General features: G+C 37.2%; 1 protein-coding gene across 1 annotated transcript; it reads left to right on the forward strand.

Moving 5' to 3' along the window:
* The first annotated feature begins 8,660 nt into the window (after positions 1-8,660).
* Positions 8,661-48,661, forward strand: ube2e3 (ubiquitin-conjugating enzyme E2E 3 (UBC4/5 homolog, yeast)). The gene is made up of 6 exons (XM_052565600.1): positions 8,661-8,861; positions 10,341-10,547; positions 11,528-11,578; positions 40,424-40,556; positions 44,514-44,661; positions 47,860-48,661. Exons 2-6 carry the CDS (start codon positions 10,348-10,350, stop codon positions 47,955-47,957), a joined length of 630 nt encoding a protein of 209 aa, XP_052421560.1. The 5' UTR covers positions 8,661-8,861; positions 10,341-10,347; the 3' UTR covers positions 47,958-48,661.
* The last annotated feature ends 23,428 nt before the right edge of the window (positions 48,662-72,089 follow it).

The following is a 72,089-nucleotide window of genomic DNA, read 5'->3' on the forward strand; positions in this document are numbered from 1 at the left end:
TATATATATATATATATATATATATATATATATATATATATATATATATATATATAAAATTATGACACACAATCTTTCAAAAAAAAGATTATGCCACAAGAGACGCATTGCAATGGTTAAAAATGTCCATCTGACACACATGCACATTCACCAACAATCAAAATAGAGCTCATGTATGCTACCACCCCACCCCCTAGACCTTGCTTGACCATAATTCCCATCCTAGTGGCTCATCATGCAAATGTTTCATTGACTGCTGAATGAAAACACAAACATCAAACCAGTGGCTTCTAACAGATGAAGCACTGTGGTTTTTCTGCCGTAAACAGAGACTCCAGAGTTTCCACTGCTTATAGGGCAGCATTCACTGGAATCCCATCAATCAATGGGACCTTATCTCTGCTGCAAGTGTTTGGCATACTTCCATGCAAATTTGCACAACACAAACAAACACACACGCTCACAAGTCTGGCACAGTTTAACAGACAGAACAAAGAGAAGACAATATATTAATGACCAGTTATCAGTTTCCTTTCTGCTGGCAGATAACAGATTTTTTTCTTTTTTCACTTTTAGCATAACCAATCTTGTTTACAAAAGCAGTGAGTGAGTACAGTGCCTGTCTGCGACAGTATCAAAAAGATCAGAAAGTTGGCTGTTATTTGAACACTAGACAGGGATCATCTGATTTTTTTTTTCTAAAGAAAGAATAACACACTCATGAATGCTTTTTTTTATAAGGCTGACACAATAGGCTTGTTTGAGATTAGCAAGTTGTATGCATAACAATCACCACCAGGTGCATGCTGGGTACAAATGCTATCTGACATGCTGTGATGTCAAAATACAAAATACTTTCAGGTTTTCAGAGCCAGGTGCCACAACTGCTTTCCACCAAATGAGGAAACTAAAAGTATAATGGGAAATAAATTACTGAGAAGGAAGCTTAGCGGTGATTGTTTATTATTCTAAATATAGGAAGGTGTGTCTGTGGCTAGTAATTTGCATAACACACACCCACAGCATCTCCAAATAAGGGTGTTCCATGCAAACACTCAACATTATTAACTGCAATTGTATCCTGTATGTGCAATTGTGCTCTCTAAAGCTGCACTTTTTTATCTGGCAAATGGAACATCCAGTACACAGACACAAATGAGAGTGTGAAAAATAATTCAAAATGAAATAAAATATTTGTATTAAATAATATTTAAAATCATTTTATAAACTAACGAATATATAATAATACTTGAAATGTTATTATTTAAACACTTAAAAATTCATATTATTTTATATTGAAAATAAATGTCAAAGACCATTTTAGTGTCAACATTAAATTAAATGAGCAAAAAGTATTTTATATGCACAAAGTATATTAAATGCAAATAAAGTGTCTACTTTAATGTTACTGTCAAAATATGAGTGAAATAACATTCTATCGTCATTCAGTGTAACAGATTTATGTAAAAGTGAAGAAACATACTTATTCTGACTTATTAAAATATATAAAAGAAAAAGTGATCATAGCATTCTGAATTTTATTTTATTTTATTTTAGATGATTCAAAATTTGCTGCCAGACAGGTATAACCTAGTGGTTTGAAGGATAGCGATTTAAAATTATGATAGTAGATTAAATTAGATTTTTGGGGCTGCACTGTAAGTCATGTTATCTAATGATTATTGTACTAAATACGCCTGAATTTATTTATTTTTTTTGGTACATGAAATATTGATAAACCGAATCACATGTTATTGGGAGTCTTCTGTAAATCATGGCAAGCATGTATTATAGTCAATATTTTATTTCATTTAAATTATTATTATTATTATTTTTGCTTAAAAGCTCCAGAATTACCATAAAATACAAAATTATGCATTTCTGTTTTGATTAAGGGGTACCTGAAACCTTGCTGATGGGGCTATGGGGATGAAGGTTTGGAAACACTGGTGTGTATATATATACAGCATAAACCAGCGGTTCTTAATTCCAGTCCTCACAACCACCTGCTCTACACATTTTGTATGTTTCTCTTATGGCTTCAGAAGTTTGTTCTATCCGAACGCAAGTGCCCTGCGAAGTGGACATCACAGGATATTCCGCCATGATTCCAGTTCGAATCGAACGTATATATTCCATTCAGAGTACATTGAAGTGTGTGAGAGGAGTAGGGAGCAATGAACACTGTTCAATCACTTCTAACAAGCTGATTATGTGAATCAGATGTGTTAACAAAGAGAGCCATGCAAAATATGCAGAGCCAGGAGGCGCAAGGACTAGAATTGAGAACCGCTGGCATATAGGATGCAGTATTCCTAGCACTAGTAAGCTAGTATTCCATTTAAAACATTCTGAGGCTTTGGGCCAGTGTCAATAAGCTCAGTATTGTGTCACAAATGTAAAGTCTGCTGTGCTGCTCCTCCCTCTGACATCAGACATGTGTTTATAATTTCACAGAATCTCCTATTCAAGCGGGGTCTCCGTAAAAAGCCTCAGTGACGGGTCTCTTACACTTGAGCAAGTCCTCAGCGTCACACTTCAGCACATTTACAGCACCGTACGTACAGAGAGCAGCCCACCGTTGAACCTGTGAGGTCAGGAAAAGCAGAACAGATTGCACACAGCTGCTCTCTTAGTATCTGAATACAAAAGCAGTTGGAGCAAAACACCCTGTTGCTGCAAGAAATTGGTATTTAAACAATTCTAATTTAATTAGTTATTGAGGCTCTCCTCCAACACTATTGAATATGCACAAACACAATCTCATCTACTGTGTCAGCCAAAATGCACATGGTATAAAACAAAGTTGACTTTTAAAAGCAGTGCTTTTTTGTTATTATAAAGTGCTGTCATGAATCAGTAAAACTCCACTGCAATAGGAACAGCAACCAGCTGTGCTATTAAATATTAATGCTCTTTTCTGCCTCTGTATGCTGACAGCCTAATTAGAAGCTAATTAATATTCAAGTCCACAATCATTTTGGGTTAAAGCAATTCCAAAATTTACTCTCGCTTAACCTTAAAGGCACAAAATGTGGATTTTAGTGGAGTTGATGTTGCATGTTTATCAGCTACGTTCTGGGTAAAGTGAACTTGATGATTTTAACATACTATAAGGCTCTTTTTTCCATCAGATCGGGTTTTAAACAGCTTTGAGTAGCAGACGATTTCTTGCATTCAAACTGTTACACAAACGTTTATAGGTCAACCACAACCCCACATGGATTTTTGGTTTCCAAAATGCAGTAACATTCATTGTTATAGACCAAAAAAAAAAAAAAAGAAAAAAAAAAAGTATATTTTTCTTGGCAAGAGCAATAACAGCTCCCTTGTTATAGGCACTATTATTGTCTGTCCCAGTGCACTCTTCTTCCTGTATATGTCATTCCGAGCATTTTTCAGTACACACAGGCATTTTCAATCAGATACAGCTTCTCTATGCAACATGGCATTTATAGGACATCTTGCGCTATAAATTCACAGAGAAAAGGAAATAAAACGATCCTAATTCTTGTATTTAAAGTCAACATGATATCAGAATTGACCTTTTTATTTTCCTAATGCACATTCTGAGACTTACTGCCCATAATTCATCAGTTGTGTATACTCTTCACAGTTCAATCAATCCACAATGGATACATCAAGGCACATTCTAAGTTTTTTCTTTCTTCACACAGAAATATTTTGAAGAATGGAAGCAAAATGGGTTGCAAAAAGCATTTTATGCTGACTTTAAAGGGGTCATGGATTTATTTTTTTGTCATATTTCGCATAAAGTATCTTTTTCAACTCTCAAACTGGCCAAAATGAACAACTTCGGGGAGCGTTTCCCTTAAGGCTTGTAAGTAAATGGCCCCTGTTTTGATTGACTCATGCAAATGCATGAAAAAAAGCATGTTAATGCTTTGAAAACGTTGCAGCTGCAGCCGGATCCAATACAGTTGCTTTATATTTCAAGAAACATTTCTTTGCAAACCCTTGATTACACTGTACCTTGTTTACAAAATAATCCGGGACATCATTCAAAATAAACTATCCATTAGTTTCTGAAGGCTTTGTCCAATGGACAATGGATTTGTCCTGTTGTCGGGAGTAGCTCAAGTGCATCGAGTAAATCTGAAATTAATCAAGCATCTGTATGCAGTGTATATAACATCAGTGATTACAAAGGGTTCTATCTGCTTTTGAAGTCAGCCATTAAGTCATTGAAGTGGATGTAAAATTATTTGTAAATGTATTGCTCTAGAATTATTCATATTCAAATGCATTTTTCATGTGTGAAATCACAGATTCCACAATATCCAATTGTAAAATTGTTGGTGCTTGGTTAAATACATACTTATGAGGACATTTAAGCTATTCAATTGTAAATTATGTTATCAATTACAATCCAGAGTCCCTTGTATCCCATCCATCTTCATATAGAAAACAGCAGCTTGGACATTCTGCTAAGTCCTTTTCTGTTCTACAAGACATAAAATCATGGAGTGCCATGAAACTTTTCCTTTGACAGACTGTCTAAGGTCATCATTTCTGTTTAGATGTGAGTCAATTCTACTCCATTTTTTAATATCAACATTCCTGTCCTCGCAAGCCTTCTAAAGTGTTTTATCTCTCCACTTATATTTGATTCATATCACGGCTTTTGTATTTCACTCTGAGCTCCCGTATGTCATTTTTTGACATCCAGTGGTAAGCATAAACCCACAAGGTTCTGTTTTCTTTTGCTTCCCCGTGCTGTCAATGCGCTGTCACACACGATAAGCACAAGGAGTGAGACACCCGCACACATCAAGCTGCCGAGATGCTGGAAAAAAGAAAAAAAACTAATACAGCCTCCTAAACCTGCCCTGCTCCCATCTCACCTGGAGATTATCACTTAGAGAGACGGCCGTGTAGCAGACGGGAAAACAGTGTTGCTCTCATCACGGCGATCTAGTTTGGTGGAGCGCGACATCATTTGCTTCAAAAGTGTTTGTAACAAACAAATCTCCATATTCATCGGGAAGAAGGAGGCGGGAACCGGCGCACAATCAAAAACTCATTTTAATAATCAAAAGTAAATACAAAACGGCGCACCAGCCCCTCACGGACGACTGGTGCGCATAAATAAAAAGCAAACATAAAATAATGTCCCAGGCCTGGTCCTCTCTCATCCTTCACAGTCGTCACTCCAGTTTTATATCCTTCCATCTCCTACGTGGGACTCGATACTAGCGGTGGGGCTCAGGTGTAGCTCATCTCCAATCACTACACCTGGCCTCACTCCTCGTTCCCACGCCTCTCGGCCCCGCCCCACTCGCCACAGTGTTCTTTAATCTAACATTTCAAAGCAGGCGAAACTGAAACTGAGCTGGTATGAGCCATACAAATGATACGGAGATTAACATTTCAGTCCATTGACAAAGAACAATAGAGTTCGAAAGATATGAGCGCTCCAAAAGTATTTGGACACTCAAAGTCACTTAAAATGTCTGAATGGCACTGACAGCTAAATATCAAAGGAAAATAAATTGTCTCCATTTCTGTCTTTTTTGCTACTGTAACCCTTGTTACACAAAGGAGACACTTTGTTGGAGACACTTAATATCCATTCCTTAGGATCCAAACAGTGATGACTTTAGAAGCCACCAAACACTTCCATGTTTTCCCTTTTTAAAGACGGTTACATGGGTTGTTACACGAGTAAGTATGGCGATTTTCTAAGCAGATAAAAAATGATGTATGGCGGAAGAGCACTTCGCAGTACTTCGACCTCGGAGCAGTAATATCATCACTCCTGAAAACTCCTCACGTTGGTTGTATTGACGGAAGTTAGAGGGAGAGGGGGAGTTTTAAGGAGTCGAGGTCGAAGTGCTGCAAAGTGCTCTTCTGTCATACATTATAGTTAGCATTTTTATCCACTTAGGAAATTGCTAGGGATGCACGATATTGGATTTTGGCCGATATTCGATATGCCGATATTTTCTAAATAATTTTGGCCGATGCCGATACCGATATCGATATATATACAAATATATACTGATATATTTACAAATATATACTGATATATTTAAACTTTAATTTTACTGAAGAGAAATCCATGTATCTCTTCTGTACTGATTCTACCATAAATTTATTATTTTACAAATGTAGACAGACATTCACATCTGAAAAACAGGTCAATTATTTCACTTGGAGAATATCGGTTTGGCTCATCGGCAGAAATATTCATATCGGCCGATACCGATAATGGTCATTTTAAGCTTTTATCGGCCGATACCGATGTTGTGCCGATATTATCGTGCATCCCTAGAAATTGCCACTGTTTATTTATTGTCACCATACTCGTGTAACTACTCATGTAACCCTCTTTAAATAGGGAAAGCATGGAAATGTTTGATAGCTTCTAAATTCATCCCTTTATGGATCCTAAGGAATGAATGGTGCTAAGCTAAATTGCGCAGTACAGCAATTGGGTATATGCACTGAGAGGGAGAGGTACATATCAACTCATCTAAGTTGAGGGAAGAACATAGTGCTATATGAAAAAACGGTGGCGTCTTACTTTAAATATAATTTATATATTATATGGTGCATATTTAGCACAATGCTCCTAATTTTTTCAATTTCATTCAGGTAAATGTGACATTATGTGACATTGTTCACAAGATGTTTTATTGGCATATTTCCGCAGTTGAAACACTGATTGAGAAATTACATGATATAGATTTTGGTAAGTTTGTTAAGCACTCTTTCTTTTAAAACCTTTGGATGTTCATTTATGTTTATTTTGTGCTGTAACTGGTATTAATGCGGAGGAGATGATCAGTTTACGCTAAATCTGGTTAAATCAGTACAAAAACAGCACCTATTGTTTGAATATTGTAATAAAATGTACAGAATTTGAAATCTGAGACTTTGTTTTATATTAAAGTAACAAAGTACAAAGCTTATTGTGAGTTATTGGATGGTAGGATGCACTACAGTATTCAGTTTATTAACTGCAAACATGCTAGACAAATCGATTCTTGGGATTCATTTTTTTTTTTCCCAGCCCTAATAAGGACGCTAATGTCTTCAATAAATCTGTTGAGTGCTGAATTGAACTTGTTTAATAATTGAACAAATCGTGCTCGACCAATGATGCGAACTTCCAATATGAGACAAATTCTCCTCTAAAGACAATAGTGTCATTATTCTGCTCAAATCAATTCAGAGATGATTCTGTTCAATTAGGCGACTCAGTAAAGTGATTATCCTAAGCCTGTGCACATTTAAAGTTTCAGTTGTACTGAACATTAAAGCTTGCTAAAGCTATCTGGGTGGTAACCAGTAATGTAGAATAAACTGTGCCTTTCGGAGATACCTGAGTGGCCTTACTGTACAGAAATACACATGCAACCTCAGAGCTATTTTTAAATGCTGTCAGAGGAAGGATGACTAACAATCCAGCAAGGGAAATAATTGGGCAATGTTCCTTAACATGTCAAATCACTTATCACAAAAAACAGATGCTATTGTCTACAGTGGAGTGTCTCAATATAGCTAAACAGATGAAAAATAATGAATGAACTCTAGCTTTAGAATTTAAATGGATACACTTGAACTAAGCATGCACTGCAGAGTGTAATCATTATATTGAGGGAAAACCGAATACATTATAACACCACGAACTATACCCTTACATTTTTTGGTTATGTTATATACATATAATGTTCGATCCACCCAGACCAACTGAAAATCTGCACAATATAGAGGCCTAAGGAGGCTATAGTGAACTTAAACAGTATATGCATTAGAGCAGTATTTACTATAAAGAAAGGTCATTCAGAGTGTATATTATTAACTATAGAAAAGTCTATATATAAGAGCAATATGTTGGCATAAAACTACAGAGAAGACATGCTAGTATACGTACTAAAGAGTAAGGTATTGTAAATCCAAATACTAAAGACTAGAAGTATATTCAATTGAGCTGAATGTAATATAGACTATAGTAAGCATATAATCAGTAGAAGTATAAATTAACGATTATACAGAAATACAATGACAGTCATATATTATATAGCAATACAGACAATAGAGATTGATTGATGACAGCAGAGTGTAAAAATGACTACAGTAGTGCACTGTACATTTAAAGTCATATAGGCTCAATATCATCATAAAACATACAGTAGCCTACACTTAAAACAGGTGACTACAGAGAAAGCAGAATGTATTTTAGACTATAACGACCTCATGCAGAATATGCTATAGAGCAGAAAGTAATACAGATTATATTGAAGTAAAAGAACATATAGAATAGAGAAGTACACACTATTTACTCCTGAGGAGTCAAAGAGCGGCACGGAATGAAGTGTAGGAGACAATAGAGAAGTCATGCAGTAAGTCATGCAGTGCTGTGCAGGGACTCCCACCTGAGCTGGAATTCCAGCCAAACTTCTCACCCACCCTCAAAGTTTCCGTGAGCTGATTGCGCTCACCATGGAGCCCTCACAACAACAACATGTCAAAACTTCCTCCCGACGCCACAACATCCCCCCTCGCTCTCGACAAGTGACACGACGCTCGCTGTCGGTGTCTTCTTCACACGCACGGTGACAGGTTTTAAAATCCTGCTCAGGTGGAGCATATCGTCAGGTGATACAATTTGACGTTGGTTTAAAGGTTGTGTGGGACCATCCGAGGCGGTAGACGCTTATGTCCAAGCGCTGCATAGCGCCACCCGTCGGCCCCGAGTAAAACTGCAGCGCCTCCTCTCCTTCCTACTCTCCAATGTTCACAGCTCGGCCGGAGCCCGTCGTCTTCCCGGCTCCATTTCAACTGGATTTTTAACACTCCTAACCACCCCAGATCAGGACAGGACCGCGTCTAAGGTAAAGAAGAAGCTCTAAGGGTCTCGTAGAGTCCACATTAGACGGGGTAACGTCGTCCTTTCTTAGTGTTTTCAGGTCTGAAGAGAGGGGAGCTCGAAACTGACTTCACGCATCAGTTGGTACACCATGCTGATACTGGAGTGCCTCCTACCATAACAAACCTCTTACAAAGGATTTTAAAAGATCCAGTCTGAATCTTTTCGCCCCGGCGTGCGTTAAAAGGCTCGATTTTTCCTCGCAATCCGCTCGCGATATCGCCTCGTTCTCCTAAAGTGAAGGGGGTGGACATGCTGCGAATAGGTGCAATTATTGCTTTCCTTTGCAGCTCTTGAAATCCTCTTCTTCTCAGCGACAGATTCTGCTGGAACCGCCGTGTGTTTTTCTCGTTTACTCTCATAAGCTCAGCCACTTGCACCTAATCAGCAGATGGAGAGTGAAAAAACTACAGGCTCTTTTTGCGGAGGAGGGTTTTGTGAACGTGTGATGGTCGCTGCAGCTTGTAACATTAAGCGCAAAACTGATACAATGTATCTCGGATCCATGTGAAACGTCATAATGGTTGCATCAATGTTGCCGCTGCGCTATTTACAAATACTATCAGCTCAGTCGCTAAAGACTTAAGTTGGTGTGTGTGTGGTTATACGTGTGAAAACGTGGACGATTTGTCCTTCAGAATGACAACAGTTTGATGTAATTGGATCGGATCATCTGTAGGCTTGCTTGTGTTTTCAGAGTCCAGATCCTCTGGATTCATTGTGGTTGTTGCTCTCCTGGCAAGCCGTTTGAGCGTTTACTCCTAACTAACAAATACCTATTTCTGTTATGTTTACTGGAACTTCTTTTAATTACAAGTGTAAGTAATCCAACACTGACTAGCCTCATTAGATTCTACTTGCCAGTGTTTACTGACGTTCATTACTGTTGTGACAAGTGACTATTCTATTATCTTTTTTTTTTTTAAACAATTAATTTATATGGGAATCTGTGATTCATATATTAGCTATTCACTGCCAGCTACTAAGCATTCCAGCTGTTGCAGACACCTATTCCAGTTTTTCTTCTACCTGTTTTATTTGATACCCATGTTCATTATTTTATTTAGTTGCAACTATCTATTTCTCACTGTACCTTAAAGGTCTATTTATTAGAGACAATTGTTGCTAGTAAATTTAGATTTATGCATTTGGTGGATGCTTTTATCCAAAGTGACTTACACTGCATTCAGTGTGTGACTTATGACCATTTTATTCATAGAATCTGGTATAGATTCTAGTGCATCTAATAAATAAGTACTATAAAACCTGAAACTGAGGTTTCTGTGATATGTCACTTTGTGTTTGCATATCCTCCTTGCTTCTGTTTGTATTTAGAAACGTTAGGGTTCCAGGTGGCCTTGAGGTTAGGATTCCACTGAGCACATTTGAGATTTGTGATCGCAGTCAGCCCTGCTTCAGAACTTCTTGTTGTCCTTTTACAAAGGTGGAAAATGTCCAGTGAAAGGCAACGGTCAGATGATGAAAGTCCCAGCACCAGCAGCGGCAGTTCCGATGCGGATCAGCGAGATCCTCCGGTGCCAGAACCAGAAGAACAAGAGGAGCGAAAACAACCCACGCCTCCACAACAGCAGAAGAAGTCCACCAAACTGTCCAGCAAAACAACAGCCAAATTATCCTCCAGCGCAAAGAGGTAAAGCTGACAAATCTCTCTGTTTTGCAGTTGAAGATTAAATCTCCTTTCTAAATTTGGTCCTTTCAACACATTTAACTGCTTTTTATTATCCCTTTTTGTGCATTCGAGTTCATTTTCACTATGTGCCAATTAACAGTTTTGGCGTCTGTGCTCCGTACTTGAGAATAAAAGCACTAAGCTTAGATAATTACTTCACTGCATGAGCAAAGACGCCGTGCGATTGGCTTATATTTAATTTCAACGATCCACACCATGCTTACTTCGCAAAAGTTCTTTTGAGGCATCCCAGAACTTCTACTTAAAGTTGTTTGAGGAACAAGAGAAGTGAACCGAATCCCTTATGGAGACTAGTAAATACAGCGATTCTACCCTTAAATCTAATTAATGCTAAAAAAAAAAAAAAACTGTAACCAATCAGTCTGCATCAATACTCATTGAAACACCATAGACTTTCTCAATGTGGGTGGAATGACAGATCAAAAAAAAAAAAACTGTTATTCTTAGAAAATGTCAAAAATCCTGCCCCCCGCTCCTTTACATGCTGTTGATAATGCTTTAGTAACAGCATCAGAGCTGTGCATTAAAGCTCTTGTCAAATATGCCCGAGAACACCCCCCTCCCTCCCTCTGCCTCATTTGCATATAAGCTTTAAAAGAAAATCTTTTGTGCCTAAAGTGACTTAAACCCGCCGATGAGCGGCGGGGGGTGTGCTAAGGGGAGCGGGCTTTGAGCTGAGGTGATGATCAACGGTGTGCGATGGAGGGAAAGGCAGAAACGAGCACGGCAAAGTTTTCCTGTTATGGGATTCGGGTTATGCCTCCGAGAACAAAGAGGAAGCAGCCATGTTAGCTGTGCTGAAGGGAGAGCCAGCCGTGCAGTAAACGCAGCAGAGGTAGAGGGCAGTGTAATTCCCTGGCTGCTTGCAATTCTCACAGCTTTCTCACCATCTCTCCCTTTCTCTCTTCTCTCCCTCGCAGAATCCAGAAAGAGCTTGCAGAAATCACTCTGGATCCTCCACCCAACTGCAGGTATGTGATTTAAGCGTGCCGTCATATATTATTCCTGTATGGACTGTTTTGAGAGAGGACTGCTATGGGAAAGAATTGATTCTTATCACCAGCTGTTGGAGTTTTTAGACTCGTTTAAAACCGATGGACTCCTTAGGAAGGATAGCATTTTTTTTTCTTTGGGCAGTATGTTGCTGATGTTCCTGTGGTCTTGCCGCTGTTGTGTTTTTAATAATATGGCATATGCTGCTCCGAAGCATATGGCTTTGATTTCACATCCTCATGCTGAACTTACTGCTGAACCCTCATCTGTTTTAATGAGCTGACCTAGAGATGCCAGAACAAGACGAGGGAGCTCTTGAAATTCTCTCTGTAGCTCTTCTGTTTTTTTATGCTTTGAAGGACAGCAGTTTTCTGATTGTTTCTTGGTGTTTTCTTTAAAGTCCTTTCGTTGGGTGGATTGTGATCGGAAGAGTGTCCTCTGGTTGGTAATATTCTTAACACTCTGTGCTGCTGGATGTGTGTTTTGGCTTTCTGCAGTATTGGAAGAGATTTATGCTTATTGATTTATGCCTCTCAAACAAGATTTTATAAACGTTGTGTCATGTATTGGCTCTGTCTGAGGTGGTGTGAGATTACATTTATTGGAATCATAAGTGTATGTCATGATAAACTGATATCGTAGTATTTAAACTGGCTATTTTGAGAATCTCAGCATTAATTGTCAACTGAGCATTTGGGAGATATACGCCTGCAATTCATTTGAAGTCAAGTATGATTCTTTTATTAAGAAAGGATGTATTTAATTGATCAAAACAACATTATGAAAGATTATTGTAACAGTCTTTTAAATGTTCTTTTCATTAAAGAATCCAATGATCAAGAGGAAAAAAAATGTTTTCTTGCATGTTATATAAAAATATGATATATAAGATATGAGTGACGACTGGAGTAATGGATGCTGAAAATTCAGCTTTGCCATAGGATGAATACATACAATTTTAAGTTAGTTTAAACTATTAAAGTACTACACAATATTGCTGTACTTATGATCAAACAAAATGCATCTAGCATAAGATATGCATTTCAGAAACCTTGCCCCCGACTTTTGAATAATATTTCAGCTGCTCTAGTTTTGCCATTGAAAAACCACATAGGCTGGCAAATGTTATGTAAATCAAATGTTTGTCAAACAGCTGTGCAACAAATGCGCTTTCCTTGTCGCTTTTTTAATTTAACAGTCAAGGAGAGTTCTAGAGTGTCTTAGTTACCCAACATCAGATAAAGCCAAGTGCAAGTCCAATGTCCAAGAGCAGGCATTGAATACAGCACGTTCATTTGATCCGGCGTTATGTCAGAAAGTTCTCCAGCAACTGCTCTCAGCTCGGTTGACAGGGCATGCACCACTGACTCTACAAACTGGGGCTGATAAAGCATAGCGGATCCAAAAATGTATCATGGTAAGATGTTATGTTTTTGCATATTTTAGCAGCTGAACCGGATGTCAGTGTGCTGCCATTCAGCCCAGTTTAGGTAGTGTGACATGAAGCGTAAAAGCAATGCAGACGTATGTTTTTTTTATTTTAATACATTTGCGGAAGTTTGCCAGTTTCATTCTGTGATTTACTGAATTAACATCAGATTTGGTGTTTAAAAAAAGTCATTTGTATTCTTTGCATGGCAGAATATAACTGCTTAAATTTTGCACTGGAAACCGATTGGTGTAAAAACAGTTTCCACTCAGTAAATTTCACAGCTAATTACAAAAAATGGCAAGTAACATATTGAATTAAAAAGTGGAAAGACTGAAGTAGTATTTACAGGACACAAAACTATTGTATTGCTTCAAAAGAACTGCACTATTGTGAAATCAGGAGTCTTACTAACCACTTTTAAAATTCTTTTATGGTGGTTTATTAATGTTTTTGTTTTCTGAAAATTTGAGCCTCTATTTGTTGTTTAAAATGAAAAAAGCAGCCAGGATCCGAATTTGTCCACGCTTGTGTTCCACGGAAGAAAGAAACTAAGTCGAAGAATTTTCCATTTTTGGCTGAACCGTTCCTAAGTGCAAATTTTCAGAAACGAAAAATGCCATGCTTTTTTGAGAGGGCGCAACACAGCGTGCGCTCTGCCAGCCGTGAGATCAGTTCAGCAGCTTGGAGCCGCGAGCCAGAGATGCTGATAATGGTAATTGACAATGCAGGGATTTGGTGGCTTTTCATGGTCTGATCTGTGCAGCCACACAGTTCAGCACACTGAGATGTTTATCCCGTAACGCTCATCATTAGCTCCTTCACTGGTTCTTTTCTCAGACAGCATTTCCCTTGAGCGCAGTTTACCTGGAGGCTGACACATTATACTGATTTGTTGGTAATGTGCCACATCACATAGTATCTGTGGGAACATATCGCATATCACTCTGGGCTTTCATATGGCTCCGAGTTTATTTCTTACAGCAGGTCTGGCCTTCATTACTTGAAATGAAAATTCATGTAATTTTTTTTTCTGAGGAAAAAGGTAGGATTTTTTTAAAGCATCATATTACACAGTACAGTGATGTTTATACTGACCAGATGCTGTCAAGTGCCAAAAAAGATTAAAGGAAAAGGTTACCCAAAAATGAACATTTGCTGAAAATGTACTCGCACTCAGATCATCCTAGATGTGGATTAGAAAAGAATAATTTCAGCAATGAACAGCTTCATTGACACTTACATCACTTGTTCACCAGTGGATGCCCTGGAGTGAATGGGTGCCGTCAGAATGAGAGTGCAAACAGCTAATAAAACCAATAGAATAGATAGAAAACTCAGACTTTTGTTAGAAGGTATAGTTTGAAGTTACAAATAAATTCACTTTATAAGATGTTCATTGATGGACTGGAGTTGTGTGGATTACTTGTGGATTACTGTGATGTTTTTATTAGCTGTTTGGACTCTCATTCTGACGGCACCCATTCACATCCATTGGTGAGCAGTTGATGCAATGCTAAATTTTTAACAAATCTGTTTTGATGAAGAATCAAACCCATTTACACTTGCTTGGCCTGACACCAAAACATTAGCATATGACTATTACAAACTCCGAATCATATCAAAGTGCCTATCTGTTATAGCCCTTAGGACATTCAAAATTAGCTAGATTGAGCACGACTCATTTGGATGATATGAGGTCTCAAGACAATGTTTTTGGGTGATTATTCTTTTAATCAGGCAGTGCTGCTGGTGTCTCTGTCAGCTCTCCTTCAGAGATTGATAGTGTAAACTATGCTTTTGTCACTGGTTTCACGCTGCTGCTGTTGTAATAAGTGTTTAGGCAGGCGCAGTTAGACTAACGTGTTTGAAATGATGTGTTCCAGCATGACTAAAGGGGAAAATGGTTCTGCTGATCCACTTAAAGACACATTCAAATGCTTCTGTGTTCAGGCGCTGCCTGACTTTCTGCATTTTCTCTCAGATCTCTGTCCAGCCACTTGTCCCGTCGCTGTGATTTACAACTAGATCCTTCCTGAGAAGCAGATTTTTAACTGCGATGTGGAGAGCGCTCTTTGAGTTTTTAAGCAATCTATTAAAATTCATGCCGTGGAGCGAGAGGCCGATTGCTTCCCGGCATGAATTTGCATCTCTTCATAAAAATAAACAGTAAAGCTCAAATCGCCTCTAAAGATGAATGATGGGTACTAGTCGAAGCCGTGCATCCATGCTGAACAGGCAGAAAGAGGAAGCATTGCAAAAAGAAAGAAAAAAATTGTCTTGTAGTCCCAACGAAGCAACTTGCAGATAAAAGCACATTCATTTCTTTTCTGCTCAACGACCACTGTGTAACTTCAGTCATGGTTTACGGTTTAAATTGTCACATTTTTGAAAATATAACATGTTCGAGTTGTGAATAATTCCCCTAAGGCTCTTAATATAACCAGAGTATGTTTGAGGAAGTAAGAGGCTTTGACATGAGCTTGCTTGGTGAGTTCTAGCATGTCTGTTGAGCTGTGCCTTGTTTGTGTGTGTGTGTGTGTGTGTTTGTGTATGTTACACTTAGGCAATATAGTTCTAAAAATATAATAATATTTTTTTCTACCTTTTTTGATTATATTAATTTTAATAAAAATGTTTTTATGGTGTTTATTTAATTAATTTAAATTTTATTTTAAAAGAGGAAATGTGGTTCTAATGAAGCCATATAAAATTCTGAGAACTTTTAAAGAACAAATCAATGCATTTTTGCTGCTGAGGTTAAAAGCTCTAAAAATAAATAAATAAAAATAAAATAATCAATGAAAATAAATGTGTTTGTTCTATACTACAAGCAAAATATTACATATACAGTACATATTTTGCCAACCAGCTCTAGTGTGTGTGTTTCAGATGTTCTGAACTTAGAAGCAATAAAAGTGTTAAGTTGATTTATTTTTATTTTTGCTTGATTGATAGAATTCCTTAGAGTGAAGATTTGCCATATTGGCCCTCATTATCAAAGCTCTCTCATTTGAGAATTGAGCTTGAGCTTTTTTTTTCTTCTTCTGTCTCTCAGAGTTTACGTGACCCGCGGCTACAGTGCCACAGTGTTCGACTTGTTGAACATGTCAGCAGCCCTGGATGAAGGTGTTTAACACGCTCCTGATGCAACAGTTTGAAACACCCGCTGCACACGATCTGTTCAGGGATTTCTGGCTTTCTCTTTGTTCTTGTTATTTAATAAAGAGTGCAATATTTGTAGGGTTTAATTCTTTATAATTTACTCTACTTTATTAATGGAATCTTTTCAAACCTTCTGCATCATTGGAGCACAGTATCACCAGTGTGTGAACCAGGTAGTTAAGCAGGTATACTGGAGGAAACATCCGTGTGTTTTAAGAAGAACTATTTTCAGACTGTGTACTGTGGGAGCTTGTACTGTTTGTTTTGTAATACTAGAGTGAGCATTTTTTAACTCCAGCACAATACACACCACTATTGAAAAATGTGCAGTTGGTAATTTTTTTAAGCAATACTTTGATTCTAAAAGGGTGCATTAATTAATCCAAAGTGAAATTAAAGACCGTTTCATTGTTAGAAAAATAAAAATAAAATTGTACATTTTCACTGAATTATCCCCAAAAAATGCACATTATTAAACCATATTTATTATTTGATAAAATAAATTGCACTATGATTCTGGCCATATCATTCCTTTTATTATTATTAATAGTCAACTGTAGATGGATGCTTCTGTAGACGTGGAAGTGTTGTTTGGCTCAGTTATTGATTTTTAATTCTGGCCACTGCTGTAGATTTCACACACTGTCTTTTTGTTTTCCTCTGCAAATATTGAAGCAATAATATCAAATTTATGGACTGAAAAACTAGACTGTGGAAAGCAATTTTATTTTTATATCTGTCTGTACTCCACACCAAAGAGACGTTGTTTAAACTAAATGAGTCCTACAGTTAGGGCGTTTAGACCAATGAAGAGATCATTACAGATGTAGGGTTCAGAACCTTGCAGCCTGTCCGGCAAAACATACCATCATCATTGTGGTTATTAGAGCAGACTGCTGCAGTAACTCCCATTCATTATGGCTGAATAAAGAAGAGCAAGGACAATGAAGGGAAACGGCACACGATGCAAGTCCAGGGCCTGCGTGCTGAGACGCTCAGAGTAAATATTTAAAGAGGACTCTTGGCAAGATTGTGTAATTGAGATCTGATGCATACTCGTGAATCACAGAAAGCAATCACGTCGCCAATTATGGCCTGGGTTCTCATGTAGTTTGTGCCGATGGTGCTCTCAGCGCTATTACACACAGGTCAGGCTCTCCGCAGGCAGTTTGTACACCAAAAAAATCCTGCAAATGTATTCAATGCTCAGCAACCCTTTGTCTAAATTGAAAGGTAGCCCTTCACAGTGCCTCGTTTTCTCAGGAGGTCTTCCTTAACCCGTTTTCTTTCTCTCGCTGCATCTCTCTTTCTTCTCTTTCCCTTGGTGAAGCTCACATTTATTACAGGCTTGTGACAGTGACGGTGTTTATCATGCCCTGGCTCTGGTCCAGCTGTCAGATTCACTGTGGGGCTGTTTTTTTATTGGTGTTGTGTCAGAGAATGTCTTGCAGACAGCCTCGCAGCCGTCACAAGACACCCGTCTTTCACACGAAACGGAAAAGAAACGCTCCAGGAGGTGGTATACTAAAAGTCAACATTGAAATATTTTGTATAATTTTTTTTTTCACATTTCTGGTCTTATTTTGAATGAATTATAGGTATGTGCTATTTTAAAGTTAGAAAGTATCTTTGTTTTCTTACATAAATAGTGACCCCCACCACCTTTTTTACTCTAAGCAGTGTAGGCTGCTGGATAATGTTTCATTAAGATTACTGTGGCCATTTATTTATGTGTTTTTTTTTGTTTTTTTTATGTTTTTCATGTGAAATGTCACAAAATAATACAAATTGGTTTTGAATATATATATAAAATATGCAATATGTAAACTAAACACACAAAGGAAAAAGTAACAATAAGGCCTATATATATATATATATATATATATATATATATATATATATATATATATATATAGGCCTTATTGTTACTTTTTCCTTTGTGTGTTTAGTTTACATATTTTGGATAATTTATTATGCTTTCAGCTACCAATGAGAGTGCAGTACTTTCTTGTCTAACATATTTTACCATATAGAAATCTTATTTGCATATTTTCCCCACAAAATCTGTGCGGAAAATGCAGATCTATAATACAAAACACAATATATAGCTTTCTAACCATGTCTTATTCCTCACTGTTAAAAAATAAGTGGCCGGAATAGTGAAGAATTCTGCAGGTTTTGTTCAACTTGTTTGTTGCAATAGTGCGGTCGACAGTGTTGTGTAATCTGTCTTTTTTGTTGATAAAGGAGATGGGAGGGCAGTCATTTCCTTTGACTGGAGCTGCAGACATTACTCCTATTGTGTCAGCGCTCACAAAGAGGTGAAATGGCCTGAGCCGTATCTATCCATAGTCTGCGATAACCCGTGCCCAGTCTCTGAGACTGGTCTGTTTATTTCTGCAGATCGGTATTAGTGCTTTGACTGTTCATGGTTGAAGCTGTAATTTAACTTTTTTTATGCATGAATAAACCATTTTGTTAATGACCCATTAAAACACTTCAGATCTGTGTTAAGTTTAACTTTTAAACCAGGCTAATTGTGCAGGGTTTCCATAAAACCAGTTACTATTCTCTCATACAACCCACCAATTCGCTGTGTTTTTTTTGGGAAAAGTTAGGCCAGACCTGTCTTTTTTATTTTGGAAATGCAAATGTAACACTGTTCTTGCATTAGATGTCCAAAGCATGTGTGTGTGTGTGTGTGTGTGTGTACATACACCAGACATGTCTCTTGGATTCTTGTGTCCGCCCTGCCTATTAATGGTACATGATCCTCCCCAACCCCCACCCCACCGAGGGCCATCGCTCCATCCCCCCCGCATGATAAGACAGGAGAGTCATGTCGTGGCTCGACCGTTTGGCCTGGTCTTTAGATAAACAAAACCATAGCACCTCACTCTGTGACTGTGATAACCAGAGTCTTTTTCTTTTCAACGCGCACACACACACGCACACACACACACTGCTGTTCTCCAGCGCCATTGCATCCACTGTGCTACCATACACGTCTGCTAATATGGTTGCGTTCACACATGCTGTGTTTCACAGATTTGTTGGGATGTGTAAAGACATGTTGTGCCTTATCATGAGGGTTTTGTGAACCTGTTTGAGAGCTGAAAATGAATATGCGTCTCATTCAGGCTCGTTAAAGGCATTTATTAGTTATTACAAATACTTGATCGCGCTGCTTTAATCATATATGTGGGTATCCGAGAGGGTCCTTCTGTGGTGTTTGCTCTCAAACCAGCCCCCCATTTGCTGTGTCTCCCATGGAGACGTAACCTTGTTATGCCATTACCGCTGCACTATAGCCCCCATGACGCTTGGACTCTCTGGGGCCGTGTATTATGATGCCTGCCGCTGGCTGCTGCTGGGTTATTTGCACCGTGGTGACATGAAATTGACTCCCATTCAGCTGCTTTCACAATTATCTTTAGTGTAGACTTAAAACGCTCAGTAAAGCTCAGTGAGAGCTGCACTGTTAATTTTCCTTTAATGGCTGGTGTTTTGGATGAAAGATGATGAATAATGAGCAGTTTTGAGGAATAAATTGTGTAGTAAATAATGTATTAAATCTGTAAAGATGCAAAAACTAAGTCTCAAACCCAAAGAGATATTCTTTATAAAATTTAAGACTTTTCCACACATTCCTAACCAACCCCCCACTCCACACACACACACACTCAAGTCATGGTGTCGGAAGATTTGCATAACACTGCCCAAATCTTTTTGCAAAGAAAGAAGCTATAACTTTTATTCTAACTGTAATATTTTTGCTGCTGCCACCATGTCGTAGAGACACTGTGCGTTTCCAAAGTGGTCTAACATTTCTGTCACACATTGAGGTATGTGGCCAATCACAACACATTGGATAGCTGGCCAATCAGAGCACCCCTTGTTTTTCAGAGGAATGAGCTTCAGAAAGGGGGTGCAGAGAGGAGCAAGAATAATGTACAGTGTATGGGAAATAATGTGTTTTTTAAACCTTAAACTGCGTAAAAACATTGTATTATGCCAAATACACAAACTAATGTTATTTTTATAACCCTTTAAAAAATAGTAATAGCAGGAATATTGTGAAATATTATTACTATGTAAAATTACTTTTTTTCTTTTAATAAATTGAAGTTTTTAGCATCGTTACTCCAGTCCTTCAGTGTTGCACAATCCTTCAGAAATCGTTCTGATATGTTGATTTTCTTTTTATTATCTATTTTGAACCCCCCCCCCCCCCCCGATGAATAGAAAGTTCAAAATAGATTTATTTGAAATAGAAATATTTAGTTATATTACAAATTTCTTTAATGTCTCTCTTGACCATTTGAATGCCCTCTTGCTGCATAAAAAAGCCCCCAAACATTTAAATGGTAGTGTACTTCTTTTGTCACATTGCTATATGGAGCTGTACTGGATAGCAAGTTTTGATAATGAATTGCACTCTTCTAATGTTTAAATTTTCCCTCATATATACCATTGAGAAATTTGATTCATTTGATTGAATCGGTTTGTTTATACAGAGTCCCTGTGAGTCAATTTTTATATCAAAGTGCTGCTATTCAATTTTCAGTTTTGTTATCTTCTTCTTTTTTAAGGTTTTGTAGTTTAACAACTATTTCGAAAGGGTTAGCTTGACTGTAGGGGCCTTAAGTGTACGAGTAGCTTAAGGAGCTATTGTTAATAAATGTTCAGAGCGACATTAATGAGCAATATAAAAAGAAAGAAATCGCATGAGTTATTACTTTCACTTGTAGTGTAAATTAACTCTGCCAGAAATCAACTTTCGCCCCATTTCTCAGATTAGGCGCCTTTCATCTTCCTGTGGTGTTCGGGTTTCCCCTGCTTACACTGGAAAAACAAATCCTGAGGTTTTTAACGTGTGTGTGTGTGTGTGTGTGTGTGTGTGTGTGTGTGTGTGTGTGTGTGTGTTTCTAATGCTGTCTTGTGACATAAAACAGCCTCTGGTTTAGTAAGAACTATTTCAGACAGCTGCAGTAAGTCTGCTAACTCGTCCTTATTTGAAGGCAGCAAATATTTAGCCAAATTCTTATCAGATTTCTTGATGCAAAGTCACAACAACTTAGTTCATTGAGGCTGTTCATTGCTTTACTTATTTTAGTCTAGCAGATTGTGAAAGTGGTTTGTTTTATGGAAGAAACCAGTTTTGAAACAACGTGAGTAAATGAGGACAGTTTCCATTTTTGGGGGTGAAATATTTTGTTTAAGGATAATCTTGTTCGAAAGCTTTTTTTAGTCTTGAGGCTTTTAAGTTGGAGCTTTCAATTGGATTTGAATATCAAGTCAGGACTGTTGCTTTAGCTTCAAAAAATAAATCCTCCTGTCGAATAAGCAAATGTTTTTATTTCCAGAGTTTTGTTCAGCTGACTGAATGTCTCATAGACTGGCACACCATTTACATCGAGTGTGCGCATGTGTGTGTTTGTTGGACAAAAGTGAGCCTGGGGTCCCAAAAAAGTGTCCTGTCATGGAGATGTCCTACAAAACACCACTGGTATTCAGACAGGTTTCTATATTTGCGCTATGCTGTCAGTGAACCATTAGCACATGTTCATACTGGTGGAGTGTCACCTGATCATAACTGTTTTATACTTAATTTATAGCATTTGCTTATTTGTACTGAGCTGATTTTAAAGGAACAATTCACCCCCCTCAACCCAAAAAAAAACAAACAAAAAAAAAACAAAGAAACCTGTCATCAATTTCTCACCCATATGTTGTTCTTTTTATTTTTCTCCAGTGGATCGTAAAAGGAGATGTTTAGCAGAAAGTCTAAGCTGCACTTTTAGATCTGTGTTATTTAAATTTTTTTATATACTATTATAGTATTTATTAATAGTTGGAATTAGCTTTTCATTAATTTTAAAATTCATTTTAAAATTGTAATAGTTATTTTTTTATATTTCTATTTAGCATTATATTTATTTGAGTTTTAGTACTTCTAGTGTAGCACTTTTGCTATTACACAACCCTAGTAGTGTAATAGCAAAAGTGCTGAAATTAATATAAATGCATTTAATTATGAATTAACTGAACAGGAAATTAATTAACCAAACATATTTGAAAATGGACAGTGTTCAAGTTTAGCATTTGGGAAAGTAATACTTCCCAAGCAAGTATGGACATTGTAGATGATGGTAATCCTAAAATGGCTGGATACTGGTTGACGCACCAGTGTGCTTTTGTTACAAGTGAATTCTTGTCTTGCACGTCATGTCCATGTGCTGCCCAACGTCCTTTTACTGACCTTCTAATGGTCATTTCTCTCAAAAGTGGCAAGCGTTTTTATCATTTGGCAAGCTCTTATCTGATTGACTGACTGTACTCTTGTCTATTGCAGGGTTTCATAAACTTTTTTGTTGTATTATAAAATATTTTCTTAAAGTACCCACAGAGATTTTAGATTAATATTTCAACCTTTTTTAGAAACCCCATGCATTTTGGGAGTTTGTGAACCACAGTTTGGAAAACCAAGGGCTATTGGCAACTTATGGAGAGTTGAGAAACGTCAGTTTTCATGGAAACTGAGTGGTTTTTATACAAGATAATACAATGTGTGCTTTTGAAGAAGATTTTCAAAGTGGCATGAAATATTTGAAGCAAGTGATCTAGATTTCCTGAAAAGTACCGTAAGTTCTTGATTTTTTTTTTTGTCTGTTTTCTGTACAGACAGTCATTTAACGCTGCTGAATCAATATTTGGAGGCATTTCTGTCATGCAAGTCTGTGGTTTTGGTATCAAATAATTAAGATACACCCATTTCTAAATGACGTGTAAAAACAAAAGGAACTGCGATTTACTTATTCTTCACCTTCTTTGTTGTCAAAGGCCTGGCTGCACAAGCCTTCTCTCCTCTACATTAAAACACTAACACTGTTACACTGGTGTCCAGATCTCTCATCCTGACATACTTATGCTTCCTGTAGCCTAAATGAGCTTAACTAAAAATTTCTTTAACATAAGAATGGCTCCATCGGTGCCATTTTACCTCAAAGTTAATTCAGCGGCTCTTAATGGGTGTCATATCTCATAATCCACTATTAAAAATCTTGACAGATCCCATGGCAACAAGTCTCAGCTGAGGGAGCTCAAAGCATGACGTTGGTAATGTCTTCTCTCACCTTTCTTCTCCTTTGCTGAATGGAAGCGTGGTTGTTTTTAGTCAGCTTGTTTAGTGATCTGCTGATTTCATGATTGTGAGATCTTTGGCTGGCGGTGGGCTTGACGTGTTCAGCGGGGAGAAGCTGCCTTTAAACGCACCGCTGGAGCAGGACGTGTCCTGTAAGCCCATGAAACCACATGGGCCTGCCGTGTCATAAACCGCTACGGCATCTTGTGCAGATGACATTAAGTCCTCACTCATGAAGCATGTGGATCTTTTGCATGCTACAAGAGAGGGCTGAGTCGGATATGCTGTCAACTGCTAGAGATTTTTTGCTATACGGTTTATATACAGTTGAAGTCCGACGTTTACATACACCTTGCAGAATAAAAGGGATCATACAAAATGCATGTTATTGTTTATTTAGGACTGACCTGAATAAGATATTTCATGAGTCCTTTATTTGTCCTGAACAGTTAAACTGCCTGCTGTTCTTCAGAAAAATCCTTCAGGTCCCAAAAAATCTTTGGTTTTCCAGCATTTTTATGTATTTGAACCCTTTCCAACAATGACTGTATTTACATTTAATCATTTAGCAGAGGCTTTTATCCAAAGCGACTTACAAATGAGAACAACAGAAGCATTCAGGTCAACAAGAGAACAACAACAGACAGGAAAAGGAAAAGTGCTGGTGTTAGTTGGTTAAGTGCTGTCGAAAAAGATGAGTCTTTAGATGTTTCTTGAAAATGTGTAAAGACTCAGTTGAGATTGGGAGGTCATTCCACCAGCTGGGCACAGTCCAGGAAAAGGTCCTTGAGAGTGATTTTGAACTTCTTTGGGATGGCACCACAAGGCGTCGTTCACTTGCAGAGCGCAAACTTCTGGAGGGCACATAAGATTTATCCAGTGAGTTTAGATATGTTGGTGCCGTGCCAGTGGTCGTCTTCTAGGCAAGCATCAGTACCTTGAATTTGATGCAAGTGGCTACTGGTAGCGAGTGTAACCTGATGACCTTTTTTTTGGCTCACTGAAGGTAACCCTCGCTGCTGTGTTCTTTATCAATTGCAGAGGCTTGATAGTACATGCAGGAAGACCCGCCAGGAGAGCATTACAATATGACTGTATGATTTTGAGATCTATCTTTCCACACTGAGGACAACTGAAGGACTCATATGCAACTATTACAAGGTTTAAACGCTCACTGATGCTTCAGAAGAACAAAATATTATTGTGATATTCCATTACTGTGATTTATAATGATATATCCTCCTGTGATATATAAGTCTGTGGTCATACTGCCAACCCCATTATGAGGTCATGCTGACAGATCACTTTACAATAAGTGCTAATGCGTGTAGGCCATTTGCAGTCATTCCTCCCCCCCCCCCACTCAAAGTTGTGTGGTTGCATGCTCTGAACATGACTCTGACATGGACTGTATGTGGTTAGCGCTTAAAAGCTGCTGTAAATATTGCAAGGTGTAGAAAAACCACTTCCTGTAGCAAGTGCATCATAATAGAGGTGATACCTCACGCTCAGGGGTCTCGGGTGTTTATTACAGATGTTATCCTGAATCAGACCTGCATGCTGGGGGATGCATAATAATGGGTTTGCTTTTCCTCCATAAAGCACAGAATTACAGTAATCACCATTTGAGTAATTGCATTTTGGGCTCATTGTAGCTTCACAATGGAGAAGTCTTTATTCAGAAATATTTGAGGAATGCCTTGAAATGAAAATCCTCCTTTTTGGTTAAAAAAAAAAAAAAAACCCTATAAGCAATAATAAAAATAAAACATTTAATTAACAGATCAGTACTGGGTATGTTGTACTTTAGGTATTGGCAGGGGAATGTTTTAATTTCTGATTTCAGTTATTTTGTTAAAACTAATAATTCACTGTAAATATTTAGGGTGCTGTAATTCATCTGCAGGAAAGTGCGTAATACTTTGCATTAGGGTTGTGCTGATAGACGATAGTATCATGTATCGACGATAGTCAAAGATATCGACATAAGCAGATTTCTCTGTCGATGATCAAGACGATATTAATGTATTAGATTATATTAATAACTATTATTTTTATTAGGCTGCTTATTATAATTCGGCTATCAAACTGCTCAGCTATTTCACTTCAGCACCGCATTTCATGTGAACACAGGAGGATTAGGGCCTGTAGTCGCTGAAGTTGTCCGCTTTGACTAGGATAACTCATTAAATCCATGAAATGAAAGAGACCGAAAACAAGGAGGTGGTGTCCCACACATTTAATGGCTGCTACACGACAACGCGCTCTTCTCATACATGAGAGATTAACTCTTTCTTGGCATTACAAATAAAGTAAAGACAAAATAACAAGGCGGCGGCAGAGCGAATTTCTCAATGGTGGTTCTCACGTAGTCCTTCTCTTAAAGACTGATCACTTAACTTATAACACACACTATGTGGTGATGATGTAGAAGGACTACATGAGAACCACTATGGATAAGTTCACTCTGCCGCCTTATTATTTTCTTGCACACCGCACTATAATGTGATGCATGCAAAATACATAGTTTCGGCCGTTACAAAGTCTCCATCCACAAACAGACGTACATTGTCTGCAGATATAAGGTATTTCATTGCACTTTAACAAGTAATTTGAACGGCCTATATACGTGTAATATTTTAAACGAGCCCTCATTGAGTTTAAAGCCACAGTTATGTTAGAATGCATCTCATTCTTGTTTCTGTGGCGGTGCGTCAGTCTCGTCATGAGGTGCGCGATCCAGAGCGCTGTATGACTGATGCATCATTTCAATTCAGCCTTACTCCAAATATATAAACTTACCTGTTTTAAATACTTTATATTCAACGTATTTGTTTATGTTGAATATTAGTGTTTAACTGCTGGACTTTAAATTAAATCTACTATTGATTTTCACCATTGACTGATTCTGCAGCACATTTAGACTGATAACTTCCGTGCGCAGATGCGGCAAATCTTTCACAGGACGCGTGATATGACAGTTGCGTCCGACTATATATGAACTAGCTGTTTTAAATACAGTATTTTTATATTTAACGTTATTTTATCAGTATGTTTGAAAGTATATTTTTTCGAATATTGGTGATTTCCATAGGCTCTCTCTCTCGCGCACCTGCGCGGTTTAAAACACCAGAACAAAGTGTCTCTCTCTTGCTCCACCCATGCACGATAAGGTTGTGCATCATCAATCTCACGGGGTGACGATTTGAAAAATGACCATATCGCCCAACACTACGTTGCATCCTGAATGATCTGTTATGTATAACTGCTTTTGACTTTTGACGAGTTTTTGTATGCTGGGACTTGTAGATTTATTGAATATATATATATATATATATATGTTATATTCAGCATAATTTCCAATATAAAATTAACTATCTGCATTATCAATATTAAAAATGATTTTAATGCACTTTGTATATGGCTGTGAAGATGAAGTCAGTGTGAAATGTAAATTGTAATCACCTTTTCTTCTGTATTGTGAGGTATATCCAAAAACAGCCAGTTTTTGAATGAAAATAATGCATTGCAAGGAGTAGGGAAATTTTGAATAAAGATTATGAGGGTACATAAAAAAAAAAAAAAAAAAAAAACTGTGGATAAATGTATTTAATTTTCTTTTAGTAAAATTACATGTCAAATGTTCATTACTATTTACTGGTATTGATGCATAGAAATAAAAAAAATTCTGTATTATCCCTAGCGTTCATTTAATAATGATATGGACAACATAAAAATCATGTTTTACTTCCTGCATTAAAGAGTTTTTTTTTTTTTTGTACTGCACTGTGCTAAAAAAATATATCAGAAACAACCATTCTTTCCAGTACATAAATATTAAAAGAGAATTTGATGCTGTTGAGTGTGTTATTATGCTGCTCACTGTCTCTGAAGCGCGGCCTGTAGTTCTGTCATCATGCACTCCCGGACCTCACAATCAGCATCGCAAAGCAAACTCACGCTCTGTGTAATGAATCACTGTCAGCATTCAGCTCAGACAAAACAACTTCATCAAATCACCCACAAGTTCTTAACCAGCATGAGTAATCTTTAGATCTGGCTGAGAGAACTTCACTAACAAAGAGACTTAGGTCTCTGCAGAGCAAAAGTGGGCGTTTATGACTTTGTGGGTGTTTTCAAACTGCTGGGTGTTTCTAAATAATGCAATCAAAATGATCCCCCTTACCTAACCCCACCCCTAAACCTACCTGGTAACTCCCATTACTTTCCTGCAGATACCTATACTTGCTAATAAAGGGAAAGTTTACCCAAACATTTAAATTCTGTTATCATTTACTCTTCCTCAAGCATGAGGTTCAGTCTTGTGTGGAACAAAAAGATTTGCTGGTAGCTTTTGTGCATTCTTGTGGTACGCATTCGTACCAAATTGAAAGACCCATACCAAATTTTGGTATGAATGTGTTTTCTGTTACACCCCTAATATGAATAAATCCAGCATCTGATTTAAATTGTTTCACCTCACTTTTTAAAAGTGCAATGAACTGCAGCTTTTCCCTAATCCTCTTTCTTATCCCCTATATAGCATTGCCTGCTCTGTACGGTGAGTGGAGTGTGCATTGCTTGGCTCATTCCACTTCCCGTCTCTCTACGTAGTAGAGGGTAACCCAGCCAGCACGCTGCTTATCTGAGCTGTCAGCCTTCATCAATCTGCTCTACATCATCATCATCACAGGCAGATGCAGCGGGCTGACGCTCCCCCTATTGATGTTTCAACACAGGTTTATTTATACACGCAGGCCATATTGACTTGGGCTTATTTTTGCAATAGTTGCTTTTCATGCTGAGCAGAGAGAGGCAGCACTCTGTCAATGCACTTCAGACCATGGAAATCAATAGGCCTTTCTCCACCAATAGCAAGGATTCCAGGGCACACAACATTGGTATTGGTGCCAACCAAACAACTTGCGTGTGTGTGTGTGTGTGTGTATGTGTATATATATATATATATATATACAGGTGCATCTCAATAAATTGGAATGTTGTGGAAAAGTTCATTTATTTCAGTAATTCATTCCACTCAAATTGTGAAACTCGTGTATTAAATTCCATGCACACAGACTGAAGTAGTTGAAGTCTTTGATTCTTTTAATTGTGATGATTTTGGCTCACATTTAACAAGAACCCACCAATTCACTATCTCACTATGTCAACAAATTTGAATATGGTGACATGCCAATCAACTCAAAACACCTGCAAAGGTTTCCTGAGCCTTCAAAATGGTCTCTCAGTTTGGTTCACTAGGTTACACAATCATGGGGAAAACTGCTGATCTGACAGTTGTCCTGAAGACAATCATTGACACCCTTCACAAGGAGCAACAAACATTCATTGCCAAAAAAGCTGGCTGTTCACAGAGTGCTGTATCCAAGCATGTTAACAGAAAGTTGAGTGGAAGGAAAAACTGTGGAATAAAAAGATACACAACCAACCGAGAGAACTGCAAACCTTATGAAGATTGTCAAGCAAAATTGATTCAAGAATGGACTGAGGCTGGGGTCAAGGCATTGGTCTTAAAAAGTATTCTAATTTGTTGATGGAGTGAATTCGGGTGTTTTTGTTAAATGTGAGCCAAAATTTTCACAATTAAAATAACCAAAGACTTAAACTACTTTGTTCTGTGTGCATTTAATTTATTTAATACACAAGTTTCAAAATCGGAGTTGAATTACTGAAATAAATTAACTTTTCCAAGACATTCTAATTTATTGAGATGGACCGGTGTGTGATATAAAATATGTGTTTACAGTATGTATGTTGTTTACATAATACATTTTAAAAAATACATAGAAATTCTGAATGGTTTTTAAGAATGTTACTAACATGATTGTTGCACCTGTCTTCAGAAAATATAAATTTATTCCTTCACCTTCATACTTGGATTGCTCTCGCTAAAGCTGACATTATAAAACGTGTCAGTCGGTATTGATAATTTTTTCCCCATCCATTTATGTTCATTGTTCTTTTCCCTACATTCATTTTCTTTGAGCAGTTTTTCATTTGCTTATTGATGTGAAACAATGCATCTACCAGTAAATAATGTACGCCGATAAAGAGGGAATTTAAACTCAGTCATGGTCTGAATGAAAGATTGCTGCTACATCTGAAAAGCATTGCTATTTACATTCACAGCTGATTAGATTACAGACCAACCATCAGTGTGCGTTCTGTCTTAGTGAAACGCTGAGGGTATCTCATCAATTCCAACTGAACAGTTTAGCAAGTACAGTGCTGCATTTCAATAACCTGCTTTAAATCAATGTCTGCAGGAGTAGTGTTGAAAGAGAGTAATATCTCATGCTTTCTGCTTGTTAAATAGACCACCAGAGTGATATAATGTGTGTGTGTGTGTGTATACAGGGTGTCAGCGTAGTTTACACATATATTTGATGTTGCAGGATGTTTGTGATTGTTACACCTCTTTTGAGAAGCATCTCTCAGATAAGCTCCATCTTTTATCTTTAAGATGTTTCTTTTTTTTTCATTCAACTACAGCAGAATAATTGTATTATTTTAAGGTGTTTTTCCAGTGCAGTGTGAATTGACGGATATGGTGTTACACTTTTAATTCTGTCAGATTCAGGTTAATGCCACTCCATTTGAAAGCAGGTGATGGCAATTTTGCGGTAATCAAGAAACAAGATTTACTGACTAGATGCGCATGATCATATCATTAGATATATCGCCCAGCCCATAGATCTGAATATATGCAAAGGCAAGTGAGATAGAGGAAAGAAAAAAAAAAAGATCTTTTAAATAAAGACTTAAATTATAGTCTGTTCCTCAACATTATCCCTTCATATAGCTCCAGAGGAAAGCAAAAGCTTTAAGAAACATCCCACACAATTCCTCAGCAGTGAATTAGCATATGAACAAGCACTTATCCTCCAAAGAGGATCGTGTTTATAACACCATGAATATGTGAAATGAAAATGATGGAGGTGTTGGTGAAAATGATATTTATCTGGTAGCAATGTTTATCCTCTTCCTAATGTATTTTCTTGGAATTAGTTATTTATATATATATTCCTGACTTAGCAGTGAAGTTGTTGTCAGGCTCTGTGCCCAATGCAACTGTTGTGTTCTTCAGTCTCTTGTTCGTCCGCTGTTAACATAATGCCCCATAGATCATCAGGTCGCAAAGGAGGTCATAAAGAAAAACCCACGACCACAAAGAGGACACTCGTTAGAAGCCTTTTGAGTCATAGCATGACAAATGGTAAACACTGCGGTTTCAGAGACTTTGTGAGCATAGACCGTTTCAAAGTCCATTTCAAGTACATTATTTGGGACAAGGCCTCATTGTTATTGCTTGTCATTGAAAATTTGGTCTCATGAAATCAAAATTAACATTTTGTGGCTTTCAGTCCAAGTATGTTAGCTTCGAGGAGTTCTAAACAACCTTTCAGAAGTTTGTGGTTAGCAAGATAAAAAAAAAGTTTTTGAAGATTCTTATGCTCAGCAGGGCTGCATAGGAATAATTGTTCAGAAATACAGTAAAAGTAGTATTGTAAAATATTATTACTATTAAATACACATTTATTTTAAAATATATTAAAATCAACAATTTAATTCCGAAATTATTAGTAAACTTTGCAAACAATTAAAAAAATGTATTGAATGAAATGAAATATTGTAGTAAAATTTTTTTGTACTCAAAATGATCTGTATTTTATTTTGCTACATCACAAAAACAAAAAAATATATTTTGTGTCTCATGATCATTCAGAAACCATTTTTATATTCCAGTCTAATGGAATATTAAACATTTGTGCTGCTTAGTATTTTTGGGAAAACTATCACTCATGTTTTTAGGATTCTCTGATGAATAGAGCATTTATTTGAAATTTGAACATTTGGTAACATTACACTGCAAAAATAAAAATAAAACCTTACTAAAATGTTTGTTTTGGTTTCCTTTTTGTTACTCCATTGTTCTAAGCAAAAACTCAATTTTGGGATGTTTATTTTCTGAAACCAAGACTTTTTACTTGTAGGTCACGGATTATGGAAAGTGAAACATAAATCTATAGGGGTGGTTGGAATTATTCACGCACTTTAAAATATTAATCTGAAGCTTATTTCTTTTCAGATTCTTACAGCTTTATCATAAAAGGCTGTATATTAACTCATTGGGAGAAAACTGGTAGTTCTATGTATGTATGTCTCCCATATAGTCAAAATGGCATAATCAATAACACCCTGTGGATATTCGACCATGAGATTGGTAGTCAAATCAGGCTCCTCGAATCAAAGCATAGATTCGTCGACTAATCCCTACAGTGTATAAATATCTTTAGTGTCGTTTTTGATCAATTTATTGCTTCCTTGTTAAATAAAAGTATAAACTTTTAAAAGATGACCCTAAACTTGGTAGGGTATTTGCTAGAGTACTTATAAACATTGCTAAGTTAAACTTTTGAAGAAATAACTAAAATATGGCTCAATTGTTGGTATAAACAAAAATATCATTGGGTGTCTAATCAAAATAAGAATTTTGTCCCAGAATAAGAAATTATCTCCCCCAAATAATGCATGCCTCTAACTAGCAATAAAAAGTAGCTGAGAGGTAAACAAAAACCTAAAAAAGGAGGCAAGCCAATCCATACGTCACCGGCTTGCCATAAATAGGCTATATATCAGGGGTGGCGAACGTCGGTCGTGGAGAGCCGCAGCCCTACAGAAGGCGTTTCTCAATGTCAAGGATACTTCCTTGGCAGGACTGATACTTCCAAGTCACTTCCTTCAGAGGCTAGGCAAGACTCCTCTTTAGCATTCGGAGAACAGGTAAATGGAACTGGCTAGCAAGTGCACGTAATTGCGTCATTACATCAGTGAAAAGGTCCGTTTGAATAATGCTGTGAATGGTATCGTTAAATTACTTTGGACAACTTAACTAGTTATTTATAAAATAAATGCCGATGACGCAACCAAGCTAACAATAGTTAAATGACCGGTCTGGTTCAGTTAACCATTTTTATTTGTATAATTTACAATATCAATATGGTAGTAATTTGTACTGGCATGTAAACGTTAAACTTAACTTATATTTACTACAGTTATAACAAATGTTTGGTAACATAAATAAAAACCGTTAACGCTACGACATTTTAATTTTTGAACAAGATAGCAAAGCTGCGCACATAGGATTGTTAATGATTTGAGAGCGCGAAGGATACACGTATGCAACCTTTCCTGTGTATGGGATAATTTTCGAATTAAGGACTCAGTCCTTGGTTGAAATTCCGAGGATCCTCGACATTGGAACAGTCCTTCGACGGATGTCGATGACCTAGCATCCTCGAAATACTGGCTTCCGAGGATCCTTCCTTGACATTGAGAAACACCTAGAGTTTTGCTTCAACCCTAATCAAACACACCTGAAAAAGCCAATCAAGGTCTAAAGGGTTACTAGAGAGCTACCAGCAGGTGAGTTTTAATTAGGGTTGGAGCTGAACTCTGCATGGCTGCGGCTCTCCATGACACCTTCACTATATATGAACACTTAATATAAAACTGTTTCTCAATTTTTTTTTTTTCTGTTTTTGTAGCATACTGATGTTGGCAAGTGACATTTTTCTGTTTGATTCTCTTCTCTTTTGCTCTTTGTATGGTAATAAATGGCCCTGAATTTGACATTTTAAGAGTTTAAATTATAGTTATTCCTATAATGTCATCATAATTACAGGGCTGACCATGACTTTATTCCAATTGTCAGATAAATAACTGAGTGGGATACTGGCAGGCAGTTGATTATAGTTGTGTATGCCAGCAGGAGCGGAGGAACGGGGGATTGATAGCTGAAAGAGAAAGTATAAAGCCCAGGCCCAGAGGTTAGCGCATTAATTGTGGCCAATTTTAAAATCGGCATCAGGTCATTGACTCTGCTGCTGAATATTACATGACATGTCTGTGTGTGTTCACTGGGAAATTTAATGTTGAGCGGCAGCTGATTTTTTTTTTTTAGGGCATGTAAAGCGAGTGTGGTTTTATTAATGATCCTTTTGAATTGCTAACATAATTTCGCTATGCCCTTCTGTAAAGTGTGAGAGCATATATTTGAATGGTTGTTTCCAAACTGTAATGCATCATATGGTAATTTATGAGAATGAAGAGGATTTTTGTTGTTGTTGTTGCTGCTGTTAAACTGATTTATTGTGCAGTGGCTTAGCGGTTCACGCATGCACAGATTTTCCCAATTTCTGATATTACTGTTATTACAATGAACCTATATCTCCGGTGAGCTCTTAAAACAGGTTTTGATGTTTTTGAAGTATGTGCATTCTTACGGTTTCTGACTCTTAGCAATCATTTTACATCAAGTACACGTTTCGATATTTACGTTCAATGTTAAGTCCCTTTTGTAGTGAATTTGTCTTCTTCATGTAAAGTTGGGAACCAAGAACTGATTCTTATTCCAAACCATATACGTTTTTCGTATGAATGACCATTTATAACATTCTTTTATGTGTGGCTAGATCTGTGCATTTTCTGAGTTTTTACAGTGGTGTTATAAAATGATAAAAACCTATCATATTATCTGTTTAAATATATAACAAACTTTAAACTTTTGGTAACTTTTGGTGCTCTCTTGATCAAACTCTTGATGGCAAAGTGTTGTATTTTATTTTATTTTATTTTAGGTTAGATTTTTGGTAACCCTTCAGCTTAGGGACCAATTCTCACTATTATCTAGTCACTTATTAGCATGCCTGTTATTAGCATATTGGCTGTTTATTAGTACTTATGAAGCACATATTCTGCATGAGCATATTATACATCTCTGATCCTACCCAAAACCTAAACCTAACAATGACCTTGCTGACTATTAATAAGGAGCAAATTATGAGTTTGAGGGAAAAGGTTGAAGTAAATGGTTTATTAATAGTGAAAATTGGATCTTATTATAAAGTGTGTCAGTTTATTTTGTAATACAGGAACAATTTATCAGTGGTTTCTTTGAGTGTACAAAAGCAGGAGTTTCTCAGGTAGACTTTTGATATAATTTCCTATAAAACCACCATGCTTTGTGACTCCATTGTCCAGTGCTTTGCTTGCCCTCACCATCTTTCTGGGTTATCTGAAATGATGGACGGAGATTGATAAATGGTATATGTTTACTCTTAGGTTAACTTAATTAGCTTCTCAGGACTATCCCCTGTGTAATCCGCTACACCCGGAGCTCTTCTCAGACAAGCCGATAGACTGGTGAGCCGTCAGGCTTCGATTCCCCAGCCACAGCGGTAACTTAATATCATAAAGGCTTGCTCCTTTCAAGAGAGTGTGTAAGAATTTGAACGGAAGCTTGTTTTGTTAAATGGTAGGAGTATGCTCTGAAGCGTTAAAGGATAACAAGTCCTTGCTTGGTCATTAAAGCAGTCTCTGCAGAGATAAATGTGTGCTACAGGAAGTGGGCGAACTGCAAACACATTTGAGGTGATTATAGTGTGTGTGCGCCTCGAGGGAGCGCTGGATTACACAATACCCAAGCCCAGAGCCCATCGCAGCGGTGGCAGAGCTGCCTACCATCGAGCCGCTGGATTATTGAGGTCGCCCCTGTTTTTCAGCAGGATTACTGCCTGAAATTCACCGCTAACATACTTTCCGGGTTATATAACATCGACACATGGTATTTGTTGTAATTGCATCATAAATGTGGGTATTATCGTAGGTGGACCTGCTTTAGGTTTCCCCTGAAACCCCTACGAATAATAGGAAATTTACAGTGAATTTGAGAAAAGCTGGGTTTGACACAGTTGACTTTGTTTCGATTTATTATTACTAGGGCTAACAGTCGAGTTAAAAATTTTAATCAAATTAATTACACATTTCCATTTAATTTAGCTAATTCATTGCAAATTAAAATTGATTTAGAAAATTCCCACAAAATATTTTTTAAAGTAGTAGACATTACGAATTGTAGCTTTAGAAATATTTGATAAAAAAAAAAAAATTATTACACACAAACATTTAGGCTACAATGGCCTAAAAAACTATGGAACATAAAAGAAGATAATTTGAGAAACATCTCAGTATGTTTGTTCATACAGTGAAAGTCATTGGTAACCAGAAACAGCTTTGTTACCAACAGTCTTCAAAATGCCTTCCTTTATATTCCACAAAAGAAAGGTTTTAAATGAGGGTGAGTAAATAATGACAAAATTAAAATGGGTGAACTGTCCCTTTCATGTTGTTTTTATTATTATTATTATTATTAATTAATTAATTAATTAAATGATATTCTAAACAAACTTAATCAAACGCTCAAACGTAAACTGTTCACACTATGAATGGGCTACTGAATCATTGGTTCACACGATTTGTTCAAAACGCGGATTTATTCAGAAACTAAACAACTGTGCTGCTTGAAGACACACAACAATTCTGATATGGCATTAAAGGTAATTATGTTCTCTGCAAAATTGAGCAAAAACACATAATATTGTGTTTAAAATATCACACAATATCAACTTCTTGTTTACTGAACTGAAATTCGGGACAAACAGCACTCAGGTGAGATTGCTCTCGCTGCTCCTCTGATTGCTTATATCAGACAAAAACACATACAGGGCTTCTTTGGACCAATATATTGAATTTTAGGGCATAACTGCATTTATGGAGTCATATTTGTCAACAGTCAACTGTATGAAATGAAAGATGATGTACAGGTTTGGGGGCGGGCCAGTGTGTTAACTGCATGATATTAGTGTGTTATAAATAATTAAGTTCATGTGTTAAAAAAAACCAGATCGCCTGACAGGGAGTGAAACTCTCAAGTGCTCTGTCAGAGAGTGTTCGCAAGTGAAAATGTATCTGAGCTAAACATATACTTGGCCTCCAACTCCCATACTGGTGAGTAAAATCTGATAATTTATTAGCCATTGGCTAATATTAAACATCATTTAGTAACCAGAATGAAGATTTAGTCGCATATGCAAGTGATTTGCACGCAATGTAGAGGGTTGTTTTTTTTCTGCAATTAGGCTAACTATGGATGATTTCAACAAAATTGTTTACATGTATTTTTCATTGTGGCGCAGGATTACTAAAGAATTATTGTGTGGTTGTTCTGATCCGTAATAACTAAACACAACCATATTTGTGACCCAGGAGCACAAAACCAGTATTTAATGTATATTTTACATTTACGAAAAAAATCATTGTATGGGTCAAAACTAAAAAAAAAAAAATGTTTTGCCAAAAATCATTAGGATATTAAGTAAAGATCATAGTCCATATTTAGTAAATTTTCTACTGTAAATATATCAAAACTTAATTTTTGATTAGTAAAATGCATTACTAAGAATTCATTTGGACATCTTTAAAGGCAGCTTTCTCAGTATTTAGATTTATTTGCACCCTCAGATTCCAGATTTTCAAATAGTTGTGTCTCGACAAAATATTGTCCGATCCTAATAAACCATTCATCCATGGAAAGCTTATTTATTCAGCTTTCAGATAATGTATAAATTTAAAAAAAGACACTTAAGACTGGTTTTGTGGTCCAGGGTCACTTTTGGTTATGAATATATACATAAACTTAAATATATTATTATAACATAAATACATTATAACATGCGTACATATTTAGCACTCTAAAATGGGGCTGACAGAATATTCTGCTGTATTTCGAGCATAATTGAGTTTTATTTTATTTTACTCTGTATTGTTTCTGTGTAGATCTGATCGTTTTATTTTCCCGTCCTTGTACGAATCTCTTGTATTTGCTGGAAACCATGTGGAGGTGATTGTGTGTTTCCGAGAAGCATGTGTCAGCCTTGGTCTCAACAAACACACTGTCCATTTGATTGCCAAGAATTCATCAGAGTCTAGAGGACTCGTTCTGCTATTAACAGTGGCTTTTTTCAATCGTTTGCCACTGTTATGTTCCTTTTAAGAGTTTGCTAAATCTGTTATGAGTGGCTCTTCAACATCAACATAATTGCTTCACAGTCCAGCAACAAGAGCGCAGGCAGACACTTAAGCATGTATGGTGGTAATACATAGAGCAGCGGCTGCTCATTACTGTGATGCGTCTGTGCATCCACCGTAATGAAGAGGTCATGATCAGCCTGTAAACACATGCAAGTGAATTGACAGATGCAGCAGCAGCAGCCTTTTCCCAAGATTGTCACGAGATTTGGTTTGCCGTCCATGTCAGTCAATTTGCATATTGTAGATTAGCAAAATGCAAAATGTTTCACTTCTGTCTGCGTTGGGAAGTGACTTAAAATGTCTCTTTAAAAGCATTGAGAAGTTTTCATTTAATTCATTTAAAGAAATTCATTTAATTGCTTCACTGTCTACTACTACTACTACTGCTACTACTACAAAAAAAACAAAAACAAATATATATATATATATATATGCATGCTACTGATCAAAGGTTTGGTAACAAAGTGCTCAAGTCTGCAATTATTTGATTTTTTTTTTTTTTTTTTTTAAATAATGAAACATTGCATTTTAAAATAACTATTCAATATTTAAATATTTCTTTTAAAAGTGTCATTCTTTTCCTTTGATTAAGCTGATTTTTCTCATTCGAATTGATATAGAATTTATATTATATGTAATATAATATATATTAATATGTAATAAATTTTATATTTCTTTTAAAGTGTGTGTGTGTATATATATATATATATATATATATATATATATATATATCCATTTAAGCTAATTTTGCTCATTTTAATATAGAATTCATATTAAGAAAGATTTATTATATATCATTGCTGCTTAACATTGTGTAAACATGATAGTTTATTTATTTATTTGTAAATAGAGAGTTCAAAATACGGCATTTATTTTAAATGGAAATCTTTTGTAACATTAAAAAAGTCTTTGCAATCAATCTTTTTTTGCTAAATGTTTTTAACACTGACATTATATTAAATTATTACAACTTCTAAAAATACGCCTTTAGCTTTTGTTTGGGATCAGATGATTTTAAATCCAGAAAAAATTTCTCTAAGACATTTGGACGACTAGTCGATTTTGAAATGAAGTAGTTTTTTGAAATGAAGTAGTTTTTCACACCCTTATGATGAGGTTGCACACTTCCTTTTGACTTTTGCTCTGTGGTAATGCTGAAAACCCCTGACAGTGCCGGGGCAAAGCGTTACCCTGGCTCACCTCGCTTTACTAAAAACACCCTACTGACGTCCTGGCAGATTGATGTTCAGAAAAGATTTTTCTATTTCCCTCATTTTTCCCCCTCGTAAGCTACGGTTATATGATTCACTTTAACGTGAGCTAAAGCCTCTCTAAATGTCAGGTTTGTATTTTATGGCAATAAGTGATGACCAAAGACAGCCCCGCATGTTGTTGTTGGTGTGCTGTTAAATTATCTCTGTAGCAGGTTGCTCTTGCTAAATGTGCCATTTGTTGCTCTTGACTCTCGACTGTATAAAGCATTTTTCCCTCCTCACTGCTGGGCGAGAGGCAGTCCAATAGTCCCGGATAATTTATCAGGCTCAAAGAATTAAGTAAGCTACATGGCGACAATGAATTGTTCCACTGTGCTGTAATCCTGCCTATTTTTGGCCCTTTACTTTATGGCGAGTTGAGTTTGACAGCAGTCCTCTCTCGCTCTAAAGCACGAGTGTGTAGGCTGGTGACTCGCTGGCAGAGACGAGCGTTTCATCACATGCTAATTGAGCAATAGATGCCGATGATAAGTGCCTGCTTGTTGCTGCGGCTGCTACATTCACCTGTCTCCTCCATTAGAGCATGGTCTCTCTCGCTTCTACACCAGCACAGAATCACAGGAGTGGGCCTTTATTTTTCCTTCATTGCTCTTATTTTCCTCCATTAGCCATGTTTGTGTGCTTGTCCCTGTTATCTCAGTCTGTCCTTCTCTGTGACCTGTGTTGCAGATATTTAGCTTGCTCTTTAGGTACAACACAATTTGAACCAATTTCAGTTCAGTTCTGTTCAGTTTTACGCAAAAGATGTGTTCATTTGATCAGAAATAAAGTAAAACAGTAATATTGTGAAATATTGCTACAGTCTAAAAAAATATATTGTAATAATAATACATTTTATTTTTAATGCGCTTTACTTGGACTCAAAGCACTACAGTATACAAGAAGAACATCAATAATAAAATTCAATAAAAATCAATTACATTCTCATTCAATTACAGTAAATGGCTCTAAAAAGATGTGTCTTAAAAGAATTCTTTAAACAATCTAATGTTGGAGAGTTTCTAATTTCCGGCGGTAGAGCATTCCATAGACGTGGTGCTGAAACCGAGAATGCTCGGCTGCCCATAGACTTTCATTTATATCAAGGCTGCTGGAGAATGCATGACCTGGAAGAGCATAAGGTGAGAGCTGGTATTTGAGCAGTGACTAAACTGCAGAGATGAGCAGGAGCCGTCCCATGATATATCTTAAGATCAATGTTTTGAATTCAATACGTGCTTGTATTGGCAGCTTATGTAAATCAGAGAGAACTGGAGAAATATGGTGACGAGTGGTTGTATGTGTCAGTAACCGGGCGGCTGATTTTTGTATGTATTGTAATTTTTAGATGTTTATTTAGGAGACCAAAATAGAGCGCATTGCAGTAATCAATGAACTCTGAAGGATCATGTGACACTAAAGACTGGAGTAATGATGCTGAAAATTCAGTTTTGCATTGCATTAATTATATTAAAATAGAATGGTTATTTTAAATTGTAATATTTATTATTATTATTACATTTTAAATAGTTATTTTTAAAGTATTTTTGATTAAATAAATCCAACATTGTCGAGCATGGGAGACTTCGTTCCAAAAAAACATATTTGACCGCTAGTGAAGGTTCTTTCTGACCTGTCAGTAAAATTAGTATAAGAAAGTCAAATAACCGGTTACTTTATTTTTTTGTAAAACATTGTTTTCTCAATTCAGTCAAAATAATTAAAACACAAATTGCTCATTTTATGTTTGTACATTGGTATGCAATGCTTCTGTCAATCAGTCAATGCTCATATTCTCGCAATGGTCAAATACTGGCCAATATTTCAGTCTTTGTGTAAGATGCTCAATCACCTTGGTTTATGTGTGTTTTTTTTTCAGTGCGGGACCCAAGGGCGACAATATCTATGAGTGGAGATCCACCATTCTGGGCCCTCCAGGTTCAGTCTATGAGGGAGGCGTGTTCTTTCTGGATATCACCTTCTCTTCCGATTACCCCTTCAAGCCACCAAAGGTACAGTATGGGAAAACATCTTCCCTTTTTATTCATATGCTTAATCCTGCTTCTAAAGAGCTTCCTTCCTACTTTGGTTTCATACAGCTCTAATCAAAGAGTAAACTCTTAAGACTCTGTTTCAGAACCTAGTAAGCAGTCATGGTTTTTACTGCCTATATAGGCTGCTGCCTTCTAAGAGAGAATTCTGACTGACACAGTATCTTATAAGTGAATGATACATGAAATAATTATGAATGCCTTCGAACTTGGCCAGCAGAAGGCGTCTTTAAGAAGGCAGCATCATCACTCTTTCAGAAGCAGCATAGGCAGCTCATTACGTTTGGCAGCAGGGTCTCAATATAAATGCAAAATCAAATGCATTGGAACATATTTGGAAGTACTTCAGTCTCAGTACATCAAAGCTGTTCTTGAATATGGGGCAGAACATAAAACAGCTGTATCAGCCATTTAATGCTATTCTTCAGAATAGAAGTTCAAGACATTCTTAACCTATGAAAGTAAATGGACATTCAAGCATTGTACTGTATATTCTGAAAGTTATTTATGTCTATTTACTGTGTATTCGGCTGTTTTTAATTCTACATCAACTATTGTTGGATATTTTTTTAAAAATTTGTTGCGTGTCCATATGGCACAATGGTTAAAAATGTTTTCCCAACCACACTTTTCACTTCAATTGCTAGTAAATTCACAAATAAAAACAAAACTGGCAATTAACACCTTGAATTAAACATGAACTTTTAAAGTAGAAAAATTGAAATAGTATTTTCTTGTAAAACATAGTTTTATTTTACAACATCAAAAAATCTTTTTTACAGTGCAAGCTCTGATGCATGTTGTAAAAAGAATATAATAATTACATGAGACAAATATACATAGTAGTACAATAATCCACACATACCGAAGTCATTTTTTTAAATGTAATTTTATTCTGAAATTAAAATGTTTGTATTTATAAATGTAAAAAAGAATAACTTATATTTCAATCTTTTATCCAGATAATAAGGTTTTCTTGCCTTCATTAAAGTTCAAGATGTAGAACAAAGTTTTTCACTGTAAATGTGTCTGCCAGAATAATTTGTAATGGGGAAAAGCTATGAAACTATTATAGTAAAATACAAAGTCGAAGCATTTTCACGAGTAGATGGTTGAACCCTTCGGTGTATGTTTGTTTTGCTATTATTAGTCTCAAGTCGTCACAAAGAGCAGCGGCCTTTAATTAAGATGTATTAGCTCTACCAAGGACACACTGAACGAATCGTTCAGAACAGGTATTGATTGACCTCGGGTAAAATACCTTAAGGATAATGTGAAGCTGAACGATTATGTTTGTCTGTGTTTTGTGTGCTGCATAAATGAACATACTCCTTCAAGCACTGGCTATTTTCAGCGGAAAGCAATTAGCGAGATGCCGACAGGCAGAGATGTGGTTTACTACGGCTTCAGCTATAAAGGTGAAAGAGTCAACCATGGCATTTCGGATTAATTAGTATCCGAATCTCCGTCCTCAGCATGTTTGGGAATTTGCGCCGTTCCGAGCGGCCATGCGCCTCCGTCTGGCCCTCATCTCGATCGTCAGTGGCATCTGTAAACAACAAGTTTATATAAAGCTCATGGGCTGGAGGGGGCTCTTTGTTCAGATCAAGCCACTGCAAAGCTCTAATCCACTAATTATGAACAGGATTCATCCTCTGCGGTGGATGCCGGGCCGAGCCGGCGGCCCGCACCCCCTCATTCTTTTGTCACCAGATGAAACGCAGGGCAACTTGGGGGCCGATCTCGCCTACGTTCGTTTGGGCCGGTGCTCTGTGAAGTCTTTGCCCATGGTTTGTGCTCCACTAATCTGTGCTTTTGTGAATGAGTCTGTCTGTGTTTGGGAACAGGGCAGAAAAGACAGAGAGAGGGGCGTTTCATCCTAAAAGTCTATCTAGAAATAAGAGTATCGATTAACTCGAGCTGTAAAAGGCTCTAATGCATTGGCTTGTTTACAGAGCAGTTTGGTTGGGTCATAATCTGCATTTAAAAAGAGCTCTTTTTCTCTTATTTTGTGTCTTGTCTCTTTTTTCTCTCTCTCTGTCTGTCTGTCTGTTTAGAAACTTTAAACCCTACCTGGCTGTCTGCTGCCTACACAGATGCCTTTGTTATCTTGCCAAAGGATGATAATTCAGTAAAGATCTGATTATGGCTTTGATTAACATTCAGATGAATTCAACTATAAACAAGTTCACTTGCTGTCATTTATATCTGAACTAAGGGGGCATTTACATTACATCATGTTCAGCAAAAATGTTTTATACGACAATGATGTTTTGGGATTTTTGAAAACTGATTTCAAAGTTCAAGCTTTTGAAAACAAAACCATTATAATCTCTGTGTAGTCTACAAAAACACGAATTTGTGAAAATATTGAAGTCATGCTCATTCATATTAGGTGTTTGCATAGTGTTTCTGTACAAAGTGATGTTGCCAACAACTGCCCTGGCGTGCATAATGCAATGGAAGGGGATTGTTTTATCAGTGTCCTTGTTTGTATGCAAATCTTATAAAAATGCAAAGGAAAAAAACCTTTCCATATCTAGTTTTAAATTGCATATAATTTTATTGATTCAAATGTTTTATTAATTAATTTAAATATTTATTTATTTATTAAAACATTAATATTCAACTGTTTTTAAGCGTATTAAGTGTATGTCTGTTGCATTAAATATACTATTAATTTTGTTAAACATAATAATACTAGATTAAAATTATTTTATAATTAATAGTACATTTGTAATTTCTTGCAAAAGTCCAAAACTCTGGGGCATGTGTAACACTTTAGCTGCCTTAATTCAAATTTAAGACTCACCCAAAAATGCACAGCACATACAGTGAAATATTGAGTAAAGTAGGAACATTTCTCAATACTTGTTTACTAGTATTTGTGTACGTTGCATTAAATAGTAAAAATTGTGCTCTATGTAAAACATTATACTTGTAGTTTATATATAAAAATGCTTAATGTAACTGTTTACATTCAACATTTCTCTCAACTTAAGCATTCTTGGATTAATATGTCTGTGTAAAAAGGAATGCTTGACAAAGGGATGTTCAAAACATTAAATCTTGTATGTTATAGCTATTTTTGTGTGTGTGTTATTTTATATAATATTAGTTTAGGATAGTAAATACCCTATCAGTATTTTATCTTTAATTTCTGTTTATTTTTGGCTAACATTTGACTAGCAATGCAAAGACTGTTCCTAAAGTTGGGAAGCTGGCCTTTTAGTGTCAGTATGATGCCTTTACATGCTATATAGTCAGCTTACTAGGTTTTCCCCCTCACTTCCTCTCCATAGGGGGCATATGTCATGAACTCTGTCTTGTTTTGTTGGCCGTGAGCCCTCACACATGCTGCCTGTGTCATGCTGGCTATGTTTTCAGACTCAAAGACCACCGTGTTCATACAATACCCACATTGTGCCAGGCAGGCAGGGTTATTTTGGTCGCTCTGTTTATGCTGCATCATGTGACGGACGTCTTGGTAACTGCTGCGGGTGCAGAGTGAGACGCAGTCAACACACAAGAAGGGAGCCTTCTTTCTTTGACCCTTAACCGGCAGACTCAGCCCTCCCACAATACATCCCATCCCGTTGGTCCTGTAAGCCGGGGCCAGAAGTCGTCAATACTCTAGATAGGGCTACTGACACACAGTTGAGAAGCTGGGTCAGGTTAATCTTACTTGGCTCCCTTTTCTCACTGGATCGATAGCTTTCAGGATTCAGCCCTGGTTTCTGAGAGAGCCGTTAATGAGAGTGAAAGCTGCCATCCAGCTCTCAAAAGCCCTATCTATAATGAAAGCCCTGCTAAAACACATCCAGAGTATTAAAGTGTGGTTCTGAACTGGAGAGCTAACATCATCCCTTTTTAGATGGACTTGTTTTGTGATGGTTTTGGTTTCCTTCTCCTGTGCAGGTCACTTTCCGCACAAGGATCTATCACTGCAACATCAACAGTCAGGGTGTGATCTGCCTGGACATCCTGAAAGATAACTGGAGCCCAGCTCTGACCATCTCGAAGGTCCTGCTTTCCATCTGTTCTCTGCTGACAGACTGCAATCCAGGTGAGCACAGTTATTCAAGGCCCAAGCCCTAAGCATAGCTTTACTAGTAAAATCAGAGGACTAGAATTAGATGTGCATTTTAAAGTGATAGTTCATCCAAAAATTTGAATTCTTGTGCCGTCCCAAAAATGCACTTTGTTCTTTAAAACTCAGTGGGCATCGTTCACCACAGGAAAGTTATTGGTGAAATATGATTTGTTCATGAAAATGAATATTTCCTGACACATGTTTTCTTGAATAAATCATGATTCACCAAATATCTTTCGTACTAAAATGTATTCTCAATTACGTATAGATGTTGGGAATACCATATGAAAGCCCATTTCCACCATGAAATAAAAAAAAAAAAGTATAAGGTAGTTGTGACTTTTTATCTCACAATTTCAACATTTTTCTGACATGGAGATATAAACTCAGAATTGTGAAATGTTAACTCCCAATCACTAGATATTAGGGATGCACAATAAGCTGACACTGACAAGCTGCTCCAAACCACTGTCATATTTTGTGCAGCTTGTCAGTGAACAATGGCTCTGTGTCGAAAAAAAAAATCATGCACATGTAGAGATTTACCACTGATTACAGAACTGGCATTACTGACAAGATGCGCACTAAATCTCAGGCCATATTTATTGTGCTTCCCTACTAGATACTGTATAAACTTGCAGTTCTGGGACAATAAATGTGAATTGCGAGATAAAAAAAATGCAATGACCTGTTTTATTATGTGGCACGAACAACAAAACAAAATTGCAAGATGTAAACTCAGTTCTAACAAAATAGTCAGAATTGCGAGATATACACTTAATTCTAGCAAACTGCAAAGATTTAAACTTTTGAGTTTCTCATGTATGTCTCCTTTTCTCTCTCTCTCTCTCTCTCTCTCTCTCTCTCTCTCTCTCTCTCTCAGAATTGCAAATAAATTTTAATGAAAATTTTGTTTTTTATTAAAATTTCAATGAAAATTTCTGTGCTTACAAATACAAAATGAAACACACAATTATTAGCAAACGAGACCCAGTTTTTTGTGTTAAGATCTCTTAAACCGCATCGTTTGTGCTTCACTGATTCCGGACAGGTTTGGAATATCACGAGTATGAGGGAATGATGACATAATTGTCATATTTGGGTGAACTATTCTTTAAGTCTGGTACTTCTGTGCAAAATAGGACAACCTATCAACATCCTTGTTGCATTCTTTGTCACAGCCAACTTGTAGCACCAAAGAGCCTATTGACATAGTAAGCAATTAGCAAATTGGATAACTTGTAAAAAATAATAAAAACAATCTGTCAACTTTACTTGTTTATCTATAAATCAGTAATTGCAGACCATCTGTTGCAGTATTCATGCTCTAATTTAATACCTAATGCTTGATTGCATAACTCGGGTTCACTAAAAGGTCCCAACCACAACATAAAACCTTGATTAGCCTGTTCAGGGGTGCTAAAATATGATTAAACTTTGGTGGGCCTCTCCTGAAGAAACAAAGAGAAGTAAGTTATTTCAACAATATTCATTTTGAAAGTGAAAGTGAAGTGACATTCAGCCAAGTATGGTGACCCATACTCAGAATTTGTGCTCTGCATTTAACCCATCCGAAATGCACACACACAGAGCAGTGAACACAAACACACACACTGTGAGCACACACCCGGAGCAGTGGGCAGCCATTTATGCTGCGGCGCCCGGGGAGCAGTTGGGGGTTCGATGCCTTGTTCAAGGGCACCTAAGTCGTGGTATTGAAGGTGGAGAGAGAACTGTTCATGCACTCCCCCCACAATTCCGTCCGGCCCGAGACTAGAACTCACAACCTTTCGATTGGGAGTCCAACCCTCTAACCATTAGGCCACGACTTCCCCTTCTTCTCTCTTTTTTATCATATATACACTGTGCCGAATAGGACATTCCATAATCACAAACACAAGTCCTGGATCCACCAATAAGCTTTTAAAGGGTTAGTTCACCCCAAAATGAAAATTATGTCCTGAACTACTCACCCTCATGTCATTCCAAACCCGTAAGACCTTCGTTTATCTTCAGAACACAAATTAAGATATTTTTGATGAAATCGGAGCGCTATCTGACACTCCACAGACAGAAATGTCCCCAGGTCCAGAAACGTAGTAAATACATTGATAAAACAGTCCATGTGACATCAGTGGCCAAACTTCAGTTTTGCGTTGCTACGAGAATACTTTTTTTTTTTTTTTTGTGCAAAGAAACCAAAAATAACATAATTTATAAATTAAATTAAAGAGAATTACAATGCATACACACTCTTTCCCCTACGCGTAAAAAAAGCTTATTGCGCAGATTACGTTCATGCAGGTTTTTTTTTGTTTTTTTTTCTTCTGAACTTAATACTGATTACGTCAAATGCGTTCTTGGGTACTCTTCAAAATGGTGAAAGACATAACTGGGGGAGAAGAATTGTTGAGTAAATCATGTTATTTTTGTTTTCCTTGTGCAAAAAAACTAAAAAGTGTTCTCATAGCATTGCAAAACTGTAATTTACATAATAATATTAATAATAATCAATATTTAAATTAAATAAAGCATAAATATTAGATAAAAAGAATTTGAAAAGAAACTCCATAAGAATTGAAAATTAAAATGTTTCTTTGGCCATTAAATGAAGTTGAAGCACTAAAATTAAAACACTTTAATAAATTATATAAATTGTAAAATAACACACAACCTTTACATAAATATATATATATATATATATATATATATATATATATATATATATATATATATATATATATATATATATATATATATATATATATAGAGAGAGAGAGAGAGAGAGAGAGAGAGACTAATTGAATCCAGAAAAGCTGATGTTAAAGCTTCGTGTTGCATGTTTCTAGTCACATTCATTGTTGTGTTGCTTGAAGTGAAGGTTTTGTCACGAATAAGGGAAACGAGACCTCTCGGAAGAGGCCTACAGTTTGGAATCCTGTAAAGCCGTCACAGTGTTTGTCTGGAAAACATCTCTGACATTGTTGTGTCAGCTGAGTCAGCACATGACAGATGTGTCTGTTGAATCCCACACGGCTCTTTCATTTACCCTCCACGATGGCTCACTTCCCACTGCTCTCTCTCTCTCTCTCTCTCTGTGTCCTTGCCTGTGTCCTTCTCAGAATACTGTGAATGTCTTACTTTTTTCCTTTCTGTTCTTCTGTCTCTCAGCGGATCCTCTGGTGGGAAGCATAGCTACTCAGTACCTGACCAACAGAGCAGAGCATGACAGGATAGCTCGACAGTGGACCAAGAGATACGCCACATAGACGGCGCCCGCTCGCTCGCCCTCCCATCGACCCACACCCGTGCACCACCCCCTTCTTCCCGGCCTCCCTTTGTCCGCCCCTCCTTGCCGCACTCTTCTCCAGCGCCGCCCCAGTTCCCATCACCCGCAGGAGTGTAAAGATCCAGGAGAGGCAACTTTACAACGTGCAACAAATCTTTATAGCCTTTACAATACGGACTTCTGTGTATATGTCATACTGATTCTACCCCGTGTTTTTACCCGATACGGACTGGGAGCGCAGACAGGACCCGCCAAGGTGTAAAGGCTGCAGGAGTAGAATTTTGTAGCTGTAGATTTAGTTCTGTTTAAAAGCCTACTTGCAAGTCTTGCTTCTTTGGGATATAAAAAAAAATGTATTTTGTGATGTAATAAGGAAAATGTTCCTAAAGTCTACCAAATATTATGGTGCATTTTAGCCTAATTCATTATCTGTATGAAGTCGAAGAAAACCACAAAAAAAAGATAAAAAAAGAAATAAAAATAAAAACAAGCTGTAGATTATTAGAAATGATGTCATTTATATGAGACCCACGCTCATTTCCAGTTCTGTGGTACATGCTGTTGTGAATCTGTTATACCTTTGTCAGTTTGTAATGAAGCGATCTCATTGAACGTTTTGTAGCTCAGCTGAAATGAGCAACCACTGTAAGATCCCCTCCAACACAATAAAAAAAGAAAACTGTCCCCCGGGTGAGGTGTTTGTGTGTGCTGTTTTCTCAAAGGATGTGTGCTGCACTCTTTACACCTGCATTATGATCTGATCGGATCACAAATGATGGACTAAATAATACATTGCCATTCAATTTTGATTTCTTTTGAAAGAAATTAATGTTTTTATTTAGTAGGGAATTGATGTAATAAATGGGCCAAACGTGAGGGCATTTAAAATGCTAAAAAAGATGAAGATTTTAAATCATATCTTCTTATGATCTTTATATTCTTCAATGAATCTTGAAAAAAAAAAAATTACAAATCATGGTTTCCACAAAAATATTAAACAGGACGACTATTTTCAACACTGATGCAAAGTAGAAATGTATTTAAAAACATTAAAATCTCACCATATCCAAATGTTTGCATGGTAATGTAGACAGGCCTGGAGAGATGTTTTATTGTTTTTAAGAGCGCATTCGGATGCTTTTTTTACCTTAATATTTTTGAATGCATTTTTATTTATTTAATCTTTTAAAACCCACAGCTTTGCATATGCCTGATTTTATAGAATAATAATAATTATTCTATATATATATATATATATATATATATATATATATATATACAAGGTTTCATGAAATAATAGAAAAAAAAGCTGATCATTTATTTTTCCCACTTTTTTTTTTAAACCAAGGCATTTTCTTTTGTGTTCTTTGAGATTTTTTCTTTTTTTGTAGGTAATTGCAGAAAAAATGCAAACAATGTTTTCTGTATTTCATCAAAAAACATTTCCAATCATCACAGTTTAAAACAAAAACAACTGTATATACACAGTTTAAAACAGTTTAACACAGCATGACCATTCAATCACTAAATAATATTTATATTTACATATATACATGTTGACATTTATTTTATTATTTATTTGTGTATTAGTAGAAGCAGTAGTAGTAGTTGTTGTATCTTTAATTTGTACGCATTTGTATATTTTGGGCTCTCATGCTTTTACGCATGATTTTAAGGGCACTGGCAAAACATCTACTGTAACATATTGAAATCCTTGCAGTTTGCGTGTTGCTTGCAAAGAATTTCATCACAATAAATGGTTCTTTTTAAATGGCCAACAAAAGAGAAACAGGTTTTTTGCCAGCATAATTATCCAACCAAACCAAATCCAACCAGCATGTATGGTTGACATAAGCAGCTGTCAATCAAAAACTGCCTATTTAAGAACTCTTCCTGTTGTTTTAGGGTCATATTGGGCCACAGCACTGACTTGTGGACTTGCTAACTCCACAAAACACGTGGGTATGACATTCATTAGCACTGTTATGTCATTTTTGGCATCCATAAGCAGTCACTTGGTCTCCCGTGCACATCTCACATTCATATTGGCTCTGCCTTCTGGATGTTTCTCTGGTCAGAGTGAGACCAGATTTTTTAGGGTCGCTCCCAGAAGAACATTCGTCACGGCTCTCTTTCGCTGTGGTTGAAGTGAGATTCCCATGAGGGCAGGGGAATGTCAACTGCTGTAGGACCCAACTTGGATGTTTGCAGCCCCCTGGTGGCGCCTTTGTTAATCACACTTAGCTGGGAGGGGGATGGAGATCAATCCGGTGTTGAGTAGTACTGATTATTTTTTTGGTTGTCGATTGTCAACTGATTTTTTATTATATATGTGATGATGTTTTTCTATTTTTGTGAGTCTCAGTGAATCCAAATCCGAATCCAAAAATTGTTTTCAAAAAAAGTGTATGCATATAGTACATCATTATTTTACTCTATTTAATAAAAATGGTTTTAATTCAATTTACATTTTAATTTTATTTATAGCCAGTGCTGCTTTTTATTTATTTTATTTTTAATTTAGCAAGGATCCTGGAAAATGCATCATGGTTACCACATATTAATATTTCTAAAATATTTAATTCTATTATAAAATATTATTTTCCACAAAAATAACAACAACAACAATACATAAAATAATAATAATAATAATAATATATTTTTCTTGTGTTTTGTTTTGTTGATGAGTTGGATAGGATGATAGTTTTGATGACTTGAAATTTTGAAAATTATAAAAAAATATTGTATTGCAATGACACAAATTCCAGTTGTTAAAGCAAAGAGTTTTGCATTAATGCAGTTTATCTGTAAAGCTAAGGACCTGTTGGAGACAGAACTGGGTCTTAGCCACAGGAGGGAGACAAACCATAATGTGCCTTCCTCTCGCTGCCTCCTTTTTTTTAGAAATGGAGGGAAGCTCACCCAACCTGCCAGCGGTGCTGTTTCCAAACCAGGCAGTGATGTATCCAGTCAGGATGCTCTCCACAGTGCAGGTGTAGAATGTTCTGAGGATGCTGGGGCTCATTCCAGACTTTCTCAGCTGTCTCAGGAAGAAGAGGCATTGATGTGTTTTCTTCAGCACTGCGTCTGTGTGAGCAGACCATGTCAGATCCTCACTGATGTGAACGCTGAGGAACTTAACACTGTTTACATGCTCTGCAGGTGTCTTGTCGATGGTGATGGGTGTGTGTTCTCTGCTTTGTCTCCTGAAGTCCACCACCAGCTCCTTGGTCTTGTCGATGTTGAGAGAGAAATGGTTATCTTGAAACCATTTATTCAGGGTGCTCACCTCCTCTCTGTAGGCCGTCTCATTGTTGTCGGTGATCAGGCCTATCACCGCTGTGTCATCAGTGAATTTGATGATGTTGAGGCTGTTTGTGGCTGCACAGTCATGTGTGTTCAGGGAGTACAGGAGTGGGCTGAGGACACAGCCCTGAGGAGCACCAGTGTTGAGGGACAGCAGGGATGAAGTATTGTTCTGACCACCTGACTTCTGCCTGTCACGAAGTCCAGGATCCAGCTGCACAGAGATCTGTTTATTCTCAGAGTCTGGAGCTTCACAACAAGTGTGACAGGCACTGTGGTGTTAAATGCAGAGTTGTGGTCCACAAACAGCATTCTCACATAGGTGTTCTTATTTTCCAGGTGGGAGAAAGCAGTGTGTAGGGTGAAAGCAATAGCATCGTCTGTAGTTGTAACAGTATGATATGCAAAGAGCTTCTATCAAAGCAACGTGCCTCCAGTCATTCAAGTATGTGATTTTATTTTTCTTTGGCATGGAGAATTTTGTCTGTTGAAGTAAAAATGAGATCTCACACTGACCTTGCTTTATCCCAAGCTACTCAAACTGAATTCAAACTACTTGGCCTTGAGGTGTTATGGTTGAGGATTTTCTTAGGTGTGTTTTCTTATATGAATCATTTATGTGTGGCATTAATTATGTTTTGTGTGTGATGGTTCTGTTTGTGGTGCTCAGATGTGTCCCATAGTTTACCAAAGCGGGCGCCGGAGGCTGTGCATTAATGACACAGAAATTAAAAATGAACAACTTTTTAAATCCAGGTAAAAGGGAAGTTATAAATATTATTAATGTTGTATTTGTTTGTTTATAATACATTAACTTTATTATATCTCATTTGTTAACATTAATGTGTTAATTAACATGAACTAACAATGATCAATATGTTTGATACCATTTATTAACTTTATTAAAATTAATTAATACAAAGTATCATATTTGTGCGAGTTCACAGTATATGAATGTTAGCAGATATGACTTTAGCAGAGATTAACAATAACCAAATTTAATAAATGTTCATTTTTAATTAATATTTTGTAACATTTATTCATTTTGTGTTATTAAATTAAATTGTATTGTAGACGTAATACAACTACTGCTAAAAATAATAATTATTTATTGTTAATATATGTTTGTTGTTGTTATTAATGATTCACTATTAATAATAATAATAATAATAATAATAATGCAGCCTTTTAGTTGAATTAATTTATTGTTAATAAATCATCCTCATCTTCATAGTTTTTTTGACTAATCTAGTTCAAAGGTTATGTAGCTTTTAGAAATGAAACCTAAATCAAGATTAATAAATGCTAAAAAAAATATTGTTAATTTAGTTCATACTGAATGCATTAACTATATGTGTGTGTGTGTGTGTATTTGTATATATATATATATATATATATACAAACATTGTATATGTATATAACAAATCTTGTAAATTATTATTATTCAAAACAATATAAATTATTTATTATTACAATATTGCGTATTGTTAATATATTATTGAACACTGAATATTTTGTTATTATTATTATTAGAATTAGTGTATTATGAATACATATTTTTTTATAAATATTATTATGATCAGAGTAAGCAGTTCTTCCACAAATACAGTTCATTAGTCAATCAAAAGCTACATAGGGACTTGATAAATAAATGTTCAGTCACATGCGCCATTATAACTGTTTGATGATACTGTATGGCTTATCCAATCAGAACAGATTCTGCTTCATAAGAAGGGTTAACATGCTTTAAGCAGATTTTCTTAAGCTGTCATTACATTCTCATAAGCAGTGTTCTGCCTATTAACCCCTCTTTGGCCGTGTTGGTTATAACCTGTGAGACAAAGGAAGGGGTGGAGGTGTTGAGTCAGTGAGTTCAAGTGTTGTAGCCTGTGAACTCCAGCCGCGGCGATCGGCATCACAGGCCTCTTGTGTGCGGTTACAAGTGGAGAACACAAAGGCTTGATTGAGATGAAGTGAGCCGTGGATTAGTATGGGTGCTGCTAAACGCCCTCGTCCTGACTGACAATGGAGGCCCTCTGACGGGGTCCCGTCAGCTGAGGCGACCCAGCCTCCTCTTTTGTTTTTCAAGGACCCGTGTGTTTGCCTCCACCAAACCGCACAGCATTCGCACCGCAGACGATTCTTGAGAGCTGGAAGCGTGTCCAAATTAGGCTGGATGTGAGTAAGTGTTAATCAGAGTCAGTTTGTTGCTTTTTCATTAAACAAATGGGGGCGAGAAGCTCAGTGTTATAGAGATATCAAATGCCATTTTTCTAAGACAATGCAATGCAATGTTTGACAAAACCCATAGCAACACCCCGATACAGTAATTAATGTTACAAAGTTTGGAGTCTGTAAGACATCTCATTTGCTCAACAAGGCTGCATTTATTTGATGAAAAATACAGGAAAATTTAGAAATATTTATACAATTTAACATAACAATTTTCAATTTTGATATATGTAAAAATATAATTTACTCCTCTGATGCAAAGCTGAACTTTGAGCAGTCATTACTCCGGTTTTCAAAGTCACACGATAATATGCTGTTTCTCTGCTCAATAAACATTATCATCAATTTTGAAAACGGTTGTGCTTAATAATTTTGTGAAAACATGATCAGTGTTTTCAGAGTTCCTTGATGAATAGAAGGTTCATATGAACAGCACTGAATCAGTTGAACATTTATATGATCTAAAAATATATTACTGCTCAACGGGAATTTTTTTTATTCGTTATTCCAGTCATTATATTTTGTACTAGGTCTTGGGTAAACTTAGAAAAAGGCAGTCTTTTTAAAGACATGTTTTATATGGTGTAACTTTCTAAATTGTGTTATTGTAAATAATGAATTAATAAAGAATCATATGTATATAAATGGTGGTCATTTAGGTAACTACAGTTGTGTATACTTTTTATTTTACATAATATTGCATTGACACCTTAAAAGTTTAGCAATCCATCAGTAATGTTCCACACTCTATTTTTATACAAGACGCAAGCATCTCGAGCAATTCAAGATGAAATACAATCCCTATAGACCCCAATTAGGTCTCAGCACATTCTTTCATTAACAAGTCTTCTGATTTTAGGCACTGAGAGGTGTGAAACTCTCCCACTCCAACCAGTATGTTCCAGAATCATAATATTTAGACCAGCCGTGTGTTTTCAGACAGCTGACTGCATAGAGGGTCGGGTTTCTACAATTATCTTGATTAAAACTGCTTACAATGTTCCCAGATTCTGACTAAACCTCTTTCAGAGGACACCTTCATAACAAAATTGATTCTAAAAAATATACTTAAATGATTAAACTATTTTAAATGATAATTTTATATAGAGAAGAATTTATGTTAGGATAATTGTTTAGTAATTATTTATTTGTTTATTTTAAATAATTACTATGTTTCTATATATAGCTTGGTAAATGTGTACATATTTCTAGGTTTGACTTTATGATGCAGCTATATAACAAATATATTAGAGACTTGAGATCTGCACCTCTTTAGCAAATTCCTTATATATTTAATAAAAAGTGTTATTGGCATGAGTTTAAAGACTCCTAATGATTTATTTTTCCCATCTTCCCCTGGCCGATCGCAGCCAACAGATGGCACTGATTCCACGTGTGTGAGGCTTCTAGCCCTCAGATTGAAGAGCCTTTGTCTTCATGATGATGCTGGGATAGCTCTCTAAGTAGCTCCTCGGGGAGGTTATTGTAATGGCAGTTTTAGCAGTCACACACCAACACTAGATGCTTCCACAGATCGCAGCTGCTGCTGGGATTACTGCACTGTTAACCTGTCAACTTTAAGAAGTGCCTGCGATCCCCCTTCTCTATCTGCCAGGAAAAAAAAAATAACCCATCAGTGCAGCTCCTTCAGATTCTTGGCAAAATTCTCACTGACGGAGATGTTTATCATGTAAGTTCTCAACTGAAAGAAATATTTTTAATCAGGCAAAGAGCAAATGGGTGAATCTCAGCAAAACCATCAAGAACATGTCTATCATATTTCATATTTCACCCCAAATTCAATAAATAAATGCATTAAAAAAAAAAAAAATTGCATAAAATAAACGACCTATTTTAGGACATGTTTTGCACCGTGACATTTTTACAAGAGTAAATCACTTTAATCCCATTATTTTATAATATTTTTGTACTAGCTGTTGCAGATCATATTTTACCCCCCCCCCCATTTATTATTATTAAATTTAATAATTTGCATAAAATAAACAACCTATTTTAGGACCTTTTTTGAACAGTGACATTATTTTCATAACAGTAAATCACGTAATTTCCAATATTTCATTATATTTTTGAATACTATGAGTAAACAAACACAAAACGGTTTGAAATGTATTCCTTTAAATAATGAATTAAATACAAAAAAATACTTTCTATTAGCTAAATCAACATTTTTTTTATTTTTGTAACTTTTTACAGTTTTTCTACTTCATGAATTTTGTATTTAATCAGATCTTATGTATAAGTAATTAAAGGCATATAAATACTTAGCAATTTATAGTTACTTAGATACTATATAAATTTATATTTATTTTTAATTTAATATTGTTTCATGTATTTATTTTATTTATCTTATCTGATCCTATCTATTTTTCCATCCATCCAAAACATTTTTATAATTTTTTTTTTAATTATTATCTTTATTTTTTGTGGAAATATGACCTGTACATATTCTTAATGCATTGTGATATTTATTGATATACAAATGTAGATTTATGCTAGAAAGAGTTCTGTTGTTTTATGGTGTGCATGTCACCTTCTGTGTGATATTTATTGTGAGAGTGAACCTCTCTCACTTGTCCACGCACACACAACACACAACTGTCCGTCTGCTTAACCTTAACAACTATCAGCCGGCCCTCACTGATCCTCAGGCTTTGAGGAATTTAAACTCTAAAATGAATCTGTCAGAATGCATCTGTGTTGATAACAAACATCATCTGACACCAAGTGATTTCTTGTGGTCAGATTCCATTGCTGTCGACTCAATGCCAGTGCATCTTATTCCTAAAAGAGTATGTTTCAAATTAGTCAGGGCACATTTGTCCAGAATGCCCCAAACAATGGGTCTTTGTGAGAGCGCGCAGAATGGCTCATCTGGGCTTCAAACACACAGACTGCTGCTGGTGAGGAACCAGTCGGCAGACAGTCTCCTCCTAATTATTTTAGCCCCTAATTGGTGTTCAAAACAAGGCAACAACACCGTCTCTCGCTCTCTCTTTCCATCTTTGCCTTATGGTGGGAGTTTCCAAGCCTGTGTGCTCCTCTGCCATCCATCATAGAGTGGAAAAGTCACAGTGTCATCTGAGTTAACTCTATGAGCTCAGTTTAGATCCTTTCAACTAGTTTATCTGATTTGCAACTTTTGAAAAATGCCCCTTCTTTATTATGTCCATATGTGCAATATTATCACTTAAAGTGATAGTTCAACAAAAATGAACCAAATATTTTTTTTTAAATAGAAATGTTCAATGTTTACATTTCTGTGTCATATTGATGTATACATACATACATACAAAAAATTAACATTAAAACAAAAACACATATTATATCAATTTATTTTTAATTGCGCTTATTATCTCAAATATGCAACATTGTTTATAATGTACACTTATGTAATTTATTTTAAATCTTTTTACTAGCACATTGTTTTTGTTTATATAAAACAAAATGTATATTAAGTTTATATGGTTTATATGAAATACATTTTTTATTTAATTTATAATTTCATTAATTTCAACTAGATGAGAATACTCTTCACTTGGACGATTATGCAAAATGTTTTTTTAACGTTACTTTATTGCATGAAAATTACATAATTAAAATTAAAGGTTCTTAGCATTAATGGTTTGGTTTCATGAAGAACCATCCACAAAATCTTTCTTACACAAAAGGTTCTTTAACAGTCTTAAATGATTAAAATGTTCTTTGCACTAATGGTTCTTTTAAGAAACGTTCACTGAAAGGTTCTTTGGGGAGCCACTTGACCACTAAAGGAAAACTGTAGTTGTAGGGTTTCTAATAAAGGCATTGCACACATTCCTGTGCTGGCCTTCAGAAACAGTCCCGCAAGTGAGCATTAGACGCCCGTCCTGCAGACCAACATCATGTGAAAGATTAAGTCACACTTTTTTATGAAGTCCATTTGAATGATCCCGAGTGTATTCTGATGTGGAATACTGGGAGCGTGTGAGTCCAGCTCAGATCACACAGGAATCTCAGATCCAGACGGGGCGACAGGAAGAGGAATCGCCTGCATGTCCAAATAAGGACAGAAACGTCCATGTGCTTCTGGCCTGCCTGCTTTTGTTCTTACAGAAGATACCCCCAGCCCCTCCCTGCCCCCAAATGCTTTTTGCCAAATACGTCATCACTATTAGCACACTAAACCACCATGACCCCATCAAACCAACAAAAGCAGATGGTTTCCATCATAAGGAATGAGACCACTGGGCAATTTTGGGGGGAAAGGTTGTGTTAGACTGTGACTAAAGTATGACTAACTCTATGCATGATGCAGACCTACAGGACATAAACAGAAAAGATGCTCCGACCCCTTCATGACCTCACCTCATAAAGTTGAGAGGAAGTCGACTGCACCCTCAGGTCACTGAGAGACTGGAGCTGGTGTTTTAAATTAGTGCGGTCCGCTCTCAGGTGACTCACGCTGTACTTAACGGTGGATGAGCCACTTGCCCCAGAATAGCTCAGGATTATAAAAATAATCACTTGAAGATAAATAAACCCGCAGCCCACAGCTCAGCGCGGAGGGAAGCTCACTATCCTGCCAATTACAGAGAACAGGTTTTCATGGATTACCTCAGCCATGTGCAGGATCCATCAGCATCAGCTTTCCAGATGCTATCAGCCTCCACTCGCTTCTGACCAGGTTTTTAAAGGGAAAGTTCACCCAAAAAAATCTATCTGTCACCATATTCGCCCTCGTGCTATTTCAAACCTGTTTGATTGTGTTCTGAAGAGCACAAAAGGAGAAAATGTATGCATTTAACAGGCACTTCTGTCAAAAGTGAGACTGCATTCAAGGTATGCAGTTTTTATTTATATTGTTTATTTAAAAATGTAAATGTTATCCAGTTACTTGTATCATATGCAAATGCATACATTTACATATGATATGATATATGATATATGATATATGATATGATATGATATGATATATAATATGATATGATATGATATATGATATGATATGATATGATATATAATATGATATGATATGATATGATATGATATATTGAAAATGTATTTATTTGTTGGTTAATATTTTGTGCCAATGAATGGAGACTGATCAAAAATGATAAAAGAGCTAGTATTTAATGTTTTACTTAATTTGTTACCTTGTCACATTTATATTTTACATAAAAATAAAGTTACAAACTTAAAATACTGTATATGCAATATATACATTATTATATTTAATATTATTAATTTTTATACTATACTATTATATCACTGTATATGGTATTATATTATTTATTAATATTTTGTTACATTATAACATAATTAAAGAAATATATTAAAACAGTTTATTTTCTTTATTTGATAACTTTATTCTCAAAACAATTAGAATTTATTTTCTTATTGCTACCTATATATATATATATATATATATATATATATATATATATATCCATCCATCCATCCATCATCTTCCGCTTATCCGGGGCCGGGTCGCGGGGGCAACAGTCTAAGCAGAGACGCCCAGACTTCCCTCTCCCTAGCCACTTCCTCCAGCTCTTCCGGGGGGACCCCGAGGCGTTCCCAGGCCAGCCGGGAGACATAGTCCCTCCAGCGTGTCCTAGGTCTTCCCCGGGGCCTCCTCCCGGTGAGACGTGCCTGGAACACCTCCCTGGGAAGGCGTCCAGGAGGCATCCGAAATAGATGCCCGAGCCACCTCAGCTGGCTCCTCTCGATGTGGAGGAGCAACGGCTCTACTCTGAGCTCCTTCCGAGTGACCGAGCTTCTCACCCTATCTCTAAGGGAGCGCCCAGCCACCCGACGGAGAAAGCTCATTTCGGCCGCCTGTATCCTGGATCTTGTCCTTTCGGTCATGACCCACAGCTCATGACCATAGGTGAGAGTAGGAACGTAGATTGACCGGTAAATCGAGAGCTTTGCCTTACAGCTCAGCTCCTTCTTCACCACGACAGACCGGTACAGCGACCGCATTACTGCAGAAGCTGCACCGATCCGTCTGTCAATCTCACGTTCCATCCTTCCCTCACTCGTGAACAAGACTCCAAGATACCTGAACTCCTCCACTTGAGGCAGGACCTCTCCACCAATCTGAAGTGGGCAATCCACCCTTTTCCGACTGAGAACCATGGCCTCGGACTTGGAGGTGCTGATTCTCATCCCAGCCGATTCACACTCGGCTGCAAACCATCCCAATGCACACTGAAGGTCCTGGTCTGAGGATGCCAACACGACAACATCATCCGCAAAAAGCAGCGACGAAATCGTATGGTCCCCAAACCGGACACTCTCCGGCCCTTGGCTGTGCCTAGAAATTCTGTCCATAAAAATTATGAACAGAACCGGTGACAAAGGGCAGCCCTGCCGGAGTCCAACATGCACCGGGAACAGGTCTGACTTACTGCCGGCAATGCGAACCAAGCTCTTGCTCCGGTCGTACAGGGACCGAACAGCCCTAAGTAGGGAGCCGCCAACCCCATACTCCCGGAGCACCCTCCACAGGATGTCGCGAGGAACACGGTCGAATGCCTTCTCCAAGTCCACAAAACACATGTGGACTGGTTGGGCAAACTCCCATGAACCCTCCAGCACCCTGGAAAGGGTATAGAGCTGGTCCAGTGTTCCACGACCGGGACGAAAACCACACTGTTCCTCCTGGATCCGAGGTTCCACTATCGGCCGAATTCTCCTCTCCAGTACCCTGGCATAGACTTTTCCAGGGAGGCTGAGAAGTGTGATCCCCCTATAGTTGGAACACACTCTCCGGTCCCCCTTCTTGAAAAGAGGGACCACCACCCCGGTCTGCCAGTCCAGAGGTACTGTCCCCAACCGCCATGCGATGTTGCAGAGGCGTGCCAGCCAAGACAGCCCCACAACATCCAGAGACTTGAGGTACTCGGGGCGGATCTCGTCCACCCCCGGTGCCCTGCCACCGAGGAGCTTTTTAACTACCTCGATGACTTCAGCCCGGGTGATGGACGAGTGCCCCTCCGAGTCCCCAGCCACTGCTTCCTCAACGGAACACAAGTCGGTGGGATTGAGAAGATCCTCGAAGTATTCCTTCCACCGCCCGACGATATCCCCAGTTGAGGTCAACAGGTGCCCATCTCTACTGTAAACAGTGTTGGTAGGGCACTGCTTCCCCCTCCTGAGGCGTCGAACAGTTTGCCAGAATCTCTTCGAGGCCAACCGATAGTCCTTCTCCATGGCCTCACCGAACTCCTCCCAGGCCCGAGTTTTTGCCTCCACGACTACCCGGGCTGCAGTCCGCTTGGCCTGCCGGTACCTGTCAGCTGCCTCCGGAGTCCCACAAGCCATCCAGGCCCAATAGGACTCCTTCTTCAGCTTGACAGCATCCCTTACTTCCGGTGTCCACCACCGGGTTCGGGGATTGCCGCCTCGACAGGCACCGGAGACCTTACGGCCACAGCTCCGAGCAGCCGCAGCGACAATGGAGGTGGAGAACATGGTCCACTCGGACTCAATATCTCCAGACTCCCTCGGGATCCGGTCGAAGCTCTGCCGGAGGTGGGAGTTGAAGATCTCTCTGACAGGGGGCTCGGCCAAACGTTCCCAACAGACCCTCACAGTACGTTTGGGTCTGCCGAGTCTGTCCAGCTTCCTCCCCCGCCATCGGATCCAACTCACCACCAGGTGGTGATCAGTTGACAGCTCCGCCCCTCTCTTCACCCGAGTGTCCAAGACATATGGCCGAAGGTCTGATGACACGACCACAAAGTCGATCATCGACCTCCGGCCAAGGGTGTCCTGGTGCCACGTGCACCGGTGGACACCCTTATGCTTGAACATGGTGTTCGTTATGGACAAACCGTGGTTAGCACAGAAATCCAATAACAGAACACCGCTCGGATTCAGGTCAGGGGGGCCGTTCCTCCCAATCACGCCCCTCCAGGTGTCACTGTCACTGCCCACATGAGCGTTGAAGTCCCCCAGTAGAACGACGGAGTCTCCAGTCGGAGCACTTTCCAGCACCCCTCCCAGAGACTCCAAGAAGGCCGGGTAGTCCGCACTGCCGTTCGGCCCGTAGGCACAAACGACAGTGAGAGACCTATCCCCGACTCGAAGGCGCAGGGAAGCGACCCTCTCGTTCACCGGGGTAAACTCCAACACATGGCGGCTGAGCTGGGGGGCTATTATATATATACATTTTTAGCACTAAAACATTGCTTTATACTTGTTGGTTGATATTTTCTCTCCAGTTAGAAGGAAGACTTCGAAAAGGATAACAACAACAACAAAAAAGTATTTAATATTTGAATTATTTTGTTTCATTATATATTTCATATGACAAAAATGAAGGTCCACAGAATAAAGTCATACAAGTTTCGAACAACTTGTGTAGATGATGACAGAATTTCAAATTTTTTTTTTTTTGGTGAACTAATTCTTTACTGCTCAATCATTCTATGACTATGAGTTGATGACAGAGTGTTTTCTGAATGTTCCTGACACACTTTACACCATGTATCTCTTGAGATCAACTCAGCGACTCTTTGAGAGTGAATCATGTAGAAAAACGAGAAATATCAGAGAGGAGGAAATGCTGGAGACACAATGAATCCATCATATTTTCCCCTTCTGCTCCCTGGATTGATTTAGCCTATAACCGCAGCTCCCCAAATTATTTCAGGAGCAATTAAAAGCAAACTCATTTTCAGTGAGAAGACATTAAAACTATCGGGGAAAAATAGAGTCTGACGTCTAGCAGAGACTTTTCACTTTCTATCTCAGCAGCCGTCTGAATCCAGCAGCGCTGATGACTTTGAGAGAGGAGGACACGTGTCAGGACGTCTGGAGCCTGGAGTTTCAGCCGCACATTACTTCTGCAGATTGCCAAGCTTTATGTGCTTCACGCGGGTCCCCTGGCTACTCTTGCGATAAATGCCATCAGTGGCAGGCTGGCAGCACAGGGTACGAGCCTTAAAGTTAATGCAGATCACTGGGGAGATAAAGCAAAGCACTGCCTGTTTAGTAAACAACAGCATATCACAACTGAAACACTGTATTCCCAAAGAACATTACGGTGTAATTAGAATTAGTGCAATGATGGTTGCAAAAACATTGTCAAGCAGTGGCAGAAATTACAGTTTTTTTTTTTTCTTCAGGGGGCAATATTTGTTCCTTAGAAGTATTTTTTTGTTTTTACCTTTTCTCCGCTTTTTTCTTACTATATAAAAGCATTGTAACATCCATAAATCAATTAATCAACATCAATAAAAATGTAGTCAAATATTTCGAATTGTTATGAAGGCAAAGTTGTGCAGTGTTGAATTGGCATGAAAATGTTTTTGCTGAAAAGTAAATATAATATACATTTCCATAACTGATATTATTCTAATATAACAAAAAAGCAAGTTAGAACTTCAAAATGTAAACTATGTACACACACACACAAACATATGGTTAACAATTATTAATTCATATTATATTTTTTATATTTATTTTTGAGCTGAAACAAATAATAAATATAATAAAAATTAACAGAGAATACTAAATATAATTCTAATATTACAAACATATTTATTATTTTCAAGCTAGATTTTTTTCAAAATCTAAACTATATATATATAATAAAAAAAACTAAAAAGTTTTCCTCTTTCATTTCAGTTCCTCTTTCAACAACATTTTTAAACACACACATACTAAACTCTGACAGCAAGCAACAGGTTTTGAACAAACCATGTTACTGAAAATGAATATTATGAATATATATATATATATATATATATATATATATATATATTTTTTTTGCCATTTTTGCCCCACACCCTTATTCATTTCTGCCCCTATTCTCATGGGAACCTTCTAAAAATAATACAGACTTGGGTAAGTTCACTGTTAGGAATTTTCCTAATATGTCACTAGAAGTCTGTGGTGAGTTTTTGGACCTCACACTTTCAGTAAACTGAGTTATTAATCACATCTGCATTAGCAAACATTTGTAAAGTATGTGTTTTTGGCCTAAAAATCACTAAAATACTTAAACCTATTATTTGAATGCATTGAGAAAAACAAATCACCGTTCCGTTCTGTTGTTCTGTTTGATGTGTCCTCATTAACCCTGTGGATTATACATGTCATTTAAGGTTAAACCAAAGGTTAGGCTTGGGCTAATATACCACAGCTTTAATCTTGACATGCTTAAGAGGGAAGAGCCCTCTAAAACTGCTCTACAGCTTTCCTGGACTCAGTAACTGAGCGTGACAGGAAAGCAGCGCTGTGTAACGTCCAGCCTCAAAGACTCGCTCTGAGACATCTGATAAGTCAGGTAGACACTCCACAGAAGCCAGCAAGGACAGATTTCACAGAAGTGAGAATTTTTATCACACTGCTTCTTCAAGTTATTTTACCTTGTTTAGTTTGGATGTGTTTCAGCAGTGAGGCCTCGGTGCAAGGCTTGACAACTTACTATCTGTTTTATTAAGAGGTCAAGGTTTGGCTGGTTTAGCACGAGCTCCTGCTGCCAGATGATGTAATTATAACATTTTGGGGCCAAAATGCATCTTTTTCCATTGAATGGTGACATAAAACTTTGTAGGCAAATATAAATCACAAAGATTTAATTATATAGTAAAGTTTAAGCTTTGACAGATTTTTCCCCTGGCTGTAGGATTTGATGTCAAAGCTCAAGATATTTACTAGTCAACCCAACATGAAATTGTCAATTATATGTAATATAATAATGTAGGAGGGTTGAACAGGTGTCGGTTTGTTGTTGTTGTTTTCAAACTAAACCTAATTAGTTGTCATTTTTATTAATTTCAGTTTTGTTTCTCAGTTATGTTAGGTTTGTTTGTTTGTTCTCAGGGTGCAACATTTGCTCCCTAGAATTTTGATTTGATCATTTTATAATTTTTACTAACAATATAAAACTGCCATGAGTGTCAATTACCTAAATTCAGTAAAATAGTTTTTTTTTTTTTCCTGAAAAGCAGATAAATACAAATTAATTTGAATTTAATCAATAAATTAATTAAAATATCATAATTAATTACAAATAATTAAACTATTTTAGAGAACAGTTTATTTCCAAATTTTTCATCCTGAAAATTAAATAACAATACATAATGGTTTTGTGTATTCTATTCTATTGTATTCTATTGTATTCTATTAGTGCATTGTTTATGTCATGTTATGTTATGTTATGTTATGTTGTTAATATAGATATATTGTTAGTGCCTTTTTTACATTTTTATTTCCGTTAATGAATTTATTTGCACTTGTGAATTGTCACATGACATTTATGGCTGATGAATTGAGTGCCCATGAGCAAAGATGGCCATTAGCCATTTCTGCACAAGCCAGACAACATCCACTGAAATGTACGGGAATGCTAATGGATATTCTTCAGGTGTTACAGACTTCTCAGTTTGTTGCTCTGAACTTTTCTTCAAGAAGAAGAAGCTTCCCATGGAGTTGGAGAGAGCTTGCTGCTTGCTAATGCACACTGAAAACATTCTGTGGGGTAATTAACAAGAAAAAGCTCTCTAGCATTGGAATCCATTCCCGAAGCCGAAGCGTGCTGTTTCTCCCTCTTGTACATGTCTGGAGCTAACCGAGTCCTGCAAATGACTGATGGAACAGCTCCGCATATTACGGTATAAATAACTGCACTGGTACATTAATTACCACCTCCGACTGGATCTCACCCTGATCACACTCCCATCTAATGGCAAAGCCTGTCAAAGCGTCAGTGGGAACCTTGACACCTTCCTGTGAGAATAAAGTGATGAGAACAGCGAGCTATCCGCTATCAGAGGCCGTGCCAAAGTGCTTGGGAAAAAAAGGAGAAGAGAAGAGATGAGATGAGGTGCAAACCTTGGCACCTTTCTGAGCGTGTGTGGCTGGAAGATGAGGGGCTAGACATGTTGTCATGAATCTGTCATCATATCACTTGTCCTCCATCCATGTTCCCCCCTTCTGATCAGTCCTGCTGCACGCCGACACCTGTCTCAGAAATCATTTGAGAACATCTGTCATCTGATTAGCACTTAACTTACCAGTCAAATACTATTCCTGTTGATTCTTTATGAAGGTAGAATTACTGCTTGCTCTTGTAAACCTGTAGCAATTGTTTGAACCGTATTCAGTTTCAACGAGACACTGGTTTGTAGTGCAAACAATATTACCATTTACTGCACTTTGTTATTGTTCTCGTTATTTCCTTACAGTGGCTATGAACCGGAAGTCTCGCACATTCACAGAAAACGCCTTACTTCCATGTTGAAAAATAAGATAGATATATAAATATGCGCTGCTTTTATAGATGCGCACAGAGAAACATTCAGGAGCACAGAAACTTGTTGTCAACACAATGCTTCCTCACAACTTTTATTAATCTGTACATTATATTTCTTTCCAATGAGGAGGTAAATTCGCTGTTTTTAAGTAACTAAACCTCAAAGCTTAATTGTTTTGTAGAGAGAAATGTGGGTCAACTTTTACCCCCCTTCCCCTCTCAAAATGGTTTTGTTTCTTTCATAAAATGTTGACTAATAATAAGAGATTTAAAGCTTGCATCTTACCTCACTCTCTTTCAGTTTATTTCAAATGTTGCAAGTGTTGAGTCTAAACCTCTGCACTAGATCCCTGCACCCTTATCTTGTGAGTGTGCATCCTCCCTAATGCTGTGTATGCGTAAACATGCATATTTTACATAAACTACTCTTTTGCAAAGTCTTGTATGGTATTTTTGAAGCTGTCCTAACAGGCCTTTCCTTTAGCCCTTTAGTCCTTCTTCACCAAACAGGAAGTGCCAAGGAGACGAGGTTCACGAAAGCTCGCTGACCCTGACGGTCCACAGCCCATATCCTTCCACTCTCACTTAAACATGTGGTCACTCCTTTTACATACTGCTGCTGTTCATAGAAAGGGCTAATGTGCCAGCCGTCTTTTTGCAAGGGAACACTGGACTTCCTGATCCAGATTTCTCAGACTGCTCTGTCTCTTTCTCTATCCATGGCCTCTTTCAGATTTGAAATCAACTTATGATCTTTTGACTTACATTGAAATGAGCAAAGAATTTTCCTAGATTTTTATAGATGAGCTAGAGTATAAAACCAATGTAGAATTGTAATTAGAATTTTTAATTAAAGAATAATTTTAATGGAATATTATTTGAATAAAAAAAAAATAATATATATATTTTTTGTATATTATGACAACAGAAATGTATGATAAAATCTGCATATATATATATATAAAACACATTATACAAAAATACACAAATAAATATTACTTTATATTAAAACAAATGAAAATGATCAAAAATGAAACTAATTTATAATATTACTAAAAAAGTTTACGGGCCATGCTGAAAGAATCAATTAAATGTGTATCATTGTTTTGTTGTTAAAGTCAGATTTTTTTGCTCCATTTATGCAAATTCCTTCAAGAGGAACAATCTGCTGAGTGTAATGATAAAAATCACAACATCGCTGGTTTCTTTATGTGATGGCAGGCAGAAGCAATGGATTTAATGTTGCTGTTCCTCAGATGTAAAAACATTATTTGATTTCAGTTTGTTTGTACAGCGCGTGGCCTCTGAGGTATTGAATATTTCAACAGCCACATAAATAATGCTCCGGTGGCCCTGTTTCCACAGGCGTTTTACACACAATAGCATGAACAGAAGGGAAAACAGACTCGGTGGGATTGGGGTAACACCCCTCAGAGAGGCTTTTACAAAAAGTAGGCTTTTAATAAAAATACAAATACAAATGGAGTAATGTGTCCATGGGACATGAGAGAATCGTGCTGAGGGAAGTGAAGGTTACTGTATCCCTCATGATGTTCCAACCCAGATGAAAGTCCTTCTTCTGTGGGACACAAAAGGAGACTTCAAACCAAATGAACAAGCTGCTCTTTTTTAAATAGCAAAAGAAGATTTGGATTATTGGGTTACTGGTTTTTTTATATTATTATTTTATATTGTTATTATATGGGGGGGTTCGTAGAGTAAGGGTGGGTTTGGTGAGAAATTTAAGCTGTAAGTGGGTGGAAACTGACAGGAAGTGAGTGTCCCATCTTTCTGGGACCATTACATAAACGTCTACAAATTCTATCAGTTAAGAAAACACACATTTCAGGCAAAGTAAAGAGTTTCTATAAAATTATTATTAAGAAAGCGGCTTAATCTTCAAGTCATGTTTAGATTTGCTTTTGTTTTTAAAGTCACACAAGGAGTTTTTTTCCCAGCATCTATGTTATGAATGTATGATCTTATGCTGTCCAGAGTCATAAACATGCATATTTCATATGGACAAATTCCCATCCCCATTCACAGGAGGAGAAGGCACGTCTTGCATCTGTGGGACAGCTCTCTTAGGACCGGCCTGCCCTGAGTCATATTTATATTAGCGTCTGATGCATCTGTTTGCAGTAATATGAGCATGCTTATATATACTCTGGTAAAACAAACAGCTCCTTTTAGAAATCCTCAAACATTTAGCTCCATGTCTCAAGGGCAAAATGACATCACGAGTGGATATGATTGCTTTTATCAGTATTAAAATTGCACAGCCTACTTTCTGAATCCAAACGAGATAAATAACCTTAAGGCGAGACACTGCAGATGAATAGGGCAAAAAAAATAAATAATAATAATAGTTATCACCTTACTTACCCAGTTGATTGATTACATTGATTATTGCAAACATTTTTTTTATTACAAGTTTTCAAAAATGTTATGTTTAAATATGCAAATGAGGCATTATTTAATGAAATATGTGCTAATTTGCATAAATGTCTAGTACAAAAATCTGAACACTAGATGAAGTGTATTATTTTGTTTAATTTTTTTTGACATATTAGAGTCAAATGTTTTTACAGAGGGAATTCTGGTTATTTTTTTGTCACTCCATAATTCAGAAAATCCTTTAAACAGCCAGAAAACAATATTTTTTTTAAATTTGGGGGGGAATAAAATGTTGTATATAATCAAGGAAAATATATATGAACAAATCCCTCTGTAAAAACCTTCAGAAAATAGACTTGTAAATAAAAATGGATATATAAAATATAATAATAATAAAAATGTCAAGTTTGGTGTGTGTAAGTGCTACTGAAGTGGAGATTTATGGCTCAGTGTTGAAGAAAAAACTCATTTTGAGAAAACGGCCTTTAAGAATATGTATTGTAATTGAAATCTATTGACACAAACACATAGAGTGCTATAAAAGAAACACTTAACAGTGTCTTTTGGATGTTTTCCTTCCACTAGTTTGAAAAAGCACTTTATGAAAAACCAAAAAGCCCAAATCTCAAAATTGGCAGGTGCTTGAAAGAACAGTGTTTTTGCCTGCAGTGTCTCACCTTAAATGAACATATGCTAAAGGTTATTAAACGTTATTAAAATGAAAGGTTAAGAACTTGCTCAAGATCGTAAATTCAGTTGTTTATCAGAAAACGTGTGGGTGTTGTTACCATTCTTTTGTTATTTCATCAGGTTTAACTTTAAACTGAAAACACTTTACAGTCTAAATAAATCTCTTTTAAATATTTTCTTCTTTTTTAGCAGATGGTGTAAACTTTAAGAAATTTTAATCATTATCATTCTTACAAGGCCATACTAAATATTACATGAGTTATTTTCTATCAATTTTGAAAAGTTTGACTAAATAAAGTTTAAAACCTTGCTTTTCATTTTATGTAAACCTTGTTATTTCCTACCCAAAATTAAAATAATACAAATATTTAATCAAAATAAAGACCATTATAAAAAAACTGAGTTGTTAATGTTGTAAAAACTTAAGTAATGTTCAAATCTTTGCAATGGGGGAAGAAATGTGGGAAATAGGGAAGTATTATTAAAACTGGTTAGTGACTGAAAACTTCCCACAATGAATTAAATCGAAATGTAATTATATTTCAAACTTTGTTCTTGACTTTAATTGATTTTAAATGTTGAAAGGTCAAGACCTCTGAGGACGAATTCACATCTGATGTGTTAAATCTATCATGCTTCATTTTTGTTACACAATAGTCTACAAATTTAATAATTCTCATTATTAAATCATGGGATTTGTGGCTCTAATGCTTAAAAACATTTAATATGAATGTGGCTGCATTGCTTTCTGAAATAGCTGTAAATGATCACTTCTACCCATCAGCAGGCGTATTTCGTCATGTTTTGCATCCTGAATACTTAATCAGTTCCTGTAAGAAGTATTTTTATATGCAAACAAAAATAACTGGGCGTAGCAACCTGCAAAACCATTTCTGCATTTCTGATGTGCGCTCTTAAGCCGAAGGGATGATGATATATTAAATCAAAGATGATTGTTTTGATTTGCCGACTTACTTTTTACCCAAACATAGCTTCCGGAGATATTTCAATACTATGTAAATGTGGCAAAGTCGTTTAATTAAGTCTAAAAACAGCAGGAGTCTCAAATTAGAGCGTGGGAGTACAATATTTGTCTCAAACAAGAGCTCTACTTCCTTCTAATGTGTGCAGGAGCCAGATTTAGCATTGTCCCTGGGAACCGCTGGTGTGTCCTGCTGTACCAGTCTTACGACTTCCACACACATTGTTTTCAGAAGACGTTCCCCAGCTGCGCTTTTGCACGGGACCAATTAGCACAGAAGGTTCAAGTCACACACACACACACAAACGGAACATCCTTCCGCCTACTCATCTTCGCGTTTGATGAATTAGAAACGGTCTCCTTTATTTTAACGTCAGCCTGACCGTGCTTCTTTTGTATTTCTCTTACTCATCGATCTCTCACCTGAGCTCACATTAATAAACCCGTGCCCTCACGTGCTCTCCTCACAAAATAAACACATTATTGCCGTCATTACGGAGCAGGCGGTACAGTGGCGCGGTCCTGACAGTGCCAGCCATCCTGCTTTTTGATGGCGGTGATAAATGAGCCGTTGCTTCTCATCCACACTGGGGTATTTCATTTAGATTACTCTTACTTTAGGGCCGCTGACAGAGGGAAACGCTGTGGGTACAGGTTAGCATTGTTTTGTTACGTCCCTGTGGTACATTTGTATAACAAACAGACAGGATAATAGAGCGTCGTTGTCAGGGCTGCTGCTTTTGGTTGCATTTTTCCTTTTTTTACGATTATTATTTCAGGCCTAGGGAGGAATGAGGGGGTCAGACCTGAAGACCTCATTTCACACCTTGCATTGAGGCAAGGTCGGTGCAAACTCAGTATGGCTTTCGCCCTTTCTGCCGGTTTCATCCTGTTTCGCTGCACCTGCAGCAATACTCGCCGTACACTTCCTATATTTAAGGGAGTCGCGCTTAATGATGGCGTCTCCTGAAGCAGTGGCTGTAGGCCTCATTTGAATGGAAGTAAATGTTAAGTGAATCAGTCCTGCTGAGGCTCCCCGTGGAGCCGGATTATGCCCCGTTTTGGGTCTGGAACTCCATCATGGGCTCAGATGGGGCTCCTTCTGCATGGAGATAAGCTTGCCTTAAAGCCATGCTGTCAACACAACATGAAATTACAGTGTTTGCTGCCTCATTTAAGCTGCTCAAGGTTCTTTGCATAAAACTTAGACCCTCAAACTGAAAGATTGTCTGTGACGGTGGAGGGTCATAAGTCAACTCTGATCTTGGATAGCAGGAGAAAAACAGTGCTAACGAACTGTAGAAGCATACAGAAACTAAATAGGCCTATTCAGGGGCGTCATGCATTCATCATTTTTGAGGGGGTATGGGGGAGGGGGGGGGGGGGGGTTGTGTTGGGTGCTGCTCCTCATGCTTGTCATGTGACACACAACTACATCATGAGATGTCTCGATTCTTCCTAAGTAAATGCATTTTGCACCTTTATAGATTGTGTTAGTTGATCTGTTATGGGCAATTGGCAAAGTAGCCTAATAGTGTAATCTATTAATAATCTATGGATAACAACCCGTCTTTTATAAGTACCTGATATGGGTGTCATGCCATAAAATATTTTTGAATTGAAACATTTGAAGTTACTTAAGTTAGGCTACAAATTGGCTTATAACCCCTTCATTGTTCAGAGTGCTGTGGTGTAGTGATTTCGCGAGGAAAGAACGAGAACGAGATCGGCAGATCTGAGATGTGAGCGTGTAGCTAAAAGCTGTTGATTTATGTTAAAAAGCATCAATAAAGTCTGAATATTGAGTCGAACAACACAACAAGAACAACACAAAAACACTATCTATCTATCTATCTATCTAGATACTTATTTATTATATTACTGTCATGGTTTGGCCATAAGCGTAAAGAACAAAAAAGGAATGCAATGGAAATTCAGTGTCATTTATGAACTGATTTTTTCTGTGTGATGTTATTAATTTTCCATATTGTTGGGCATGTGTAATTTGCATTGCTGCTGTCTATATTAAGTAAAAATTGTAACAGCTTTTTTTTATGAACATTTGCATCTCAGAAAGGTCGATGTTGTTTGCGTATCCACAGTTTTGTTTGAGCTTCAAGCTGTGGTCCCGATCAGAACGTTCCCTGCTGGGTGACCTCGGTGGGCACTGAAGGAGGAGGTGGGCATGGTTTGCATTCCCTCTCTTTCAAAGCTGGAGGCTATCGACCACAGCC

The sequence above is a fragment of the Carassius gibelio genome, chromosome B9 (genome assembly GCF_023724105.1).
Source record: "Carassius gibelio isolate Cgi1373 ecotype wild population from Czech Republic chromosome B9, carGib1.2-hapl.c, whole genome shotgun sequence".
Taxonomy (NCBI): domain Eukaryota; kingdom Metazoa; phylum Chordata; class Actinopteri; order Cypriniformes; family Cyprinidae; genus Carassius; species Carassius gibelio.

Excerpts from the sequence above, each read along its gene's own strand:
- ube2e3 (XM_052565600.1), top strand. The coding sequence starts at position 10,348 with ATGTCCAGTGAAAGGCAACGGTCAGATGATGAAAGTCCCAGCACCAGC. Across the intron at positions 10,548-11,527 it reads TTATCCTCCAGCGCAAAGAG|AATCCAGAAAGAGCTTGCAG; the intron begins GTAAAGCTGACA and ends TCTCCCTCGCAG. Across the intron at positions 44,662-47,859 it reads GCTGACAGACTGCAATCCAG|CGGATCCTCTGGTGGGAAGC; the intron begins GTGAGCACAGTT and ends TCTGTCTCTCAG.